The sequence below is a fragment of the Pristiophorus japonicus genome, chromosome 23 (genome assembly GCF_044704955.1).
Source record: "Pristiophorus japonicus isolate sPriJap1 chromosome 23, sPriJap1.hap1, whole genome shotgun sequence".
NCBI classification, from domain to species: Eukaryota; Metazoa; Chordata; class Chondrichthyes; family Pristiophoridae; genus Pristiophorus; species Pristiophorus japonicus.
This window is the reverse complement of record NC_091999.1, coordinates 34,095,136-34,167,224: the sequence shown is the minus strand read 5'-3', so window position 1 is coordinate 34,167,224 and position 72,089 is coordinate 34,095,136. Positions and strand designations below refer to the sequence as shown.

The window sequence follows — 72,089 nt, the reverse complement described above, 5'->3', positions numbered from 1 at the left end:
TTTTATTTAAAAAGCAAATCCCGATCGGGGACTTTATCAGACAGAAGGAATGCAAGTCTGTTCGAACGCACTCACTTCCTACGGACAAAGTGACGTTACATTGTAAAGGGACGATGGTTATACATTTTCGGCAAAAGATAACAAGATAGGGCCAGAGTGACATCCCAGCTCAGCCCATCTCTTTTGATCCCTCCTTCCCTTTGTCCACTGATAAGCCGACCCAAGCATGGTCCGATTTCAAACAAAGACCTTCTGTCAATGTTTCAGGTTAATAACATGATTTAATAAGACCTTGAGGTTTTTCTGCAAGCTGTGGGTTTTGTTTCAATATGTGTTAGTGTTGTAACATTTCGCAGTCTCGAGTCTGAGATGTCATGGCTATTCCACCATGAATTGTTTGTTAGCTTATACTGTCCCTAAACAATTCCCACGTTCTCAACTTCAATGTCTCCATACATTTTTAAACATTCACATTCCCCCCTTTTTATCTTTCCATGATAACACTTAGGATCATTCTAGGAATATCGCATTCATCCGTTCACACTCTATTTCCTGACAGTCTCAGTTAGGGTTAGTGGAACTCCCCCTTTGGAATGTATAGGGAATGTACATGGAATGTGAACACACCCAACATCTAGAAAAGTTCCCATTTTGCGCATAAACATAAGACATGTAGCTCATGTCTCTGTCTCCCCTCCCATGCGCCGAAACTGTCATATATCAACACTATTATACAGACTGTGGCATACAGAGAGTTTCATCTTATGGCTCAGAATTCAGATAAATAGTCCAATTATTTTGCTGATTAAAAGAGTTCAGTTTTCCTGTCTCTCTTCTCAGGTCACCGTCGGTGTAGCTGGCTTTCTATCACTATGGGTAAAAGTTCAAACTGGTCCACGTTCCAATTAGAATGCCAATGGCCTTGTTCAGCTATGGAGAAGAGGAAGTCTGGAACAGAAACAGGAGTTATAATAACCAGTAAAATAGGTTTGTTAGAGGGTGGTGAGCTTGCAGTGGTGCAGGTGAACCCAGGCACTTTCCCCCTCAACCTTGGCTGCAGTGGGGGTAGTGAGTAACACCTGAAAAGGCCCCTCCCATGGTGGCTCTAATCCCTTCCAAATCCATACTTCCCTGGTGCCACGAGGGACAATTCGGGTAAAACTGGGAGGTCGAGGTGCGTATCTTGAACCTGGTTGTGAGCTAGTCGCAGAGCCTGAGTCAGAGAAAGAACATAGGTGGTCATCAGTCGAGCTGAGATACCATATCTAGGAACAATTTCCCTCATTAACACCGTAACAACAGTTTGAGCCTTATTGTCCAGGGTAGGGTAGGCTTCAATCCATCTGCTAAACACATCTACTATTACTAACACATATTTGTAACACTGAACTTTTTGCAACTCAATGTAGTCCAACTGAAATGTCTCAAAGGGACCTTCGGGTAGGGGCATTTTACCCCAATCACAGGGGACTCCCTTCCCTGGATTATGTTGCTGGCAAACCAGGCAACGACTAATGATGTTCTGGGTGGGCGCCTGGAATCGTGAGTGCCACCAAGTAGCCAAAAGTGTGTCACTCGTGGTCCTTGCTCCACAATGAGTAGCAAAATGCATACATTCAATAACCCATAGAGCCAACTCGTCAGACATGCAAGTCTGTTCCGCGGGAGTGGTCTAGAGTTTAGAAACATTGTCATAAGTACATGCATAATATTTCCACAACAGTTTAACTTTTTCAGGAGTGTCCTCCTGTGCTTTTATAACATCTTGGATGGCTGGCATTGGTTTTTCCGAGGCTAACTTATCCTTCGCAGGATTTTTAGTCTGACTCATAATTTTGGGCACTACCATCTGTTGGTCACGAGAGGCTTGTTTGGCCTCTTGGTCAGCACAACGATTCCCTATATCAACCAGAGAATTTCCGGTAGTGTGGGCAGTACATTTGACAATGGTAATGCGTTTGGGGAACATGAGGGCTAGCAACAAATCAGATACTAGCTGTTTATGGGATATCTCATTCCCCTGTGAGGTTAGGAATCCCCTATTTTTCCATCGTTGTCCGAAATCATGGGCCACCCCAAAGGCATGCCTAGAGTCGATATAGGCAATTTCAAAAGTGGCAGATTCCAAGACCTGATTCTCCTGGTTTACTATGGCGTATCCTGAGATTCGTGTACCTTCTGGATTAATTCCGTCAACATACATAATACAGTCTGGATCTTCAATTGGTACATCAACAAAATCTTCCCTGACTGATGTGGCCTCTTAAATTAAAGATAAGCAATCATGACTGGGCTCTTCCTCATCTTGGGGTGGCTCAGTAAGAAAACAGGCCGGATTAATTGCAGTGCAGTGCCGAAAGGTCAGCTTAAGATTGTTTAGTAAGTAGATCTCATATCTGCTTTGCCTGGCCATAGTAAGGTGTTGAGTCTGCAGTTGGCCCAGGAGGGCAGCTACGGAGTGAGTTGTGTTAAGATAACGGTAGCACAGTCTTTCAGAACTGTAAATGCAGTTGAAAGGGCCGGTAATAGAGGGGCCGGCCCAAAGCCGGAGCTTGCAGCAGGGCTGTCTTTAGTTCCTTAAAGGCTTGGACGTCTACGGTTTCTATTTCAAAGCTGCCTTACTTATTTGTATACGGGGTGAGGTGCTTAGTCATCAGGGCAACATTTGGGATCCAGGATCTGCAGTAATTGATCATCCCCAAACACTGTCGCATTTGTTTAGCCGTGCTAGGGACTCAAAACTGGCAAATTGGTTCGAATCGGCTAGCCTCCAAAGCTCGGTGGATACTCAGTATTGCCTGTGATAACCCACTTGGGAGGGGTCCTCTGCCCACACATGAGGATCCACATAGTCAGGTATGTCAGAGCCAGTATGATGCTGCAGAGTCGTTAAGACCTTCTCGGGATCCCCGTGGAATTGGACTGTACGGCCATGTTTTACAATTTGCACATCCCGGCTGGTAGGGTCAGCCTCGTCTATAGCCTGGCGCACCATAACTCCCAAATCTTTAGCATGGTGGGGAGGTAATACTTCACGAGTAATATGTGGTGCCACCGTTGGGGGGTGTCCATTTCCACAAAATCTGCCTTCCCTTCCGGTCCAGTCACTCTAGCCCTTAATAGAATTTCCTTCACTTCCCCTTCGTGATCCTGATAAAAGTTCTGCAGGTCCTGATTCTTTCCACTGGGATCGTATGCTAGGGTCACGTGATAGGGTGCCTGCCGCAGGTCCAGAGACCACCACTGAGGGGTTCTAGTGGTATAATACTGCCGCTTAAGGGTTCCCTGTTTTACAATGATCCCATCATCTCCACACTCCAAATGCAACTGGAATTTGCAGAGGAGGTCTCTAGCCATAAAATTACAGTCCAGATTGGTTGTGATAACAAATCGATGTTCCACCGATTCTTCCTGGTAACCCATTTTAACCGGTTCTGACACCGGGAATGTCGAAATTTTGTCCCAGGAATCCTGAAAGTTCCTGTGTTTCAGCAGAGGCAGGGAGTTTAAGCTTTGATTGTACAGAAGACATGAAGGCTCCCGTATCTATCAAAAAGGGTTGCCACTCATTCAGAATCTTTAACAATATCATTGGTTCGTCGTCCGAGGAGGATCCCTGCACAATCAAGCTGCGTAGTCAATCGGGGGACAATTGACCAAAGGGGTTGTTCTGGGAGAAGTTAGTGTAAGATCCTCCTCTCCCCCCTTGCCCCCCTCCTCTTCCTTTTCCATGCTGACGGTAGGGGCAATTTTTATTCCAATGTCCTTCCTGCCCACAATTAAAACAGTCAATTCCTCTTACCCAGTCCCGGCCTCTCCCCATACCATGCCGGGGACAATAGGGAGGTTTATTAGCAGGGCTCGGGCCGTTTGGTTGTTTAGTATAACCGTATCCTTGCTTATCCATCCAATCCTGTATGCAACACTGCGGTTCTATTGATCCTTCCTCCCGAGATGGCTCTTCCTTGCTAGTCACGTATTCAGTCTTGACCTGGGTTGGGGGCGGACCTCCCCCCTCCCCTTTCTTTTCCTGCCAATAATATCTAACTGCCCTTTCCATTTGTCCGGATAGCTTGAGCAATCGAATAGTTGTTCGAAGATCACATCGACATCTATAGTGGGGTGGTCTGCAGCTTCTTGTGCATCAGGGTTTGGCATTGGTCTGACAGGGAATTGGTGTCGGGATTTTGGGATCTTGGAAATCATTTCTAGGTCGGTGGATGTTTCGGAGCTGTCTGACTGCTTGACAGTTCTGCGTCTCGATCAGCGGGGGTGTTTGCTATGTCTTTCACAACTTGGACTGGTAGATTGACTAGAAGATTTACGGAACTGTCTGTGATATCGAGATATAGTTTTGCCCTTTCGAGTTTGTGAGCTGGTCCTTTCGGCTATATTGCTTGTGAACTGGGGATCCGAATCGCTATCAGAGGATGAGGAGTCAGTTTGGGTTTGATGCTTTGGTGGTATGGGGTTATTTTTAACTCCTCTCACCAGAGTGTAAGGTGGAGGGTGTTGGGAAGAGGACTGGAGCAAGGGGCCAGAGGGTGCGGGAGGCGCCGTTGGGCGCTGAGTCACTGACCACTCATCAATTTCATCATCAGCCTCGGTTAACACAAAGCCAGCCATTTGACTATGTAGTCGGTCAATACCTTTCTCAGAGGTCCCAGAGGATCTCTTAGTAAGTTTCTCGTGCACACATTCTTTTCTTTTAAGACGTCTACAATTTTAACATGTGTTCCCTCTGTCAATGATAATCCCAATTTAATAGCATTTATTTGCCAACTTGACAGAAGTGATGCATCTTTTAATTTTTGACAATCCTGGTGCTTTTTGTTGCTACCTCTACGCTTCTAGTGCCACCTAGAGGCCACTGGTCATCTCCTAATAATTTGTTCAGGGCTCCTGATAATTTTCTAAAGTCTTCAGCTCTTTCAGGGAATTCCTCACGTAACTTTTGTAGCGGACTATCTGCATCCGTTGTTTTATCCAACTGATTACCCATTTTCACGCTGCCCCTCATATTACCGTGTCGTTACGCGTTCATGTCGTCGTGCAATTTGAACAAACTTAAAATAAACACAGACTTTACTGAAACTAACACTGACTTTGAACAAACTCAAAATAAACAGACTTTACTAAATCTAACACTGATCCGCGTCGTCCCGTGGTTCGCGTCGCCGCGCGATTTAAAACACTTAAAATAAAGAAAATCTCCCGCGTCGGCCCGCGGTTCGCGTCGCCACGCGATTTAAAACACTTAAAATAAACAAAGACTTACTAACACCAGCACTGACTTTGATATCACCCCGCGGTTCGCGTTGCCGCGCGTTCGCTACGTCCCATGTTCACTCGGCCGCACGCTCGCGCCGTCGCACATCCCGCGCCGCCACGCGTTCCACACTGCTGCGCGTCTGCATCAGCCCTCCTTCACTCGGCCGCACGGTCGTGCCGCCGCACGTCTCGCGTCACTACGCGTTCCATGCTGCTGCGCGTCTGCGTCAGCCCTCCTTTAATCGGTCGCACGCTCACGCCGCCGCATGTCTCGCGTCGCTACGCGTCTTACGCTGCTGCGCATCTGCATCAGCCGTCCTTTACTCGGCCGCACGCTCGCGCCGCCGCACGTCTTGCATCGCTGCGCGTTCGCGCCGCTGCGCATCCGCGTCGGCCCTATCTTTCGAGTTGCTGCGTAATTTAAATTCAATCAGTGCCTAGACGGGCCAAGTGATATACGAGGTCGACGTCACACCTGACTTGAACACCTATACTCTATTTAATTCCCCATAAGCCTTACTTAATTTCCTGTGAGTCTAATTTTCTAAATATGATTTCTTATGAGCCTTATTTAATTTCTTTTAGTCTCCAAATGTCCCGATCCTTTCGCGTCACTGCGCAGTTTAAATCCAATCAGTCAATGAAAGCCATAATTTAATGGAGTTTTTCTGCCAATTGGACAGGAGTGATTTTTTTTTTAGACTGCCGTGGAATTTTTCTCATAATTTAAAATCTCAGAACATTTTTTTTTCAGCACCTATTTAGTACGTTACTTTTATTTGTCTTTTCCATAACTAGAGGGAAGTCTGGCACCTAGGCTGTGGACTGCTTTTCGCTATCTCAATTGTTCCAGCCTCAAGGTCGTGTTATTTAATATAATATATTTTTTTGAATCCTTTTGAATCCATCTCAGTTGTTTTGCTGTGCCTTCTCTGCATGTTTTCTTTCGACAAGTAAGTGAGCATGTTAAATCCTTTTTTTTAACCACCGGGACCATGTAATTTTTTTCTTTTTTTTTTAACTCAACAAACCTATCCTTTGTGCATTTGCTGGCTCCATAACTTATCATCCGAATATAAGTAATTCAATAAGGTTCACACTCTTAAACTTCCCACATACAGGACAACACTACGAAGGGTTAAAAAAAAATTTCATTCTGTTTGAGATAAAACAAACCACAACTCCCCCGCTTTTTTTTTTACAGTAAAAATCACAGAAGAATTTCTCATTTAAACAGACGTTCACAAGAGTCTCTTTTCTTTCCTATTAATTTTTAGATCCATGATTGATCATCTATCCCTATCTAGCTCTAACTTTAACCTATCTTTCCAAGTCGCTGCTTGGTTTGCATCGTCGCGCAATTTCCCTATCTCTATCCCTATTCTAAGTTTGAAAGGTATTCACCAGATTGTCCTGGATCTCGTTCAGTCACTACCTGAGAACCAGCGAGTGGCTAAACATTCCTCAGACTTTTGAAACCGGGGGAAACTGGAGCTGTATTGAAATCATACTCACACTAGTGGCCACTTTCCCCTCGTCTCTTCCAAGGCTAGTCTGGCTCTTAATTCGCAAGTTTTCGGCAGTCGTCCGTTGAGATCCCACTTCTGACACCAAATGTTGATTCCTGGATTCTTTTACCTCAATCTGGTTCAGCAAAATTACTGAAACGAATACCGTTTGTGCTTTAAACAAAGCAAGCTTTTATTTAAAAAGCAAATCCCGATCGGGGACTTTATCAGACAGAAGGAATGCAAGTCTGTTCGAACGCACTCACTTCCTACGGACAAAGTGACGTTACATTGTAAAGGGACGATGGTTATACATTTTCGGCAAAAGATAACAAGATAGGGCCAGAGTGACATCACAGCTCAGCCCATCTCTTTTGATCCCTCCTTCCCTTTGTGCACTCATAAGCCGACCCAAGCATGGTCCGATTTTAAACAAAGACCTTCTGTCAATGTTTCAGGTTAATAACATGATTTAATAAGACCTTGAGGTTTTTCTGCAAGCTGTGGGTTTTGTTTCAATATGTGTTAGTGTTGTAACATTTCGCAGTCTCGAGTCTGAGATGTCATGTCTATTCCACCATGAAGTGTTTGTTAGCTTATACTTTCCCTATACAATTCCCACGTTCTCAACTTCAATGTCTCGATATATTTTTAAACATTCACATTGGCAGTGTGTGTGATCGCTGGGAAAAGTCCAATTCTGATCTAATACCATTTAATTTTGACCAGGCCAAATATGCGAGTGGAGGCCTCCTGTCGGGGAGAGCACTTGTACAATGATTTTTGGTTTTGGATTAGCCTCTTTAAATAACTCCCATGTCCAAACGTTTTAACAGACTGAGGAGCAAAGTAACCACCTCCAATCCTGCTCTAATCTCAACAACACCAATTAACCCTAACACTCAGTCTCCTATTTCCAGACTAAAGTTCGCCCTACTGGAATTAGTAATGGGGAACATGGAGATGGCAAAAACTCTGAACAAATATTTTGTATCAGTCTTTAAGGTAGAGGGCACTAGCAATAATACGGCAGTGGATAGTCAAGGGGCTGTGTGGGTGGGGGGTGGGGGGTGGGGAGGAACTTAACACAATCACAATCTCTAAGGAGGTGGTACTCAGTAAGATAACGGGACAAAATGAAGATAAATCCCCTGGACCTGATGGCTTGCATCCTAGCGTCTTAAGAGAAATAGTGGCAGGGATAGTGGATGCATTGGTTTTAATTTACCAAAATTCCCTGGATTCTGGGGAGCTCCCAGCGGATTGGAAAACTGCAAATGTAACACCACTATTTAAAAAAGGAGGCAGACACCAAGCAAGAAACTATAGACCAGTTAGCCTAAAATCTGTCGTTGGGAAAATGTTGGAGTCCATTATTAAAGAAGCAATAGATGGAGATTTGGAAAAGCAAAATTCGGTCAGACAGTGTCAGCATGGATTTATGAAGGAGAAGTCTTGCTTGACAAATTTGCCGGAGTTCTTTGTGGATGCAATGAAGAGGGTGGATAAAGGGGAACCAGTGGATGTGGTGTATTTGGACTTGCAGAAGGCATTTGTCAAGGTGCCACATAAAAGGTTACTGCACAAGATAAAGTTCACGGGGTTGGGGGTAATATATTAGCATGGATAGAGGATTGGCTAACGAAAAGAATACAGAGAGTCGGGATAAATGGTTCATTCTTGGGTTGGCAACCAGTAACTAGTGGGCTGCTGCAGGGATCAGTGCTGGGCTCTCAAATATTGACTATCTATATTAACGATTTGGAAGAAGGTACTGAGTGTAACGAAGCCAAGTTTGCTGACGATACAACGATGGGAGGAAAAGCAATCTGTGAGGACACAAAAAACCTGACAAAGGAAATAGACAGCCTAAATGAATGGGCAAAAATTTGTCAGATGGAGTATAATGTTGGAAAGTGTGAGGTCATGCACTTCGGCAGAACAAATTCGAAGAGCAAGTTATTGTTTAAATTGAGAAACATTGCACAGTGCTGCAGTGTAGCGGGATCTGGGGGTACTTGTGCAGGAAACACAAACAGAGAGTATGGAGGTACAGCAAGTGATCTGGAAGGCCTTGGCATTTATTGCAAAGGGGATGGAGTATAAAAGCAGGGAAGTTTTGCTACGGCTACATAAGGCCACACCTGGAACACTGCGTGCAGTTTTCGTTCCATATTTAAGAAAGGATATACTTTCTTTGGAGGCAGTTCAGAGATGATTCACCAGGTTGACTCCGGGGATGAGGGGTGGACTTATGAAGAAAGGTTGAGTATGCTGGGCCTCTCTAGTCATTGGAATTCAGAAGAATGAGAGGTGATCTTATCGAAACGTATAAGATTATGATGGGGCTTGACAGGGTGGATGCTTCCATAAATGGGGGAGACTAGAACTAGAGGGCACGATCTTAGAATAAGGGGCCACCCATTTAAAACAGAGATGAAGAGAAATTTCTTCTCTCAGTGGGTTATAAATCTGTGGAATTCGCTGACCCAGAGAGCTATGGAAGCTGGGACATTGAATCAATTTAATGCAGAAATAGACAGTTTCTTAAACGATAAGGGGATAAGGGGTTATGGGGAGCGGGCAGGGAAGTGGAGCTGAGTCCATGATCAGATCAGTCATGATCTTATTGAATGGCGGGGCAGGCTCGAGGGCCGTCTGGCCTACTCCTGTTCTTATGTTCTTATGTTCTTATGTTCTACTCTGCTCCGTTCCCTCTGATACCATCTCCCTGAACTCACTGATCATCACCCTGGGGATATTGTCTCCCTGCTCTGCGCCATTCCCTCTGATACAATCTCCCTGAACTCACTGAAGATCAAGCAGGGATCCACCAGTGACATTCGCTCCCTGTTTCCCTGAAGTTTGAGAACCCTGTCCTTCACCATCTGAACTTTCATTCGGAGCCACCCGACCATGGAACACCTACTGCGGTTTCTGGTCACACCCGAGTATCTTCCGGAATTTTCCATCTGATGCCACGCTGCTCTTCCTCTAAGATCATGGGGTCCAGGCCTGAGGCCTCCTGTAGTAGAATAGTGCTTCGGGTTGGCGGGAGGGAAGAATCATCGGTGCTGCTGAAGAGGCTTGCAAGTGAATTTGGGAATGTGTGGAGTTGGTGAATATTGTTATCTATCACCTATTGACAGATGTTAGAAGTTAGTATTAAGAAGCTTATTTTACACATCTTTAATGAATGAATAATATTTATGTTTGTAACCTCCTGTATATGCATTGATTGTCTGTAAAACTAGTTTATAAAGATAGAAAATGGCAGTAAAACATAAAATGGGGTTTAAAATGGCCAAAGGCTGAGAAGCAAAGCATCATGGTAAATTGAGTCATTATTATGTTATCCATTTTTTAAACTGCTGATACAGCTTCACTTAGAACTGGAAGGATCATGGCCAAAATTATTAATAGGTAAGATGAAGGTATGCAGCATGTACCATTTATTTTCATAATTTTGTAAAGCCAAGCTCAGTAATGAATTCTGTGTGACATGTTCTGTATAATTGTTCTCAGAGAACTGATTCCTGCTACAGAGAGGGAGAGGAGATAGAGATAACATAGAAGGTCAAAGGCATTAGATAATATGATCTATTGTAAGGCGACAACAGCTACAGATTTTCACAGCATTTGAATGGGAGAAAAGGGGTATAAAGTAACAGCTCTTCTACTCAGAAGGCAGTGCGAATCAAGAGAACAGGAGATAAGGAGTCGGCACCACGGTCAGCTCGAGAGAACGCTATCGAGAATTAGGCTGTGACTATAATTTGTTAAATATTACTTTTTATAACAGATGGTATTTATTTGATAAAACTCTGTTGTTTTTACTCACTATACCTGTATTAAAAGCAATTGGTGTGATCTGAACAAGAGTATCCTAGTTTGAATTATATATAAACCCTGAGAATAGCTGAATTGCTATAGTTAGCAAAGCGGCAAAAAGCTGCTAAGTAGTTAAAAACTACATCTGGCCACCACGAAGGGACAAAACAAAGATATAGCTGATAAAATACAATATATTTATTAAACAAGTTCATTGGGGACTCTTGTATTTTTTTCTCTCCATTTATAAACAGATTGTTGTGTATAAACAGCAGACGCAAGGCAGCTAGTTTGATCACCGATCGAACCTTAGGTGGGTTGATTTACGTCAAATGAAAGTGACTATTATCTTCGGTAAGGAAGCTTAATTAAAAATAATTAATTTTAAAATGCCAGAGGAGTGTCTTTGGGAAGAGTATCAGAAAAAGTCAGAAAAAAGATGTGGCGAATCGCAAGTGTAGACACTTTTGGTAGATTGCCTAGGGAGAAACCCGAAAGTGTCGCTTAAGGATGCGGTCATTTTTGGTGATGAACAGATTAAAGCTAAGAAATGGAAGCTGGGTAAGGCGATGAGTCTAGTCACCTCTGCAGCTTCATACTGCGCAGACCGTGAATCAAAGGCCAAGAAACATAGAAAAAAAACATAGAAACATAGAACATCGGTGCAGGAGTAGGCCATTCGGACCTTCGAGCCTGCTCCACCATTCAATAATATCATGGCTGACCATTCGCCTCAGTACCTTTTCCTGCTTTCTCTCCATACCCCTTCATCCCTTTAGCCGTAAGGGCCATATCTAACTCCCTCTTGAATATATCCAATGAACTGGCATCAACAACTCTCTGTGGCAGGGAATTCCACACGTTAACAACTCTGACTGAAGAAGTTTCTCCTCATCTCAGTCCTAAATGGCCTACCCCTTATCCTAAGACTGTGTCCCCAAGTTCTGGACTTATCCAACATTTCCATGAGATTCCCTCTCATCCTTCTAAACTCCAATGTGTAAAGGCCAGTTGATCCAATCTCTCAACATAGGTCAGTCCAGCCATCCCGGGAATCAGTCAAGTGAACCTTCGCTGCATTCCCTCAATAGCACGAACCGTCCTTCCTCAGATTAGGAGACCAATTCTGAACACAATATTCCAGGTGAGGCCTCACCAAGGCCCTGTACAATTGCAGTAAGACCTCCCTGCTCCTATATTCAAATCCCCTAGCTATGAAGGTCAACATGCCATTTGCCTTTTTCACTGCCTGCTATACCTGCATTCTAACTTTCAATGACTGATGAACCATGACACCCAGGTCCCATTGCACCTCCCCTTTTCCTAATCTGCCGCCATTGAGATAATATTCTGCCTTCGTGTTTTTGCCACCAAACTGGATAACCTCACATTTATCCTCATTATACTGCATCTGCAATGCATTTGCCTACTCACCTAACCTGTCCAAATCAACCTGCAGCCTCTTAGCATCCTCCCCACAGCTCACACCGCCACCCAGTTTAGTGTCATCTGCAAACTCCAAGTTACACTCAATTCCTTCATCCAAATCATTAATGTATACTGTAAAGAGCTGCGGTCCCAGCCCTGAGCCCTGCGGCACTCCACTAGTCACTGCATCGCATTCCGAAAAGGACCTGTTTATCCCGACTCTCTGCTTCCTGTCTGCCAACCAATTCTCTATCCACGCCAGTACATTACCCCCAATACCATGTGCTTTGATTTTGCACACCAATCTCTTATGTGGGACCTTGTCAAAGGCCTTTTGAAAGTCCAAATACACCACATCCACTGTTTCTCCCTTGTCCACTCTACTAGTTACTTCCTCAAAAAATTCCAGAGGATTTGCCAAGCCTGATTTCCCTTTCATAAATCCATGCTGACTTGGACTGATCCTGTCACTGCTTTCCAAATGCGCTGCTATTTCATCCTTAATAATTGATTCCACCATTTTCCATACTACTGATGTCAGGCTAACCGGTCCATAATTACCTGTTTTCTCTCTCCCTCATTTTTTAAAAAGTGGTGTTACATTAGCTACCTTCCAGTCCATAGGAACTGATCCAGAGTCGAAAGACTGTTGGAAAATGATCACCAATGCATCCACTATTTCTCGGGACACTTCCGTAAGTACTCTGGGATGCAGACAATCAGGCCCCAAGGATTTATCAGCCTTCAATCCCATCAATTTCTCCAACACAATTTCCCGCCTAATAAGGATATCCTTCAGTTCCTCCTTCTCACTAGACCTTCAGTCCCCTGGTACCTCCGGAAGGTTATTTGTGTCTTCCTTCGTGAAGACAGAACCAAAGTATTTGTTCAATTGGTCTGCCATTTCTTTGATCTCCATTATAAATTCACTGAGTCCGACACAAGGGACCTGCGTTTGTCTTCACTAATCTTTTTCTCTTCACATATCTATAGAAGCTTTTGCAGTCAGTTTTTATGTTCCCGGCAAGCTTCCTCTCGTACTCTATTTTCCTCCTCCGAATCAAATACTTTGTCCTCTTCTGTTGAATTCTTAATTTCTCCCAGTCCTCAGGTTTGCTGCTTTTTCTGGCCAATTTATATGCCTCTTCCTTGAATCTAACACTATCCTTAATATACCTTGTTAGACATGGTTGAGCCACATTCCCCGTTTAATTTTTACTCCAGACAAGGATATCCACTTGTTGAAGTTCATCATGTGATCTATAAATGTTTGCCATTGCCTATCCACCGTCAACCCTTAAAGTATCATTTGCCAGTCTAGTCTAGCCAATTCACACCTCGTGCCATCGAAGTTAGCTTTCCTTCAGTTCAGGACCCTAGTTAGCGAATTAACTGCGTCATTCTCCATCTCAATAAAGAATTCTACCAGATTATGGTCACTCTTCCCCAAGGGGCCTCGCACAACAAGATTGTTAATTAGTCCCTTCTCATTACACATCACCCAGTCTAGGATGGCCAGCTCCCTTGTTGGTTCCTCGATATATTGGTCTCGAAAACCATCCCTAATACACTCCAGGAAATCCTCCTCCACTGCATTGCTACCAGTTTGTACCTTTATTGCGCACATCCCTTATTTCTTGTTTGATGCTGTCCCTAACCTCACTACTACTGTTTGGTGATCTTTACACAACCTCCACCAGCGTTTTCTGCCCGTCGGTATTCCGTAAGTCTACCCATACCGATTCCACATCATCCAAGCTAATGTCCTTCCTTACTATTGCATCAATTTCCTCTTTAACCAGCAACGCTACCCCACATACTTTTCCTTTCTGTCTATCCTTCGTAAATGTTGAATACCCCTGGATGTTGAGTTCCCAGCCTTGGTCACCCTGGAGCAATGTCTCTGTGATGCCAATTACATCATATCCATTAACTGCTATCTGCACAGTTAATTCATCCACCTTATTCCGAATACTCCTCACATTGAGGCACAGAGCCTGAGGCTTGTCTTTTTAACACACTTTGCCGCTTTAGAATTTTGCTGTAATGTGGTCCTCTTCGTTTTTTGCCTTGGGTTTCTCTGCTCTCCACTTTTACTATTCTCCTTTCTATCTTTTGCCTCTGTCTCCATTTTATTTCCATCCCCCTGCTATATTAGTTTAAATCCTCCGCAACAACACTAGCAAACACTCCCCCAAAGACATTGGTTCTGCTCCTGCCCAGATGCAGACCATCCGGTATTTACTGGTCCCACCTCCCCACAGAACCGGTTCCAATGTCCCAGGAATTTGAATCCCTCCCTTCTGCACCACTCCTCAAGCCACGTATTCATCTGAGCTATCCTGCGATTCCTGCAGTGACTAGCTCGTGGCACTGGTAGCAATCCTGAGATTACTACTTTTGAGGTCCTACTTTTTAATTTAGCTCCGAGCTCCCTAAATTCATCTCGTAGGACCCCATCCCGTTTTTTACCTATATCTTTGGTATCTATATCTTTGGTACCTATATGCACCACGACAACTGGCTGTTCACCCTCCCTTATCAGAATGTCCTGTACCCGCTCCGAGACATCCTTGACCCTTGCACCGTGGAGGCAACATACCATCCTGGAGTCTCGGGTGCGGCCGGAGAAACGCCTATCTATTCCCTTTACAATTGAATCCCCTATTACTATAGCTCTCCCAATCTTTTTTCTGCCCTCCTGTGCAGCAGGGGCACCCATGATGCCATGAACTTGGCTGCTGCTGCCTTCCACTGATGAGTCAACAGTACACAAAGCGGTGTATCTGTTTTGCAGGGCGATGACCGTAGGGGTCCCCTGCACTTCCTTGCTTGCACTGCTCTTCCTGTTGGTCTTCCAGTCCCTATCTGGCTGTGGACCCTGTACCTGCGATAAGACCAACTCGCTAAACCTGCTATTCACATCATGGATGCTCCAGAGTGAATCCACCCACAGCTCCGGTTCCGCAATGCGGTCTGTCATGATCTGCAGTCAGATACACTTCCTGCACATGTAGTCGTCAGGGACACCGGAAGCATCCCTGAGTTCCCACATAGTACAGGAGGACCATAACACGTGCCCGAGCTCTCCTGCCATGACTTAATCCTTGGATTAACTTAATTAGGCAACAACAATGTTAAAGGTTTACTCACTGATAAAAGAAAGCAAAAGAAAAACTATCCCTTACCTCCTTGGTTGTGACATCACCTTTCGATTTCTTTCTACTTCTTTTTTGCTGCCCTGCTGCAGCTGCACCGGCTGGGCCTTTATAGGCCTCAGTGATCTCCTGCTCCACCTCTCCGACACTGCTGCCGATCCCCGATCTCCCGCTGGACCTTTATAGGCCTCAGTGATCTCCTGCTCCACCTCTCCGACACTGCCGCCGATCCCCGGTCTCCCGCTGGGCCTTTATAGGCCTCAGTGATCTCCTCCTCCACCTCTCCGACACTGCCGCCGATCCCCGATCTCCCGCTGGACCTTTATAGGCCTCAGTGATCTCCTGCTCCACCTCTCCGACACTGCCGCCGATCCCCGATCTCCCGCTGGACTTTTATAGGCCTCAGTGATCTCCTGCTCTGCCTCTCTGACACTGCCGCCGATCCCTGATCTCCCGCTGGGCCTTTATAGGCCTCAGTGATCTCCTGCTCCGCCTCTCCGACACTGCCGCCGATCCACGGACTCCCGCTGGACCTTTATAGGCCTCAATGATCTCCTGCTCTGCCTCTCCGAAACTGCCACCGATCCCCGGTCTCCCGTTGGGCCATTTTAGGCCTCAGCTATCTCCTGCTCTGCCTCTCTGACACTGCCGCCAATCCCCAGACTCCCGCTGGGCCTTTATAGGCCTCAGCGATCTCCTGCTCCACCTCTCTCACACTGCCGCCGATTCCCGATCTCCCGGTGGACTTTTATAGGCCTCAGCGATCTCCTGCTCCGCCTCTCCGACACTGCCGCCAATCCCCAGACTCCCGCTGGGCCTTTATAGGCCTCAGCGATCTCCTGCTCCACCTCTCTGACACTGCCGCCGATCCACGGACTCCCGCTGGACCTTTATAGGCCTCAGTGATCTCCTGCTCCGCCTCTCCGACACTGCCGCCAATCCCCAGACTCCCGCTGGGCCTTTATAGGCCTCAGCGATCTCCTGCTCCGCCTCTCCGACACTGCCGCCGATCCCCAGACTCCCGCTGGACCTTTATAGGCCTCAGCGAACTCCTGCTCTGCCTAGCCGACACTGCCGTCGATCCCCGGTCTCCTGCTGGGCCTTTTCAGGCCTCAGCGATCTCCTGCTCCACCTCTCCGACACTGCCGCAAATCCCTGGTCTCCCGCTGGGCCTTTATAGACCTCAGTGATCTCCTGCTCCACCTCTCCACACTGCCGCCGATCCCCGGACTCCCGCTGGGTCTTTATAGACCTCAGCGATCTCCTGATCCGCCTCTCTGACGCTGCCGCCGATCCCCGGACTCCCGCTGGGCATTTATAGGCCTCAGTGATCTCCTTCTCCGCCTCTCTGACACTGCCACCGATCCCTGGACTCCCGTTGGGCCTTTATAGGCCTCAGCGATCTCCTGCTCTGCCTCTCTCAGGCTGCCGCCGGTCCCCGGATTCCCGCTAAGCCTTTATAGGCCTCCCGAACTCCTACTCCGCCTCTCCAATGCTGCCGCCGAAATTGAGGATAAGATATCAGCATTGAGAAAACAAAATTCGGCTAAGAATGAAGTATTGCAGAAAATATATTCAGACAGTAAACAAATTGAGAATTTGCAGAGTCAATTTGCCTCAGCTACTGCATTAATGCAACAGCAGAATATCAATGCAAATCACGCAGGACTGCAATGCAAAAATTACGCAATCTTGAGATTCAAAACGAAGATCTAAGCAGAGAGAATAGCCATCTCACCAAACAATTAGAGAATTCATGGGGAGCTATGAGGGAGGTTTTGCATCGACCCCAAAGAGAGGCAGACCATCAACCTTGTCAGGTTACGATCCAACAGTTTTTCAACTCGTTGGGAGTAAAAACATGCAGTTGTAGCCGCAGTAACGATGGACTATACCTGCTCAGATCTTAATGAGAGTCTGGCTCGTTCTGGTTGAAATTTGTATGCATTTCTCCTCGCTCTCTTACTGCTAAATACCACATCATGTGGTAATAATGACACAACAATTAAAAAGGATGAGAAAAACGCTCCGCTCAAACCCCCGGCTATCGCAAACCAGTAAGTATCGTGACTTGAACTGATGTCACCTCAACTCAACACCAGATGACACTGCGGCAGATACTGATTGAGTTGCACCACCGGCACTCCTGTTTGGTAGGAGCTTATCAGCATTCTCAGCCTTCAAAAACTAAACTTAAAAAAACCAGTTAGAAACCAGAAAACACAACATACCTCTGCGCGTAGCATAGAAACTTGTGAAACAGGATAAGCATGAAGTGCAGGAGAGAGAGTAGGAAGATCTAAGAACTCAGCAAAGGAAGAAAAAAACGGAACTAGAAAATATGTTGCTGAAATAAACTAATTGAAAGAAAAATGAAAGTATGAATAAATTGAGCGTTAAAATATTCATTGTGTACTTAAAATTGAATTACATTTTAAGTTAGAAACGCAGGTGCCTAGTTAGTTTAATTATGATTTATGCAGCAATGGGTTTGTAAAAAGGATGGGTTTGTTTAACAAAAGATAAAATTTAAGCCTCGAAGTTACAGTTGCTAAAAAAATGATTTGGAAGTTTTAATTGGATTACAGTAAAAAAATAAATGCGTGGTCTCATTTTAAATTAATTCAGATTGTAACAAAGCACTGTCTTTTCAATTGTGTTATTACAAGCTGAAAAGTTCCGAGATGCTCACTTACCTATCAAAATAAAACTTAAAAATTGATTACTTTGGTTTGAAAGATAAGTGCCTTTAAAAAAAGCCTGCATAAATTTCTCGAAGCTACAAGCTAAGGGAAGATCCCCTCTCTTTTGCCTTTTGTGTAGAATGTGTTTCTGATGTTTGTTAAATACAAAAACGATTGTTTCTCCAGTTACATTCAGAATTTTAAAATTAACCTGGTCAGCAGAAAGTCGACACCATTTGGACGCTTCCGCTGGCTGTGTCAAAGACAGTGCTGTGATCCTTCTTGGGACTGATAAGATATCAAAGGAATTTAATTCTGCATTTTGCAAACAAAACAAAACCTCTGTATGAACAGTTGAAAAATGAGTATGGGGAAGACTTTCGACCGGCCTGGGGTGATATCCAGACAAATTAAGTAAAATGCTTTAAAACAAGCTACAATACAGGCAACTGCTCTTACCTCTCTAGATGGGATTCAGAGTGAACACCCACTCATCTCAGCAAGCTGAATTGGTAGTCATTATTCGCGCCACCCACTATACAGTATCTGAAGCAATAAACATTTGGTCCGACAGAAGCTATGTACGCCATGCAGTTATGGCCTTGCAGCGATACCAAAAACTGTGTACTATTTGTTAGATAGTAAAATTCTAATACATTCTGGTCTCCTCCGTAAACTTTGGGAAGTGCTCCAGAAACGACTCGCCCTTGTCATATAGGCCACCAGAAAGATTCCTCATCCCATAACAATGGCCATAATGCAGCTGATCAGTTGGCTAAAGAATCTGCAATAACCGGATTAAATGTACCAGGTTGCGTTTTTGAAACTCCCCAGATATCTGCTGTAGCGGCTGCCACTAAAACACAAGCCATCGACTTGCATAAACTCCAGTCCAAGCACGACACTACATGCGAGACGAGTAAGTCCATATGAGGCTATGACTGGGAACCAAATGTGGATACCAATAGACATAAACCTGGGGAATAACATACCACTCAAATGGACGGGTCCACATCAAATAATTGATAAATTAAATCCCGTTCTGTGCCTATTGAAACATACATAGAAACATAGAAAATAAGTGCAGGAGTAGGCCATTTGGCCCTTCGAGCCTGCACTGCCATTAAATAATATCATGGCTGATCTTTCCCTTCGTGCACCTTTCCTGTTTTCTCAATGTACACCTTGATCCCCTTAGCCGAAAGCGCCATATCTACCTCCCTCTTGAATATATCCCATGAACTTGCATCAACTAATCTCAGCGGCAGGGAATTCAATACGTTAACAACTCTCTGAGTGAAGAAGTATGTCCTCATCTCAGTCCTAAATGGCCTACCTCTTATCCTAAGACTATGTCCCCTGGTTCTGGACTTCCCCAACATCGGGAACATTGTTCCCGCATCGAACCTGTCCAGTCCCATCAGAATCTTATTCATTTCTATGAGATCCCCTCTCATCCTTCTAAACTCCAGTGAATAAAGGCCCAGTTGATCCAGTCTCTCCTCATATGACAGTTCAGCCATCCATGGAATCAGTCTTGTGAACCTTCGCTGCACTCCCTCAATAGCAAGAATGTCCTTCCTCCGATAAGGACACCAAAACTGAACACAATATTCCAGGTGAGGCCTCATTAAGGTCCTGTACAACTGCAGTAAGACTTCCCTGCTCCTATACTCAAATCTCCGAGCTATGAAGGCCAACAAACCATTTGTCTTCTTCACTGCCTGCTGTACCTGCATGCCAACTTTCAATTTCTGATGGACCATGACATCCAGGTCTCGTTGCACCTCCCCTTTTCCTAATCTTCCACCATTCAGATAAAATTCTGCCTTCGTATTTTTGCCCCCAAAATGGATAACCTCACATTAATCCACATTATACTGCATCTGCCATGCATTTGCCTACTCACCTAAGCTGTCCAAATCACCCTGCCGCCTATTAGCGTCCTCCTCAAAGCTCACACCGCCATCCAGTTTTGTGTCATCTGCAAACTTGGAGATATTACACTCAATTCCTTCATCTAAATCGTTAATGTATATTGTAAAGATCTGGGGTCCCAGCACTGAGCCCTGCGGCACTCCACTAGTTACTGCCTGCCATTCTGAAAAGGACCCATTTAACCCGACTCTCTGCTTCCTGTCTGCCAACCAGTTCTCTATCCACGTCAGTACATTACCCCCAATACCATGTGCTTTGATTTTGTACACCAATTTATTGTGCGAGACCTTGTCAAAATCCTTTTGAAAGTCGAAGTACACCACATCCACTGGTTCTCCCTTGTCCACTCTACTAGTTACATCCTCAAAAAATTCCAGAAGATTCGTCACACATGATTTCCCTTTCAAAAATCCAAGCTGCCGTGGACTGATCGTGTCACCACTTTCCAAATGCGCTGCTATTTCATCCTTAATAGAAACATAGAAACATAGAAAATAGGTGCAAGAGTAGGCCATTCGGCCCTTCGAGCCTGCACCATCATTCAACAAGATCATGGCTGAACACCTACCCCAGCACCTCCCACCACGACCCCTCCACACCCCCCCCCCCGACCCCCACAGCCGCAAGGACCACATCCAACTCCCTCCCGAACACATCCAATGAACTGGCATCAACAACTCTCCGTGGAAGGGAACCCCACAGGCCAACAACTCCCTGAGCGAACAAGTCTCTCCCAATCCCAGCCCCAAACAGTCCAACCCCCATCCCAAGAGCATGCCCCCCCCGGTTCCGGACCCACCCAACACCGGGAACACACCCCCCGCACCCAACCCGCCCCGTCCCGTCAGAAACCTTCCCAAACACCCCTGGATATCGAGCCCCCAGCCCCGGCCACCGCGGAGCCACGCCCCCGCGACGCTAACCACACCACATCCACCAACCGCCATCTGCGCAGTCAACCCATCCACCCCACTCCGAACACTCCCCGCACTGAGGCACATACCCCCCAGGCCCGCTCCTTCAACACACTTCGCCCCCCCACACATCCGCTGCAATATGGCCCCTCCTGTCCCCCGCCCTGGATTTCTACCCCCCCCCCACCTCCACCACTCTCCCCTCCATCCGACGCCCCCATCTCCCCTGAACTTCCCTCTTCCTCCCCGCACAGGGTCCCATCTTGGGGGCGGTAACCTTCTGGGGCAGGGAATTTTAGCCCCCAGCGTGTAAGTCCTGCTCCCGCCGCAGAATTGGCCTTACCACCCCTCAATGGAAGCGGAGTGCAATTTCCCACACTCCACTTCCTTTGGGGGCAGTTACCAGGGCACGATATGATGCTCCTGTGACATTTGGAACTGGTGCTCTCCACTCTCCGTCCTGTGACAGTTGGAACTGGTGCTCTCTACTCACTCGTCCTGTGACAGTTTGAACTGGTGATTGATTCCAATTAATGATTGATTCCAACATTTTCCCCAATGCTGATGTCAGGCTAACCGATCTATAATTACCCGTTTTCTCTCTCCCTCCCTTTTTAAAATGTGGTGTTACATTAACTGCCCTCCAGTCCATAGGAACTGATCCAGAGTCGATAGATTGTTGGAAAATGATCACCATTGCACCCACTATTTCTAGGGCCACTTCCTTAAGTACTCTGGGATGAAGACCTTCAGGCTCCAGGGATTTATCGGCCTTCAAACCCATCAATTTCCCTAACACAATTTTCTGCCAAATAAGGATATTCTTCAGTTCCTCCTTCTGACTCGACCCACTCTCCCTGAGTACATTCGGAAGGTTATTTGTGTCTTCCTTCGTGAAGACAGAACCGAAGTCTTTGTTCAATTGGTCTGCAATTTCTTTTTTCCCCATTATAAATTCACCTGAATCCGACTGCAAGTGACCTACGTTTCTTTTCACTCATCTTTTTTCCCTTCACATGTATATAGAAGTTTTTACAGCCAGTTTGTCTATTCCCTGCACGCTTCCTCTTGTACTCTATCTTCCCCTCTTAAATAAACCCTTCGAACTCCTCTGTTGAATTCTAAATTTCTTCCAGTCCTCAGGCTCGTTGCTTTTCTAACCAATTTGTATGCCTCTTGCTTGGTTTTAACACTATCCTCAATTTCCCTTGTTAGCCACGGTTGAGCCACCTTCCCCGTTTTATTTTTACTCCAGACAGGGATATACAATTGCTGAAGTTCATCCATGTGATCTTTAAATGTTTGCCATTGCTTATCCACCATCAACCCTTTAAGTACCATTTGCCAGTCTATTCTAGCCAATTCACGCCTCATACCGTCGAAGTTACCTTTCCTTACGTTCAGGATCCTGATTTCGGAATTAACTATGTCACTCTCCTCTTAATAAGGGATTCTACCATATTATGGTCACTCTGCCCTAAGATGCCTTACACAACAAGATTGCTAATTTGTCCGTTCTCATTACACATCACCCAATCTTGGATGGCCAGCTCTCTGGTTGGCTCCTCGACATATTGGTCCAGAAAACCATCCCCAATACACTCCAGGAAATCCTCCTCCACCATATTGCTACCAGTTTGGTTCACCAAATCAATATGTAGATTAAAGTCGCCAATGACAACTGCTGTACCTTTATTGCACACATCCCTTATTTCTTGTTTGATGCTGTCCCCAACCTCACTACTACTGTTTGGTGGTCTGTACACAACTCCCACTAACGTTTTCTGCCCTTTGGTATTCCGAAGCTCCAACTATACCGATTCTACATCATCCAGGCTAATGTCCATCCTAACTATTGATTTAATTTCCTCTTTAACCAGCAACGTCGCCCCGCCTCCTCTTCCTCTCTGCCTATCCTTCCTAAATGTTTAGTTTCCAGCCTGGAGCCATGTCTCTATGATGCCAATTACTTCATACCCGTTAACTGCTGTCTGTGCAGTTAATTCGTCCACCTTATTCCGAATACTCTTCGCATTGAGGCACAGAGCCTTCAGGCTTGCCTTTTCAGAATTTTGCTGCAATATGTCCCTTTTTATTTTTTGCCTTGGGTTTCTCTTTCCTCCACTTTTCCTATTCTCCTTTCTATCTTTTTCTTCTGCCACCATTTTATTTCCATCTGTCTCACTGCATAGGTTCCCATCCCCCTCCCCAACAGCACTAGCAAACACTTCCCCTCGGACATTGGTTCCGGTCCTGCCCAGGTGCAGACTGTCTGGTTTGTACTGGTCCCACCTCCCCCAGAACCGGTTCCTATGCCCCAGGAATTTGATTCCCTCCCTTTTGCACCACACCTCAAACCACGTATTCATCTGAGCTATCTTGCGATTCCTACTCTGACTTGCATGTGGCACTGGTAGCAATCCTGAAATTACTACTTTTGAGGTCCTACTTTTTAATTTAGCTACTAGCTCCCTAAATCCGTCTCGTAGGACCTCATCCCGTTTTTTAACGATATCATTGGTACCTATAAGCACCACGACAGCTGGTTATTCACCCTCCCTTTTCAGAATGTCCTGCACCCGCTCCGAGACATACTTGACCCTTGCACCAGGGAGGCAACATACCATCCTGGAGTCTCGGTTGCGCCCGCAGAAACGCTTATGTATTCCCCTTACAATTGAATCCCCTATCACTATCGCTCTCCCACTCTTTTTCTTGCCCTCCTGCGCAGCAGAGCCACCCACGGTGCCATGAACTTGGCTGCTGCTGCTCCCCTCTGATGAGTCATCCCCCTCAACAGTATCCAAAGCGGTGTACCTGTTTTGAATGTTCCGCATGACCTAAAGGAAGAACCAAAACTGAAATGGTTCCATATCAATCAGATGAAACCTGTTCAGAATGAAAAAATATTATGCTTGGTTTTCTTGCACGTGAATGATGTGGATCTATACGCTTCTATTGCTACTAGGAAGTTTGGGATAGACAACGAATGAAGAGCAGGACTGAAGAGCACTCTCAGACGATAAATGTACCCAGCCCCTCTTTTTTGGAACATTTCCACTGGTTCTTGGTGGACATAAAAAATGACAGAATGAATCTTATGGATGGCATTTCCCATTGTGGATGAAGCAGGATAATAATGTAACAACAGAATACACGGCAGGTTGTGGTGCTATAACGGAAGGTGTAGATCAGTGGAAAATAAAAGAAGTATACGGAGTATGTATGAGATGTCCGTTTAGAGATACGGAAGGCCGACAGGTATGGAGATTTCTGAAAAAGAGTGGGGGATTGTGGGGAGAAAAAAAAAACAAGGCACAATAGCATCAGAAAGGAAAGCATATAACCAATTGTTTTGGCCTAGATGGTGGAAAAAACATGAAGGGCAGTACTCATGCATTGGGACACATATTAATCCTACCCACCCGGAAAATAAACCTGTCATGACGACATTCAAGGCTTGTGGAAAATATACCGACCTCACATGTGACGGAAGTGGGATAGGTGCACAGATGGTGAAATTAGAGGATGCTGTAGAAGGTGGTTTAAATGATAGAGGGGAATTCTGTAGTATTAGGTTTGAATCGTAAAAAGAAAATAATGACTCAGGTCAGGATCAGAGATGCGGAACTGTGTAAAATTTAAAGTTTGATTAAAGTATATTCAGTCAAGCCCGAATGCCACAAGGTAGGGAACCAACAATTATAGGGATTAATATAGAAAATCTTCCCTGGATTAGAATAATTTCACATTTATTGTTAATTGTTCAACTCACATTGTTAATATGTTTAATAGTGCACATCTTCAATTTATAGCATCTCATACGCCAGACACAAACATGACTTAACGTTATAACCGCCCAAAACCTATTAGACAAGAGTCAAAATGAAAACTTAGGAAGTCCCTCCACCTCAAGGTAGGGATTGTAAGATATCAGCTATTGACAGATGTTCGAAGTTAGAGTGAATAAGCTTATTTTACACGTCTTTAAATAATGAACAGCTTTACGTTTGTAACTTCCTGTATGTGCATTGATTGTCTATAAAACTAGTTTATAAATGATAGAAAATGGCCATGTAATATAACGTATTACAAAATGGCCAAAGTCTGAGAAGCAAAGCATCCTGGTAAATATAGCCATTATTATGTTATTCATTTTTTTAACTGCTGATAGAGCTTCATTTAGAACTGGAAGGATCATGGCCAAAATTATTAATAGGTAAGATAAAGGTATGCAGCATGTACCATTTCTTATCATAATTTTGTAAAGCCAAGCAGAGTATAATTGTGTGTATAAAGGTCTGTATAACTGTTCTCAGAGAAGTGAGCCCTGCCACAGAGAACGAGGAAAGATAGAGATAACATAGTAGGTCAAAGGCAGTAGTCAATATAATCTATTGTAAGCTTAAAACGGCTGCAGATTTTCACAGCATTTGAATGGGAGGAAAGGGGTATAAAGCAACAACTCTTCTACCAGGAAGGCAGTGCGAATCAAGACAACAGGAAAAAATCATCTTCAGAAGGAAAAGAGGATAACGGGTCGGCACCACGGTCTCGCAAGAGGACGCAATAGAGAACAGGATGTGACGATCATTTGTTAAGTATTGCTTTTTGTAACAACGTAATTTACTTGAAAAATCTCTGTTGTTTTTACACAATATCCCAGTAATAAAAACATTTGTTCTCATCTGAACAAGATTCTCCTAGTTTGAACTGAATATAAACCATGAGAATAGTTGAATTTCTATAACTTGCAAAGTGGCAAAAAGCTGCTAAGTAATTAAACATGTGAACGGCCTCTCATCAGTGTGAACAAACTCGTGTCCCTTCAGCTTCCCAGAGCTTTTAAAGCTCTTCCCACAGTTAGAACACTGAAATAGTTTCTCGTCAGTGTGAACTCGCTGGTGTATCTGCAGGCAGGATGAATAAACAAGTCCCTTCCCACACACAGAATAGATGAACGGACTGTCCCCGGTGTGACTGCACCGATTAACTTTCAACAGAGACGAGGAACTGAATCCCTTCCCGCCGTGCCCACCTTCACCCGGTTTCTCCCCAGTGTGACGGTGCACGTGTCTCGCCAGGTCAGGCGATCGGGTGAATCCGGGTCCACACTCGGGACACGTGTTTGATTTGTACGTGCTGCGATCGCTGCCGTCCCGTTCTATGAGCAAAGCCGATGATATTCACGTCCGAATGAATGACGTTATCCTGTCAGATCCTGACGTAATGTTTGGTTTCAGCTTTCTGTCTGTAAATGCTCCACTTCTAAAACCTTGCAAAAACAAGTTTCGAAAAGAGATAAATGTTGCTAAATGTCCCCACCTCCCAGTCCGGGGGCAGAGAAGCTGATTTTCAGCCGCAACTGCTGCACAGGTTGGTTGAAAGGACCAACAATACTGGCGGCTGCAATACCCACAAGCCACCGCGCTCCGGCCACCGCCCGGAGTTGTGACTGACACCGCGCATGCGCCCCTGGCCCCGCCCACATCCCCAAAGGCACCGGGTCCGCACCGCGCATGCTCAGCACACACACAAACACACACACACACACACACTGGGACCCAGTCAATCATCCTCCCCCCCACCCCCGCCCGCCTGCTCGCTGGGCCCCTGAGTTTCAGGCTGCCGTGCGGGCATTTCTTTGTAAAGAGAGAAACAAAGTAATTTACAGCGCAGAAGGAGGCCATTTCGGCCCATCGTGTCCGCGCTGGCCGACAAAGAGCCACACAGTCCGGTCAGCGGCCCTGAAGTTATATATAAACCTATGTACAATAAACAATGGTGGACAGATAAAGAGTACCCGGTCCAACCAGTACGCCCCCCACAACTGCGATACTCCATGTATCGCAACATTTTACACTCCGCCACTCCCGGACCCATACGATCTCTTGGGAGAGGCAAAAAAAACAGATCAAAACTCAGGCCAATTGTAGATCAGAAAAAAAATCTGGGAAAATTCCTCTCCGACTGCTCCAGGCAATCAAACCGATTCCAGGAGATCACTCTGGCCATATTAGATTCCCTGCAGTACTTACTATTGTATCTGCACCAGCCAACAAGAGGTTATCCAGTCTAATCCCACTTACCAGCTCTAGTTCCTTAACCCTGCAGGTTATGGTACCTCAAGTGCCCATCCATGCACCTTCTAAATGCGGTGAGGGTTTCTGCCTCTACCTCCTTTCCAGGCAGTGAGTTCCAGACTCCCACAACCCCCTGCGTGAAGAAGCTTTCTTTAAATCCCCTCTAAACCTTCGGTACTGGTGAAGAGCCGCAATCAGTGAGGGAAAGTGAGTTTTCCCCGAGATAGAAACATAGAAAATAGGAACAGGAGTATGCCGTTCGGCCCATCGAGCCTGCCACGCCATGCAATATGATCATGGCTGATCCTTTTATTCAACACATTATTCCCGCTTTTTCTCATTAGCCCTTGATGCCTTTTGTGTCTAGAAATCTATCTATCTCCTTCTTAAATATATTCAGTGCCTTGGCCTCCACAACCTTCAATGGTAGGGAATTCCACAGGTTCACCACCCTGTGAGTAAAGAAATTTCTCCTCATCTCAATCCTAAATTTCCTACCCCGTATCTTGAGAGTGTGTCCCCTTGTTCTAGACTTCCCAGCCAGGGGAAACCTCTTCCCCGCATTCGGTGTGTCCAGCCCTGTCAGAATTTTAAATGTTTCAATGAGATCCCCTCTCATTCTTCTAAACTCTCGTGAATACAGGCCTAGTCGACCCAATCGCTCCTCATACGACAGTCCTGCCATCCCAGGAATCAGTCTGGTGAACATTCGTTGCACTCCCTCTAGGGAAAGTATATCCTTTCTTGGATAAGGAGGCAAAACTGCACACAATACTCCAGCTGTGGTCTCACCAAAACCCTGTATAACTGTCGTAAGAGATCCTTGCACCTGTACTCAAATCCTGTTGCTGCTTGTTGCACCTGCATGTTTGCTTTCAATAACTGGTGTCCAAGGACACCAGGTCCCTTTGTACATTGATATTTCCCAAGCTATCACCATTTAAATAAGACGTTGTCTTTATGTTTTTCCAACCAACGTGGATAACTTCACATTTATCCACTTTATAATGCATCTGCCAAGTGTTTGCCCACTTACAAAACCTATCTAAATTGCCTTGCAGCGTCTCTGCATCCTCCTCACAACTCACAATCCCATCTAGTTTTGTGTCGTCAGCAAATTGGAAATATTACATTGATTCCCTCATCCAAACCATTTATATATATATTGTGAATAGCTGGGGCCCAAGCACTGATCCCTGTGGTACCCCACTAGTCACTGCACACTACGTTGAAAAAGAACTGTTTATTCCTACTCGCTGATTCTTGTCAGTTAACCAATCTTCAATCTATGTCAGGATATTACCCCCAATCCTATGTGTTTTTATTTTGTACACTAACCTCAAATTGGGAATTAATCAAAGGCCTTCTGAAAATCCAACTCCACTGCATCCCCTGGTTCTCGCTTATCTATTCTCAGTTACTTCCTGAAAAACACCAGTAGTTTTGTCAAGCACGATTTTCCTTTCATAAGTCCATGTTGACGTTATCTAATCCCGTTGATATTATCAAAGTGTCCCGTTATCACATCCTTTATAATAGACTCTAGCATTTTCCACACGACTGATGTTAGGCTAACTGGTCTGTACTTCCCTGTTTTCACTCTCCCACTTTTTAAAAAGTGGGGTTAACTTTGCCACACTACAATCTGCAGGAACTGTTGCATAATCTGCAGAATTTTGGAAGATGTCAACCAATGCATCCCTTATTTCCATGGCTACCTCTTTTAGTATTCTGGGATGCAGCCCATCAGGCACTGGGGATTTATCTACCTTCAGTCACATTAGTTTCTCCAGCAATATTTTCTTACTAATAATCATTTCCTTTAATTACTCTTGCTCACTATTCCCTTGATTCCCCAGCATGTCTGGGACGTTATTTGTCTCCTCTTCTGGGAAGACAGAATCGAAGCCTTTATTTAGTTGTTCTGCCGTTTCCGTTTTCCGCATTATAAATTCTCCGGTTTCTGACTGTAAAGGGCCTACATTTGTCTTCACTAATCTTTTTTTCTTTTTACATACTTGTAGAAACGTTTTCAGTCGGTTTTTATGTTTCTTGCAATTTACGCCCATACTCTAGTTTTACGCTCTTAAATCAATCTTTTGGTCCTTTTTTGTTGAATGCTAAACTTTTCCCAATCCTCAGGCTTGCTACTTTTTCTGGCAACTTTGTATGACTTCTTTTTAGATCTAATACCATCCTTAATTTCTTGTGTTAGCCATGGTTGGGTCACTTTTACTTTTGTGTTTATGCGCCAGAAAGGAATGTATAAATGTGGCAAATCATGCATTCGTTCCTTAAATGATAGACATTGCATATCCACCACTATGCCTTTTAATGAATCTGCACATTCTATCATAGCCAATTCATTTCTCATACCTTCGTAGTTTGCTATGTTTAGATTTAGGACCCTAATTTCGGATTGGACTACTTCACTTTCCATTTAATAAAGAATTAAATCATGTTATAGAAACACAGAAACATAGCAAATCGGTGCAGGAGCAGGCCATTCGGCCGTTCGAACCTGCACCTTCATTGAATAAGATCATGGCTGATCATTCTCCTCAGTACCCCTTTCCTGCTTTCTTTCCATACCCCTTGCTCCATTTAGCCGTAAGGACCATATCTAACTCCCTCTTGAATATATCCAATGAACTGTCATGAACAACTCTCTGCTTTAGAGAATTCCGCAGATCAACAACTCTCTGAGTGAAGACGTTTCTCCTCATCTCAGTCCTAAATGGCTTACCTCTTATCCTTAGAGTGTGTACCCCTGGTTCTGGACTTTCCCAACATCGGTAACAGTCTTCCTGCATCTAACCTGTCCAGTCCCGTCAGCATTTTATATATTTCCATGAGATCCACTCTCATCCTTCTAAACTCCAGTGAATACTGGCCTGGACGATCCAGTCTATCCTCATATGTCTGTCCTGCCATCCCGGGAATCAGTCTGGTGAATCTTCGCTGCACTCTCTCAATAGCAAGAACGTCCTTCCTCAGATTAGGAGACCGAAACTGAACACAATATTCCAGGTGAAACCTCACCAAGGCCCTGTACAAGTGCAGTAAGACCTCCCTGCTCCTATACTCAAATCCCCTAGCTATGAAGGCCAATATACCATTTACCTTGTTCACCGCCTGCTGTTCCTGCATGCCAGCTTTCAATGATTGATATAACAAGACACCCAGGTCTCGTTGCACCTCCCCTTTTCCTAATCTTCCGCCATACAGATAATATTCTGCCTTCGTGTTCTTGCCACCAAAGTGCATTACCTCACATTTATCCAAATGATACTGCATCTGCCGTGCATTTGCCCACTCACCTAACCAGTCAAAGTCAGCCTGCAGCCTCTTAGCATTCTCCACAAATCTCACACCGCCACCCAGCTTAGTGTCATCTGCAAACTTGCAGATATTACACTCAATTCGTTCATCTAATCATTGATGTACATTGGAAATAGCTGGGGTCCCAGCACTGAGCCCTGCGGCACCCCACCAGTCACTGCCCGCTATTCTGAAAATGACCCGTTTATTCCGACTCTTTGCTTCCTGTCAGGCAACGAGTTCTCTATCCACATCAGTACATTACCTCCAATACCTTGTGCTTTAATTCCGCACACGAATCTCTTGTGTGGGACTTTGTCAAAATCTTTTGAAAGTCCAAATACACCACATCCACTGGTTCTCCCTTGTCCACTCTACTAGTTACATCCTCAAAAAAATCCAGAATATTTGTCAAGCCTGATTTCCCTTTCATAATTCCATGCTGACTTGAACCGATCCTATCATTGCTTTCCAAATGCGCTGCTATTCCATCTTTAATAATTGATTCCAACATTTTCCCCACTACTGATGAAAGGCTAACCGGTTTATAATTACGTGTTTTCTCTCGCCCCGTCACTCTTCCCTAAAGGAACCCGCACAACAAGACTTAATTAATCCCTTCTCATTGCACAATACCTAATCTGTTGTGAAGGTAAATGGTATGTTGGCCTTCATAGCTAGGGGATTTGAGTATAGGAGCAGGGAGGTCTTACTGCACGTGTACAGGGCCTTGGTGAGGTTTCACCTGGAATATTGTGTTCTGTTTCGGTCTCCTAATCTGAGGAAGGACGTTCTTGCTATTGAGAGAATGCAGCGAAGGTTCACCAGACTGATTCCCGGGATGGCAGGACAGACATTTGAGGAGAGACTGGATCGTCCAGGCCTGTATTCACTGGAATTTAGAAGGATGAGAGTGGATCTCATGCAAATTTATAAAATTGGGTATTCTGCCTCTTTCTGCGTAGGCTGCTCAACATACAGGTCGAAAAAAACACCTCGTAGACACTCCAGGAATTTATCTTCCACGGTATTATTGCTAATTTGGTTTGGCCAGTCTAAGTGCAGATTAAAGTCACCTACGTTTACTGTAGTATCCTTGTTACATGCATCTCTAATATCCTGTTTGATGCCATCCCCGACATTACCACCATTGTTTAGAGGCCTATAGATAACTTCCACCAATGTTTTCTGCCCCTTGGTGTTTCCTAGCTCCACCTAGACTGATTCTACATCTTGATTTTCTGAGCCAATATCCTTTCTCACTCTTAATCAGATTTCATCCTTTATAACAACGCCACACCACCCCCTTTTCCATTTTGCGAAATATCGTATATCCTGGGCTATCGAATTCACAGCCCTGATCACCCTGCAACCATGTGCCGTAATTGCAACTATATCGTATCCATTTACATCTAATTGCGCTGCTAATTCATGTACTTTATTACGGATGCTTCGTGCACTCAGATACAGTGCTTTTAGATTCGTATTTTTAGCATTATTAGATATCTTAACATTATTTTGTACTATAACCCTATTTGTCTTATCGCTATTTTTTCTTATCTGGACCCTATTTGCGAGAGCAGTTTTTTGTTTGTATGCTCTATCCCTTCCTGACGTAAACTGTGTATCATTACCACAGTCAGTTTCCTGCATTGCTTCCTTTTCTTTTGTCTAGTATTCTGGATTTCACTTTATTGTGAATCTCTCGCTGCATTATTTACTTTGAAGCCCTATCTACCTCCCTGGTTATTCGATTCGCTAGAATTGTGGTCCCAGCATAGTTGAGGTGTAGTCTGTCCCCACGGAAAAGCTCTCTCTTTCTCGAGTATTGGTGCCAGTGCCCCAATAATCGAAACCCACTTCTTCGACACCAACCTCTGAGCCACGTATTCATCTCCCTGATTCGACTGACCTATGTCAATTTGCTCGTGGCTCAAGTAATAATGCAGAGATTATTAGCTTTGTGGTTCTGTTTTTCCATTTAGTCCCTAGCTAAAAAGAGTAGGAACGCGATAGTGATAGGGGATTCGATGGTGAGGGGAATAGATAGGCGTTTCTGCGGACGCAACCGAGACTCCAGGATGGTATGTTGCCTCCCTGGTGCAAGGGTCAAGGATGTCTCAGAGCGGGTGCAGGACATTCTGAAATGGGAGGGAGAACAGCCAGTTGTCGTGGTGCACATTGGTACCAACGACATAGGTAAATAAAGGGATGAGGTCCTACGAAAATAATTTAAGGAGCTAGGATCTAAATTAAAAAGTAGGACCTCAAAAGTAGTAATCTCGGGATTGCGACCAGTGCCACGTGCTAGTCAGAGTAGGAATCGCAGGATAGCGCAGATGAATACATGGCTTGAGCAGTGGTGCAGCAGGGAGGGATTCAAATTCTTGGGGCATTGGAACCGGTTCTGGGGGAGGTGGGACCAGTACAAACCGGACGGTCTGCACCTGGGCAGGTCCGGAACAAATGTCCTAGGGGGAGTGTTTGCTAGTGCTGTTGGGGAGGAGTTAAACTAATATTGCAGGGGAATGGGAACCTATACAGGGAGACAGAGGGAGACAAAAATGAGGCAAAAGCAAAAGACAGAAAGGAGATGAGGAAAAGTGGAGGGCAGAGAAACCCAAGGCAAAGAACAAAAAGGGCCACTGTACAGCAAAATTCTAGAAGGACAAAGGGTGTTAAAAAAGCAAACCTGAAGGCTTTGTGTCTGAATGCAAGGAGTATCCGCAATAAGGTGGATGAATTAACTGTGCAAATAGATGTTAACAAATATGATGTGATTGGGATTACGGAGACGTGGCTCCAGGATGATCAGGGCTGGGAACTCAATATCCAGGGGTATTCAACATTCAGGAAGGATAGAATAAAAGGAAAAGGAGGTGGGGTAGCATTGCTGGTAAAAGAGGAGATTAATGCAATAGTTAGGAAAGACATTAGCTTGGATGATGTGGAATCTATATGGGTAGAGCTGCAGAACACTAAAGGGAAAAAATCGTTGGTGGGAGTTGTGTACAGACCTCCAAACAGTAGTAGTGATGTTGGGGAGGGCATCAAACTGGAAATTAGGAGTGCATGCAATAAAGGTGCAGCAGTTATAATGGGTGACTTTAATATGCACATAGAGTGGGCTAGCCAAACTGGAAGCAATACGGTGGAGGAGGATTTCCTGGAGTGCATAAGGGATGGTTTTCTCGACCAATATGTCGAGGAACCAACTAGGGGGGAGGCCATCTTAGACTGGGTGTTGTGTAATGAGAGAGGATTAATTAGCAATCTCATTGTGCGAGGCCCCTTGGGGAAGAGTGAGCATAATATGGTGGAATTCTGCATTAGGATGGAGAATGAAACAGTTAATTCAGAGACCATGGTCCAGAACTTAAAGAAGGGTAACTTTGAAGGTATGAGGCATGAATTGGCTGAGATAGATTGGCGAATGATACTTAAGGGGTTGACTGTGGATGGGCAATGGCAGACATTTAGAGACCGCATGGATGAATTACAACAATTGTACATTCCTGTCTGGCGTAAAAATAAAAAAGGGAAGGTGGCTCAACCGTGGCTATCTAGGGAAATCAGGGATAGTATTAAAGCCAAGGAAATGGCATACAAATTGGCCAGAAATAGCAGCAAACCTGGGGACTGGGAGAAATTTAGAACTCAGCAGAGGAGGACAAAGGGTTTGATTAGGGCAGGGAAAATGGAGTACGAGAAGAAGCTTGCAGGGAACATTAAGGCGGGTTGCAAAAGTTTCTTTCGGTATGTAAAGAGAAAAAGGTTAGTAAATACAAATGTAGGTCCCCTGCAGCCAGAATCAGGGGAATTCATAACGGGGAACAAAGAAATGGCAGACCAATTGAACAAGTACTTTGGTTCAGTATTCACTAAGGAGGACACAAACAACCTTCCGGATATAAAAGTGGCCAGAGGGTCTATTAAGGAGGAAGAACTGAGGGAAATCTTTATTAGTCGGGAAATTGTGTTGGGGAAATTGATGGGATTGAAGGCCGATAAATCCCCAGGGCCTGATGGACTGCATGCCAGAGTACTTAAGGAGGTGGCCTTGGAAATAGCGGATGCATTGACAGTCATTTTCCAACATTCCATTGACTCTGGATCAGTTCCTATCGAGTGGAGGGTAGCCAATGTAACCCCACTTTTTAAAAAAGGAGGGAGAGAGAAAGCAGGTAATTATAGACCGGTCAGCCTGACCTCAGTAGTGGGTAAAATGATGGAATCAATTATTAAGGATGTCATAGCAGCGCATTTGGTAAATGGTGACATGATAGGTCCAAATCAGCATGGATTTGTGAAAGGGAGATCATGCTTGACAAATCTTCTGGAATTTTTTGAGGATGTTTCCAATAAAGTGGACAAAGGAGTACCAGTTGATGTGGTATATTTGGACTTTCAGAAGGCTTTCGACAAGGTCCCACACAGGAGATTAATGTGCAAAGTTAAAGCACATGGGATTGGGGGTAGTGTGCTGACGTGGATTGAAAACTGGTTGTCAGACAGGAAACAAAGAGTAGGAGTAAATGGGTACTTTTCGGAATGGCAGACAGTGACTAGTGGGGTACCGCAGGGTTCTGTGCTGGGGCCCCAGCTGTTTACATTGTACATAAATGATTTAGACGAGGGGATTAAATGTAGTATCTCCAAATTTGCGAATGACACTAAGTTGGGTGGCAGTGTGAGCTGCGAGGAGGATGCTATGAGGCTACAGAGTGACTTGGATAGGTTAGGTGAGTGGGCAAATGCGTGGCAGATGAAGTATAATGTGGATAAATGTGAGGTTATCCACTTTGGTGGTAAAAACAGAGAGACAGACTATTATCTGAATGGTGACAGATTAGGAAAAGGGAAGGTGCAACGAGACCTGGGTGTCATGATACATCAGTCATTGAAGGTTGGCATGCAGGTACAGCAGGCGGTTAAGAAAGCAAATGGCATGTTGGCATTCATAGCGAGTGGATTTGAGTACAGGGGCATGGAGGTGTTGCTACAGTTGTACAGGGCCTTGGTGAGGCCACACCTGGAGTATTGTGTACAGTTTTGGTCTCCTTACTTGAGGAAGGACATTCTTGCTATTGAGGGAGTGCAGCGAAGATTCACCAGACTGATTCCTGGGATGGTGGGACTGACCTATCAAGAAAGACTGGATCAACTGGGCTTGTATTCACTGGAGTTCAGAAGAGTGAGAGGGGACGTCATAGAAACGTTTAAAATTCTGACGGGTTTGGATAGGTTGGATGCAGGATGAATGTTCCCAATGTTGGGGAAGTCCAGAACCAGGGGTCACAGTCTAAGGATAAGGGGTAAGCCATTTAAGTCCGAGATAAGGAGAAACGTCTTCACCCAGAGAGTGGTGAACCTGTGGAATTCTCTACCACAGGAAGTAGTTGAGGCCAATTCACTAAATATATTCAAAAGGGAGTTAGATGAAGTCCTTACTACTCGGGGGATCAAGGGGTATGGCGTGAAAGCAGGAAGTGGGTACAGAAGTTTCATGTTCAGCCATGAACTCATTGAATGGTGGTGCAGGCCAGAAGGGCTGAATGGCCTGCTCCTGCACCTATTTTCTATGTTTCTAGCTGTTCAGACTCTCTCAGCAAAAACTCTTTCTTAGTCCTACCTATATCATTAGTACCTACGTGCAACACGACAAATGGACCCTCCCCCTCCCACTAAAACTTCTTCTTCAGCCCGGAAGAGATGTCCTTTATCCTGGCACCGGGTATGAAACAAAATCTTCAGGACCCATGCTCTAGGTTGCAGAGAACCCTATCTATCCCCCTAAAATTAATGTTCCCAACCACAACCATTTTCATAGAAACATAGAAACATAGAAAATAGATGCAGGAGTAGGCCATTGGTCCCTTCTAGCCTGCACCGCCATTCAATGAGTTCATGGCTGAACACGCAACTTCAGTACCCCATTCCTGTTTACTCGCCAAACCCCTTGATCCCCCGAGTTGTAAGGACTACATCTAACTTCTTTTTGAATCTATTTAGTGAATTGGCCTCAACAACTTTCTGTGGTAAAAAATTGCACAGGTTCGCCACTCTCTGGGTGAAGAAGTTTCTCCTCATCTCGGTCCTAAATGGCTTATTCCTTATCCTTAGACTGTGACCCCTGGTTCTGGACTTCCCCAACATTGGGAACATTCTTCCTGCATCTAACCTGTCTAAACCCATCAGAATTTTAAACGTTTCTATGAGGTCCCCTCTCATTCTTCAGAACTCCAGTGAATACAAGCCCAGTTGATCCAGTCTTTCTTGATCGGTCAGTCCCGCCATCCCTGGAATCAGTCTGGTGAACAATCGCTGCACTCCCTCAATAGCAAGAATGTCCTTCCTCATGTTTGGAGACCAAAACTGTACACAATACTCCAGGTGTGACTTCACCAATGCCCTGTACAACTGCAGCAACACCTCCCTGCCCCTGTACTCAAATCCCCTCACTATGAAGGCCAACATGCCATTTGCTTTCTTAACCGCCTGCTGTACCTGCATGCCAACCTTCAATGACTGATGTACCATGACACCCAGGTCTCGTTGCACCTCCCCTTTTCCTAATCTGTCACCATTCAGATAATAGTCTGCCTCTCTGTTTTTACCACCAAAGTGGATAACCTCACATTTATCCACATTGTACTTAATCTGCCATGCATTTGCCCACTCACCTAACCTATCCAAGTCGCTCTGCAGCCTCATAGCATCCTCCTCACAGCTCACACTGCCACCGAACTTATGTCATCCGCAAATTTGGAGATACTACATTTAATCCCCTCGTCCAAATCATTAATGTACAATGTAAACAGCTGGGGCCCCAGCACAGAACCTTCCCTCCCTCCCCCTTCCTCCCTCCCTCCCCCTTCCTCCCTCCCTCCCCTTCCTCCCTCCCTCTGCCTTCCTCCCTCCCTGCCCCTTCCTCCCTCCCCCTTCCTCCCTCCCTCCCCCTTCCTCCCTCCCTCCCTCTTCCTCCCTCCCTCCCTCTTCCTCCCTCCCTCTGCCCCGCTCCCGCTCCCTCCCTCTGCCCCGCTCCCCCTCCCTCCCTCTGCCCCGCTCCCGCTCCCTCCCTCTGCCTTGCTCCCTCCCTCCTGCCACGCTCCCTCCCTCTGCCGCGCTCTCTGATGTTACCCCGCACAAAGATGCCGCATTTTTTCCTCTTTACTCCGCTGACTTGAACGGCGTTATGACCACGGGATTAGAATTATATCCCATGTGTTCGTCCTAGTGCAGCTGATAGTGGTGTTGATGCTCCTGGGAGACTGTGCAGGCAGATACAAGTAACCCCAGACCTGCTGTACTGCGGCACTTTGCAATCTTTCTCCATTTAAATAATAACTTGCTCCTAGACATCTTACTGCAACTATATCGGACCCTGATGAGACTACACCTGGAGTATTGTATACAGTTTTGATTGCTTACCTAAGGAAGGATGTACTTACTATTGAGGGTAGCAATGAAGGTTCGCCAGACTGATTCCTGGGATGGGGGAATTGTCCTGTGAGGAGAGTTTGAGTAGACTAGGCCTATATTCTGTACAGGTTAGAAGAATGGCAGGTGATCTAATTTTAAAACATTCACAATTCTTATAGGATTTGACAGTGTAGATCAGGGGTGTCAAACATACGGCCCGCAGGCCGGACACGATCCCGCAAGCCCCTTCCTCCGGCAGCCACGCGTTTTAATTTATATAACCCCTCCTCCCCCCAGCCCTTATCTTTTGCTTGCTGAATTTGTCGGCCGTCACAGAACAGGAGGAGGGCGACGGAGGCATGAGGAAGGTCAGTCGGTGTCCACGGGGAGCAATTCTGGGACAACGGGGGCTCTCACACGGACTGTCAATGGGAGATAAGCTTTGAGTGAGGCAGTGAGTAGATAAATACCGAGAGAGAGGGGGAGGAGTGTCGCTGGAACTCCAGGTGATGTAACAGATGATGGGGGTCAGTGCAGGGTAGGTAGTGAGGGGGTTGTGTTCCTGCACTTCTCCCCCATCCTCGGCCCCAGCGAGGTGCTGATTTTAAAATTCTCAGCCTCCTGTTCAAACCCCTCGATGGCTCCGCCCTCCCTATCTCTGTAACCTCCTCCAGCCCTACACCCCTCCCTATCTCTGTAACCTCCTCCGGCCCCTACACCCCTCCCTATCTCTGTAACTCCTCCAGCCCTGCATCCCTCCCTGTCTCTGTAACATCCTTCAGCCCTACACCCCTCCCCATCTCTATAATCTCCTCCAGCCCTACGCCCCTCCCTATCTCTGTAAACTCCTACAGCCCTACACCCCTCCCTGTCTCTCTAACCTTGTTAGGATTAACTTCAAAACACCACTAGGATTCTGTGAGACTTGAAGTAAATGCAGGTTTTATTAATACAAGCCGGCAGGGGAGCTATCCTTGAAGTAATGCTCGAAGATACTGCCAGAGACATCTTACATTATACAGTTTCAGATTATAGCATTACGTAATTACACAAGTTACAATTAATACATGCTGATTGATTAATACAGGATTGATTGGTACAGCGCTTCCTCCAATCTGGCTTCTATATGCCTTAATTGGTAATTCCAAATACATGTTGTTATGATTCTTTTTAATTAACTCTTATCTTGTTATACAATTCAAATTCTATGTTATCTGTGTCCGTGCCCAGCTCCCAAGGCCTTTGGTCTATGAATTGGAACACTGCTCCTCTGTGGAAGGCATCCCACACACACTTACCACAGTCTGAAAAACAGGCTGTGGGTTCCATTTTAAAAACCTGTTAACTCCATTTTAAAACATCGCCATTATTATTATTAATTGTAATTACAATTTGTAATCTGCCCTTTCAGTCCCTCCTGTTGCTCCCTGATTATTTCTAAATAATCAGCTGACCACATATATATTCTGAGTCATCTGCTGGAAATGATGATAGCAAGTCCCTTTCCCTGGGCTCGCTTGTAGTTCCATCTTTTGTGGAGTCTTTACATACTACCCCTGACCATTTCCCTGGGATATTGGTACGCCACTGATATTTCTTTGTGTACATACAGTGCATAAGCTCGGGGGTCTTGGTTGTTTCCCTAACGCATTACAAAGTCATTCGCATCCTTATCATGCCTACATTACATAATTAATGAGGCTGTTTGCTGTTCGGCTAGAACCATGTGGTTGGATATCTCTCTGATCTTACACATCAGATATAGTTGGATCACGATACATAACCCTAAGTCTACCATTATTGCCACAATTGAATGCCACATCAATTTGAGGACCACGTAGGCTTTAGGTGACCAGCCCTTAAAAATATCCCATCATGAACAACAATTTTCCTTTCCCTGCCTTATCCTGTCTTGATTCGTTAGTGTCCCGCCTCGGTTTCGTTCATCAGGCGATAGGATTGTGACACTCACGACTCAGATCAGGTATTCATGCCGTCTTTTTGTTTGATTAACCCTCTTTGGATCTAGCAAAGGCTTTCTGTGTTCTTGGTTACGTGCCTTGGCCAACCTTTTCTTTCTGCGTCTCTTGTATCTGCCTGCACAGTCTCCCAGGAGCATCAACATCACTATCAGCTGCACTAGGACTAACACATGGGATATAATTCTAATCCCTATCTTGTAACTTTGCTCGGGTAAGCCTCGCCTGTCTTTGCACTTGTTACATAACATCACCAACCAACTCAAAGCTATTACTATCTTACTGCCACTAGGGTATGTGAAAGAATCGTTATCCAGGGACATAGAATCTCAAGCACCAAGGCGGGTTTTTCAGGTCATCCTTTATTTCACTGTCCAGTTCTTTTGCTTTATCCTTCAATTTTTAATATCTTTTAATGTTATTTCTTGAGCTCAGTTAAATCTTCAAGTAACAGGGGAATTGATTGTGCTTGCTCTTCCATGTAAACATCAATATCTTGCTTAATCTCACCGCTTATATTTCATGTCATTTTCTTCCTGGCATGTCATGCGTGCTCTTCCCACTGCCACCGACAGTCTTGGAGTAACATAAGTTCAGAGGCTCGTTACCACACCATATTCTCCTCACACTTGATAGTTGTAATGTGTGGGTTCGGTTTGGGCAGAGTTTATTCCAATGACACATCCTTCCGTAGTATTTTCAAACCCGCAGCTATCCTTGCTCCCATCTCCCACTGGGTGAGGGCCTATAGTTAGGCTTCCCCTCTCCGGCACATGGATAAAGATATTCCCCTTATATTTCCATTCGTTTTGATCTCATACTGGTCCATCGCGGATGTACTCTTCCCCTCGTATTATGTTTGTTTCTCCTCACATCATCCTGTAACCACATACACCCTTTTCATTCCTTTCAAAAAGGCCACATTACAGCTAAAGTCAGAGGAACAAAGTGTGTTAAAAAGACAAGCCTTAAGGCTCTGTGCCTCAATGCGAGGAGTATTCGTAATAAGGTGGACGAATTAACTGCACAGGCAGCAATTAACGAATATGATATAATTGGCACCACGTAGACATGGCTATCCTAAGGCTGTGTCCCCTGGTTCTGGACTTCACCAACATCGGGAACAAGCTACCCGCATCTAACCTGTCCCGTCCCGACAGAATCTTTATGTTTCTATGAAACCCCCTCTCATCCTTCTAAACTCCAATGTATAAAAACCCAGTTGATCCAGTCTCTCCTCATATGACAGTCCAGCCATCCCGGGATTCAGTCTGGTGAACCTTCGCTGCACTCCCTCAATAGCAAGAACGTCTTTCCTCAGATTAGGAGACCAAAACTTCCAATGAGGCCTCACCAAGGCCCTGTGCAACAGTAGTAAGAATCTGTTGAATCTGCATTTTACTGTAACTCGATGACATTCTGAACCGATAAAGAAATGGAATTGAGAAATGTATCTGTGCCTTTCAGTCTCTGCCTCACTCTCTACCTCTGTCTCTTTAGAGATCTGTGCATGTGTTTCCGTGTTAGAGTCCTTGTCTCCCTCACCCTGCCTCTCTCTGACTCACTCCGTCTCTCTCTGTTTCTCTGTTTGTCTCTGTCTCTCAATCTGCCCGTGTCTTTCTCACAGTGTCCAGTTAAATTACAATGGGATTCTCTCAGTCTCTCTGTCTCGCTGTCTCTCGCTTTCCCATCATCACTGTCTGTCTATGTCTCTGCCTGTCTGTCTCTCTTTACCTGTCTCTGCTTGACCCTGTCTCTAACCTGTTGAGTATTTCCATCATTTTCTGTTTTTATCTCTCTCTCTCTCTCTCTCTCTCTCTGTCTCATCTCTCACTATCTCGCTCTCTCTTTGTCGCTCTCTTTGTCCATGTTTTTGTCTTTGTCTCTGGCTTTCCATCACTATTTGCCTCCCTCTCTTTATGGAGCACACACACACACATCTCTGTGTATGTGTGTGTTTGAGACATTGTCTCACTCAGTCTGCCTATCCCTCTCAGTCTCACATTTGCTCTCTCTCTATTTCTCTCGCTCGCTGTCTGTCTCTCCCTGTTTCTCTGTTTGTGTCTGTCTCTCAATGAGTCTGTCTCTTTCTCATGGTGTCCAGTTCTTTTCACAGCTCGATTCCTGCTGTCTCAAAATCTACACCCGTCAGTACCTCTTAAGTATAGTCGTGAGTATCCCCGCCTGTCACGCGGGAGGAAGCATTTTCGGAACGTAGAATTGTACTTCTGTTATTCAGTATAAATTCATATTAAAAGTTCCAGAGCAACATAGAAGAGTAAAAATACAGCATGAGGAGATTGGCTCTTCCAAATTTTTAGGAAATGGTTACTTTTTCAGGACTCTGTGGCGTTCTGATGCAGAGAGAGGGATGATTGAGTATTATCTGAGTAACATTTAATTCGGCAGCAATCCAGTAGTCGTGGCCGAGTGGTTAAGGCAATGGACTAGAAACCCATTGGGGTTTTCCCGCGCAGGTTTGAATCCTACCGACTACGGATCTCAGGATTTTTCATTCCATTTCACAATTTAACCAGATCCCTGCAGAACTGATCCTGAGATAGATGGAATAATGTCCCACACCTTTCAACGCTGACATTTTTTTTCTCATTTTCATTAATATGCAATATTCACGATACATAGGGAGAGAAAAACGCAAATATCAGCCGAATTAGCGACAGTGATTCAGCCTGTCTATCCCTCTATATGTCTAAGGCACTCTGTGCATGTCCGTTGGTGCGTGTATATTTTTGGTTATGTTTGTGTGTGTCTCTGTGTCTGTCTATCTGTATAGTATGTCACTGTGTTTGTGCAACTATCTGTAGACATCATCACCATGAATCTGGTATGCCCTGGAACTTTTAAAAAAGACTTGGGGAAAATAATACGGTTGTGACATTTGATATCGACTTTGGATCAGCGGCAGCATTTTCGACTTCAAGTCCCACTCCTGAGACTTGAGCATATAATCTTGGCTGACACTCAAGTGCAGTATTTGGGGAATTTTGTATTGTTGAAGCTGTTGACTTTCGGATGAAATGTTAAATGGAAGCTCCGTCTGCTCTCTCGGGTGAATGTGAATGTACCCACAGCATTGTTCGAAAAAGAATATGAGTTGCCTCCGTGTCAATATTACTGGAAATGTTCACTGAAAACCTGTGTGTATGCGTGTGTCTGTGAGGGTGGAGCTCAAGCCCAGATTTCCACAGAGACAGAATGTGAAGGTTCCCAAGTTCAGAATGGCCGAGTGTATAAGTCGTTGCATTTAGGATCTAATGGGTTTATACCCGCGTGCGTTCGAACCCCTCTTCTGGTAACACTTGAATTTAACACCAATTTTCTCCCATCCTGCTCAGTGATACCCGAATGCCTTCTGTTGAATCTGAAACTCTGTCACACTCTCAACTGACAAAGACATGGTATTGTGTATCTCTGCCTCTCACTCTCTGTCTTTAGAGAGCTCTGTGTATCTTTATGTGTTTGAGTCTCTGTCACTCTCTGACTCACTCTGTCTGAGGACCGACAAGCTGAATTCATGGAGCTCGGAGTTAAATTAAAAAGTCGGACCTCGAAGGATTGCTACCAGTGCCACCTGCTCTTCGGAGCAGGAATCGCAGGATAGCTCAGATGAATACGTGGCTTGAAGTGTGGTGCAGATGGGAGGGATTCAAGTTCCTGCCACTTTGGAACCCGTTCTTGGGGAGGTGGGATCAGTACTAAATCGGACGGTCTGCACCTGGGCAGGATCAGAACCAATGTCCAAGGGGGAGTGTTTGCTCGTGTTGTTGGGGAGGGTTTAAAATAATATGGCAGGACGACGGGAGACAGAGGGAAGTGGAATGGGCGCAGAAGCGAAAGAATAAAAGTAAAGGTGGAGGGCAGAGAAACCCACGGCAAAAATCAAATAGGGCCACTTTACAGCAAAATTCTAAAGGGTCAAAGTGTGTTAAAATAACAAGCCTGAAGGCTCTGTGCCTCATTGCGAGGAGTATTCGTAATAAAGTGGACGAATTAACTGCACAAGCAGCAATTAATGAATATGATATAATTGGCATCACGGAGACATGGCTCCAGGGTGACCAAAGCTGGGAACTCAACATTCAGGAAGCATAGACAGAAATGAAAAGGTGGTGGGGTAGCGTTGCTGGTTGAAGAGGAAATTAAGCCAATAATAAGGAACGACATTAGCTTGGATGATGTGGAACAGGTATGGGTGGAACTGCGGAATACCAAAGGGAAGAAAACGCAAGAGGAGTTGCGTGCAGATCAGCAAACAGTCGTAGTGAGGTTGGGGACAGCATCAAACAAGAAATTAGGGATGCGTGCCATAAAGATACAGCAGCTATTCAAGGGCGACTTTACTCTACATGTAGATTGGGCTAACCATACAGAAAACAATACGGTGGAGGAGGATTTCCTCGAGCGTATTAGGGATGGTTTTCTCGACTAATATGTCGAGGGACCATCTGGAGGGCTGGCCATCCTAGACTGGGTGATGTGTAATGAGAAAGGACTAATTAGCAATCTTGTTGTGCGAGGCCCCTTGGGGAAGAGTGATACCATAATATGGTCGAAATCTTTATTAAGGTGGCGAGTGACACAGTTAATTCAGAGACTAGGGTCCTGATCTTAAAAAAATGTAACTTCGATGGTATGAGACGTGAATTGGCTAGAATAGACTGGCGAATGGTACTTAAAGGGTTGACGGTGGATAGGCCATGGCAAACATTTAAAGATCACATGGATGAGCTTCAACAATTGTATTTCCTTGTCTGAAGTAAAAATAAAACGGGGAAGGTGGCTCAACCGTGGCTAACAAAGGAAATTAAGGAGAGTGTAAAATCCAAGGAAGAGGCATATAAATTGGCCAGAAAAAGCCGCAACTTGAGGACTGGGAGACATTTAGAATTCAGCAGAGTAGGACAAAGGGTTTAATTAGGAGGGGAGAAATAGATTATGAGAGGAAGCTTGCTGGGAACATAATAAAGTTCTATAGATATGTGAAGACAAAAAGATTAGAGAAGACAAACGTAGGTCCCCTGCAGTCAGATTCAGGTGAATTTATAATGGGGAACAAAGAAATGGTAGACCAGTTGAACAATTAGTTTGGTTCTGTCTTCACGAAGGAAGACACGCACAACCCTCCAGAAATACTAGGGCACCGAGGATGTAGCGAGAAGGAGGAACTGAATGAAATCCTTATGAGTCAGGTAATTGTGTTTGGGAAATTGAAGGGATTGAAGGCTGATAAATCCCCGGGGCCTGATAGTACTTAAGGAAGTGGCCCTAGAAATAGCGGATGCATTGGTGATCATTTTCCAAAAGTCTATCGACTCTTGATCAGTTGTTATGAACTGGAGGGTAGCTAATGTAACACCACCTTTTAAAAAAGAGGGGACATAGAAAACGGATAATTATAGACTGGTTAGCCTTACATCAGTAGTGGGGAAAATGTAGGAATCAATTAATAAAGATGAAATAGCAGTGCATTTGGAAAGCAGTGACAGGATCGGTCCAAGCGGCAAGAATTTATGAAAGGGAAATCAAGCTTGACTAATCTTCTGGAATTTATCGAGGATGTAACTGGTATAGTGAACAAGGGGAACCAGTGGATGTGGTGTATTTGGACTTTCAAAAGGCTTTCAACAAGGTCCCACACATGTATTGGTGTGCACAATTAAAGCACATGGTATTGGGAGTAATGTACTGACGAGGATAGAGAACCGGTTGGCAGACATGAAGCAGAGAATCGGGATAAACGGTTTATTTTCAGAAAAGCAGGCAGTGACTAGTGGGGTGCCGCAGGGCTCAGTGCTGGGACACCAGCTATTTACAATATACATTAATGATTTAGATGAAGGAATTGAATGTAATATCTTCAAGTTTGCAGATGATACTAACAGGGGTGGCGGCGTGAACTGTGAGGAGGATGCTAAGAGGCTGCAGGATGACATGGACAGGTTAGGTGAGAGGGCAAATGCATGGCAGATGCAGTGTAATGTGGATAAATGTGAGGTTATCATTTTTGGTGGCAAAAACACGAAGGCAGAATATTATCTGTATGGCGGCAGATTAGGAAAAGGGGAGGTGCAACGGGAGCTGCGTGTCATGGTACATCAGTCATTGAAAGTTGGCATGCAGTTACAGCAGGCGATGAAGAAGGCAAATGGTATGATGGCCTTCATAGCTAGGGGATTTGAGTATAGGAGCACGGAGGTCTTACTGCAGTTGTACAGGGCCTTTGTGAGACCTCACCTGGAGTATTGTGTTCAGTTTTGGTCTCGTAATCTGAGGAAGGACTTTCTTGCTATTGAGGAAGTGCAGCGAAGGTTCACCAAACTGATTCCCGGGATGGAAGGATTAACATATGAGGAGAGACTGGATCGACTAGGCCTGTAGTCACTGGAGTTTAGAAGGATGAGAGGGGATCTCATAGAAACATAAAAAATGCTGACGGGACTTGACAGGTTAGATGCAGCATACTGTTCCCATGTTGGGGAAGTCCAGAACTCGGGGACACAGTCTAAGGATAAGGGCAGGCCATTTAGGACCGAGATGAGGAGAAACTTCTTCACTCTGAGAGTTGTTAACCTGTGGAATTCCCTACCGCAGAGAGTTGTTGATGCCAGTTCATTGGATATATTCAAGAGGGAATTAGATATGGCCATTATGGCTAAAGGCACCAAGAGGTATGGAGAGAAAGCAGCAAAAGGATACTGAGGTGAATGATCAGTAATGATCTTATTGAATGGTGGTGCAGACTCGAAGGCCCGAATGCCCAACTCCTGCACCTATTTTCTAAGTTTCTAGGTTTCTCTGTTTGTCTCTGTCTGTCAATCTGTCGCTTTCTTTCTCACGGTGACAAAGGTCTGCTCCAATGGGATTCTCTCATTCTCCCTGTCTATTTGGCTCGCTCTTTCCCATTATCCCTCACTGTCTGACTGTCACTCTCTTTCCAATCGTCTCTCTCTATCTGTCTCTGTCTCTGTCTGTTTGTTTTTCTTTGCTTGTCTCTGTTAGTCCCTGTCTCTAACCTGATAAGTATTTCCATCATTTTCTGGTTTTGTCTCTATCTCTCTCTCTCGATCTGTCTTTATCATTCTCTTTCTCTCACTCTTTCCCTCTCTCTCATTATAGATCACACACACACACATCTCTGAAAATGTATGTGTTTGAGTCATTTTATCAATCAGTCTGCCTCTCCTCCTCAGTTTCACACTTTCTGTCTCTCGTTGTCTCTATCTCGCCATCTGTCTCTCCCTGTTTGTCGGTTTGACTCTGTCATAGCGGAACCATGGACAGTCATTTTCCAACATTCCATAGACTCTGGATCAGTTCCTATCGACTGAAGGGTAGCCAATGTAACCCCACTTTTTAAAAAAGGAGGGAGATAGAAAACAGGGAATTTTGACCGGTCAGCCTGAGATCAGTAGTGGGTAAAATGATGGAATCAATTATTAAGGATGTCATAGCAGCGCATTTCGAAAGAGGTGACATGATAGGTCCAAGTCAGCATGGATTTGTGAAAGGGAAAGCATGCTTGACAAATCTTCTGGAATTTTTGAGGATGTTTCCAGTAGAGTGGACAAGGAAGAACCAGTTGATGTGGTATATTTGGACTTTCAGAAGGCTTTCGACAAGGTACCACACAAGAGATTAATGTGCAAAGTTAAAGCACATGGGATTGGGGTTAGTGTGCTGACATAGATTGAGAACTGGTTGTCAGACAGGAAGCAAAGAGTAGGAGTAAATGGATACTTTTCAGAATGGCAGGCAGTGACTAGTGGGGTACTGCAAGGTTCTGTGCTGGGGCCCCAGCTGTTCACATTGTACATGAATGATTTGGACGAGGGGATTAAATGTAGTATCTCCAAATTTGCGGATGACACTAAGTTGGGTGGCTGTGTGAGCAGCGAGGAGGATGCTATGAGGCTGAAGAGTGCATTGGATAGGTTAGGTGAGTGGGCAAATGCATGACAGATGAATTATAATGTGGATAAATGTGAGATGATCCCCTTGGTGGTAAAAACAGAGAGACAGACTATTATCTGAATTGTGACAGATTAGGAAAAGGGGAGGTGCAACGAGACCTGGATGTCATGGAACATCAGTCATTGAAGGTTGGCATGCAGGTACAGCGGGCAGTTAAGAAAGCAAATGGCATGTTGGCCTTCATAGCGAGGGGATTTGAAACAGGGGCAGGGAGGTGTTGCTACAGTTGTACAGGGCCTTGGTGAGGCCACACCTGGAGTATTGTGTACAGTTTTGGTCTCCTAACTTGAGGAAGAACATTCTTGCTATTGAGGGAGTACAGCGAATGTTCACCAGACTGATTCCCGAGATGGAGTGACTGACATATCAAGAAAGACTGGATCAACTGGGCTGGTAGTCACTGGAGTTCAGAAGAATGAAAGGGGATCTCATAGAAACGTTTAAAATTCTGACGGGTTTAGACAGGTTAGATGCAGGAAGAATGTTCCCAATGTTGGGGAAGTCCAGAACCAGAGGTCACAGTCTCAGGATAAGGGGCAAGCCACTTACGACAGAGATGAGGAGAAACTTCCTCACTCAGAGTGGTGAACCTGTGGAATTCTCGACCACAGAAAGTTGTTGAGGCCAATTTACTAAATGTATTCAAAAAGGAGTTAGATGGGGGATCAAGGGGAATGGCAAGAAAGCAGGAATGGGGTAATTAAATTGCATGTTTAGCCATGAACTCATTGAATGGCGGTGAAGCTCGAAAGGCCTAATAACCTACTCCTGCACCTATTTTCTATGTTTCTATGTTTCTATGTCATTCAATGTATCTGTCGACTTCTCATGGTGTCCAGTTCTGTTCATAGCTCGATTCCTGCTCTGACAAAACTGATATTCGTCAGTTCCTCGTTAGTAGAGTATTACGCATCCTCGCCTCTCACGCGGTGAGGCAGCTTTTTCAAAATGTTGAATTTTACTTCTGTTTCTTGGTAGAGATTCATGTTAAAACGTTCCATAGCAATATAGAACAGTAAAAATACAGGTAGAGGAGATTGCCTCTTCCAGATTTTCAGCAAACGGAGACTTTTTCAGGATTCTCTGGCCGTCTGCTGCATAGAGATGGATGACTGAGTTTTTTCTGAGAAACTTTTAAGACAGCAGAGAAGCACTATCCGTGGTCGAATGGTTAAGATGATGGACTTGAAACCGCTCGAATTTTCACTGCCCTGCTTCGAATCCTGCCCACTACGATTCTCAGCATTTTTCATTCCATTTCACAATTTAACGAGATCTCGTCAAAAGTGATCCTGAGAGAGATGGAAGAACGTCCCACACCTTTCAACACTGACATTTTTTCTCATTTATATTTTTCTCGATACATACGGATAGAAAAACGCAAAAATCAGTCAAAGTTGCGACAGTGATTCAGCCTGTCTATCCCTCGAAATGTCTAAGGCATCTGTGCATGTTTGTTGGTGCGTGTAATTGTTTGGTTATATATGTGTGTGTGTCTCTGTCTGTCTATCTGTATATACGTCTCTGTGTATGTGCAACTGTCTGTGGAAATCATCACCATGAATTTTGTATGTCCTGGTACTTACAAAAAAGACTTGGGGAAAATAATACGGTGGTGAACTTTTGTATCGGCTTTGGTTCAGTGACAGCATTCGCGACTGAATCAGGAGTTTGTGTGTTCAAGCCTCACTTTTGAAACTTGAGCATATAATCTTGGCTAACACTCAAGTGCACCACTTAGGGAATTTTGCATTGTTGAAGCTGTTGACTTTTGGATGAAATGTAAAATTGAAGCTCCGTCTGCACCCTCGGGTGGATGTGAAAGGTCCCAGAGCATTACTCGAAAAAGAATAGGAGAGTTGCCCCTGTGTCAATGTGACGAAAAATGTTCGTAAATGCTCACTGAAAGCCTCTGTGTGTGTGTGTGTGTTTGTGGGTTTGGAGTTGAAGCCCAGGTTCTCACATGCACACATAGACAGAATCCAGATGCTGACAGGACCAGGATGGCCGAGTGGTTAAGACGTTTGCCTAAGAAATTCAATGGGTTTTTCCCGCGTGAGTTCGTACTCCACTCCTGCTATCTCTTTAATTTAACACGGAATTCCTCCCATTCTGATCAGTGATATCTGTTGAATCTGCAATTGTTTGTAACGATGTGACACTCTGAGCCGATAATGAAATTAAATTGTGAAATGTATGTGTCGCTCGGTCTCTGCCTCTCTCTCTCTTTCGAGAGCTGTGAATGTGTTTCGATGTTTGAGTCTTGGTCTCACTCTGACTGTCCCAGTTTCTCTGTTTGTCTCTGTCTCTCAAATTGTCTCTTTCTCACGGTGTCCACTTCGGTTCAAAGTGGAATTCTCTTTGTCTGACCCGCTGTCCCTTTCCCATCATTTCGGACTGTCCCTGTCTCTAACCTGATAAGTATTTCCATCGTTTTCTGTTTTTTCTCTATCTGTCTCTCTCTTTGTCACTGTCTTTATCATTGTCTTTCTCTCACTCTTTCCCTCTCTCTTTTAATAGATTACACACACATCTCTGTATATGTATGTGTTTGAGTCTTTTTCTCACTCAGTCTGCCTCTCCTTCTCAGTCTCACACTTTGTGTCTCTCGTTGTCTCTATCTCGCTTTCTGTCTCTCACTGTTTGTCGGTGTGTCTCTGTCTCTCAATGTGTCTGTCGACTTCTCATGGTGTCCAGTTCTGTTCAGAGCTCGATTCCTGCTCTGACAGAGCTAATCAGCCTCAATTCATCGTTAGTATAGTGGTGCGTATCCTTGTCTGTTACATGGGATACGGGGGTTCAATTCCTGACCGGGTGGCAGTTTTTTCAAAACGTAGAATTTTACTTCTGTTTCTTGGTAGAGATTCATGTTAAAAAGTTCCAGAGCAAGATAGAACAGTAAAAATAATGGTAGAGGAGATTGCCTCTTCCAGATTTTCAGCAAACGGAGACTTTTTCAGGATTCTTTGGCCGTTTGCTGCATAGAGATGGATGACTGAGTTTTTTTTTGAGTAACGTTTACGAAGGCCCAGATGCAGTAGTCGTGGCCGAGTGGTTAAGGCGCTGGACTCGAAACCCATTGGCTTTTCTGGTGCAACTTAAAATTCTGCTAACTACAGATCTCAGCATTTCACATTCCATTTCACAATTGAACCCGGTCTCTGCAAAACTGATCCTGGGATCGATGGAATAACGTCCCACACCTTTCAACACTGACATTTTTTCTCATTTTTATTAATCTGCAATATTCACGATACATACGGAGAGAAATACGCAACAATCAATTAAAGTTACGACAGTGATTCAGCCTGTCTATCCCTGATTGATAGCCACGGTTGAGCCACCTTCCCTTTTTTATGTTTATGCCAGACAGTAATGTACAATTGTTGTAGTTCATCCATGTGGTCTCTTAATGTCTGCCATTGCCAATCCACAGTCATCCCCTTAAGTATCATTCGCCAATCTATCCTAGCCAATTCACGCCTCATACCTTCAAAGATACCCTTCTTTAAGTTCTGGACCATGATCTCTGAATTAACTGTTTTATACTCCATCCTAATGCAAAATTCCACCATATTATGGTCACTCTTCCCCAAGGGGCCTCGCACAACGAGATTGCTAATTCATCCTCTCTCATTGCACAACACCCAGTCTAAGATGGCCTCCCCCCTAGTTGGTTCCTCGACATATTGGTCTAGAAAACCATCCCTTATGCACTCCAGGAAATCCTCCTCCACCGTATTGCTTCCAGTTTGGTTTGCCCAATCTATGTGCATATTAAAGTCACCCATCATAACTGCTGCACCTTTATTGCATGCACCCCTAATTTCCTGTTTGATGCCCTCCCCAACATCACAACTACTGTTTGGAGGTCTGTACACAACTCCCACTCACGTTTTTGCCCTTTGGTGGTCTGCAGCTCTACCCATATAGATTCCACATCATCCAAGCTAATGCCCTTCCAAACTATTGCATTAATCTCCTCTTTAACCAGCAATGCTACACCACCTCCTTTTCCTTTTATTCTATCATTTAATTTAACACGGATTTCCTCCCATTCTGATCAGTGATCCCGGATTTTCATCTGTTGAATCTGCAATTTTCTGTAGGTATGTGACACTCTGAGCTGATAACGAAATGAAATTGTGAAATATATCTGTGTCGCTCGGTCTCTGCCTCTCTCTCTCTTCAGAGAGCTGTGTATGTGTTGTATGTTTGAGTCTTTGTCTCTCTCAGTCTGACTCACTCTGTCTGTCCCTGTTTCTCTGCTTATCTCTGTCTCTCAATCTGTCTCTTCCTCACGGTGTCCACTTCTGTTCCAAAGGGATTCTCTCAGACTCTTTGTCTGACTGGCTCTCTCTTTCCCATCATTTCGGTCTGTCCATCTCTTTGCCTGTCTCTAACCTGAAAAGTATTTCCATCATTTTCTGTTTTAGTCTCTATCTCTCTATCTCTACCTGTCTCTCTCCTTGTCACTGTCTCTTTCATTGTCTTTTTCTCACTCTTTCCCTTTCTCTCTTAATAGATCACACACACACATGTCTGTATATGTTTGTGTTTGACTCTTTTTCTCACTCAGTCTTCCTCTCTTTCTCAGTCTCACACTTTCTGTCTATCGTTGTCTCTATCTCGCTGTCTGTCTCTCGCTGTTTGTCGGTTTGTCTCTGTCTCTCAATCTGTCAACTTCTCATGGTGTCCAGTTCTGTTCACAGCTCGATTCCTGCTCTGACAGATCTGGTACCCATTAGTTCCTCGTTCGTTTAGTGGGTATATCCCGCCTGTCCCGCGAGAGACCGGGGTTCAGTTCCCTGACGGGGAGGCAGTTGTTTCAAAATGTAGAATTTTACTTCTGTTTCTTGGAAGAGATTCATATTAAAAAGTTGCAGAGCAATATCGAGCTGTAAAAATACAGGTAAAGGAGATTGCCTCTTGCAGAGTTTGAGCAGATGGAGACTTTTTCAGGAATCTTTGGCCGTCTGCTGCACAGAGATGGATGACTGAGTTTTTTCTGAGTAACGTTTACAAAAGGCAGCAACACAGTAGTCGTGGCCGAGTTGTTAAGGCGATGGACTAAAAATCCATTGGGGTTTTCCAGCGTAGGTTCGAATCCTGCCGACCATTTCTCAGCATTTTTCATTCAATTTCACCAGGTCTCTGCCAAACTGATCCTGAGATCGATGGAATAACGTCCCACACCTTTCAACACTGACATTTTTTTCTCATGTTTATTAATCAGCAATATTTACGATACATCCGTTTAAAAAATCGCAAAAATCAGTCAAAGTTGCGACAGTGATTCAGCCTGTCTATCCCGCGAGATGTCTGAAGCATCTGTGCATGTCCGTTGGTGCGTGTATATTTTTGGTTATTTGTGTGTGTGTCTCTGTGTCTATCTATCTCTATATATATCTCTATGTATGTGCAACTGTCTGTGGAAATCATCACCATGAATTTGGTATGTCCTGGAACTTATAAGAAAGACTTGGGGAAAATAATACGGTTGTGAACTTTTGTATCGGCTTTGGTTCAGTAGCAGCATTCTCGCCTGAATTAGGTGTTTGTGTGTTCAAGTCGCACTCCTGAGACGTGAGCATATCATCTTGGCTAACACTCAAGTGCAGCATTTGGGGAATTTTGCAATGTTGAAGCTGTTGACTTTCGGATGAAATGTTAAATTAAACTCCGTCTGCACCCATGGGTGGATATGAAAGGTCCCATGGCATTACTCGAAAAAAAATAGGAGAGTTGCCCCCGTGTCAATATCACTAAAAATGTTCGTAAATGCTCACTGGAAGCCGATGTGCATGTGTTTGTATGTGGGGTTGGGGTTGAAGCCCAGATGCTCACAGAGACAGAATGCAGGGTCTCACCGGACTAGGAAATCTCAGTGGTTAAGGCTTTGGACTTAAAATTCAATGGGTATTTTTCCGCGTGGGTTCGTACCCCACTCCTGGTATCTCTTTAATTTAACACGGATTTCCTCAAATTCTAATCAGTGATACCGGATTTTCATCGGTTGAATCAGCAATTTTATGTAACAATGTGACACTCTGAACCGATAATGAAATGAAATTGTGAAATGTATCTGTTTCGCTCGGTCGCTGCCTCTCTTTCTCTTCAGAGAGCTGTGTATGTTTTTGTATGTTTGAATCTTTGTATCTCTCAGTCTGACTCACTCTGTCTGTCCCTGTTTCTCTGTTTGTCTCTGTCTCTCAATCTGGCTCTTTCTCACGGTGCCCACGTCTGTTCCAATTGGATTCTCTCAGATTATTTGTCTGACTGGCTCTCTCTTTCCCATCATTTCGGTCTGTCCATGTCTTTGCCTGTCTCTGTTAGTCCCTTCCTGTAACCTGAGAAGTATTTCCATCATTTTCTGTTTTAGTCTCTATCTCTCTCTCTCTGTCTGTTTTTCTCCTTGTCACTGACTGTATCATTGTCTTTCTCTCACTCTTACCCTCTCTCTCTTAATAGGTCACACATACACACATCACTGTATATATATATGTGTGAGTCTTTTTTCTTACTCAGTCTGCCTCACCCTCTCAGTCTCAACTTTCTGTCTCTCCTTGTCTCTATCTCACTGTCTGTCTCTCCCTGTTTCGCTGTTTATCTCTGCCTCTCAATGTGTCTGTGTCTTTCTCACGGTGTCCAGTTCTGTTCCAATGGGATTCTCTCAGTCTATCTGTCTGACTGTCTCTCGCTTTCCCATCATCTCTGTCTGTCTATGTTTCTGACTGTCTGTCTATCTTTGCCTGTCTCTGTTAGTTCCTGTCTCTAACCTGCTGAGTATTTCCATCATTTTCTGTTCTTATCTCTGTCTCTCTCTCTATCTTTCTCTCTCTCTCTCTCTATCTGTCTCTCTCCTTGTCATTGTATTTATCACTATCACTCTCTCACTCTTTCCCTCTCTCTCTTTATAAAGCACACAAATATATCTGTGTATATGTGTGTGTTTGAGGCTTTTTCTCACTCAGTTGCGTCTCCTTCTCAGACTCACACTTTCTGTCTCTCTTTGTCTCTATCTCGCTGTCTGTCTCTCCCTGTTTGTCGGTTGGTCTCTGCCTCTCAATGTGTTGGTCGACTTCTCAAGGTGACCAGTTTTGATCACAGCTCGATTCTGGCTCTGACAGCACCCACCTCTGTCACTTCCTCGGTAGTATAGTGGTGAGTATCCCCACCTCTCAAGCTGGGGAGCGGGGTTCAATTCCCTGACGAGAAGGCAGTTATCTCAATATGCAGAGTTTTACTTTTGTTTTTGGCATAGATTCATATTGAAAAGTTCCAGAGTAATATAGAACAGTAAAAATACAACAAGAGCAGATTGCTTCTTCCAGATTTTTAGCAAACGGAGATTGTTTCAGGGTTCTGTGGCCGTCTGCTGCACAGAGATGGATGACTGAGTTTTATCTGAGTAACATTTAAATAGGTAGCTAACCAGGGGTCGTGGCCGAGTGGATAAGGTGATGGACTGCAAATCCATTGTGGTTTCCTGGCACATATGCGAATCCTGTTGACTACGTATCTCAGCATTTTTCATTCCATTTCACAATTTAATCAGGTCCTGCAAAACTGATCCTGAGTTTGGTGGAATAACGTCCCGCACATGTCAACACTGACATTTTTTTTCTTATTTTCATTAATCTGCAATATTCACGATACATAGGGATAGAAAAACGCAAAAATCAGCCAAATTAGCGACAGTGGTTCTGGCTGTCTATCACTCTGTATGTCTAAGGCACTCTGTGCATGTCCATCGGTGCGTGTATATTTCTGGTTTTGTGTGTGTGTGTGTGTCTCTGTGTCTGTCTCTCTGCATGTATGTCACTGTCTATGTGCAACTGTCTGTGGATATCATCACCATGAATTTGGTATGTCCTGGAACTTTTTAAAAATAATTGTGTAAAATAATACGGTTGTGAACTTAGGTATCGGCATTGGTTCAGTGGCAGCATTCTCGACTAAATCTGGAGGTTGTGTGTTCAAGTCCCACTCCTGAGACTTGAGCATATAATCTTGGCTGACACGCAAATGCAGAACGTGGGGAATTTTGCATTGTTGAAGCTGTTGACTTTCGGATGAAATGTTAAATTGAAGCTCCGTCTGCACCCTCGGGTGGATGTGAAAATTCGAAGAGCGTTAATCAGACACATAGAAAAATAGAAAATAGGTGCAGGAGTAGGCTATTCTGCCCTTCGAGCCTGCACCACATTAAATGAGTTCATGGCTGAACATGCAACTTCAGTACCGCATTCCTGCTTTCTCGCCACACCTCTTATACACCTAGTAGTAAGGACTACATCTAACTCCTTTTTGAATATATTTTGTGAATTGGCCTCAACAACTTCCTAAGGTAGAGAATTCGACAGGTGCACCACTCTCTGGGTGAAGAAGTTTCTCCTCATCTCGGTCCAAAATAGCTTACCCCTTATCCTTGGACTGTGACCCCTGGTTCTGGACTTCCCCAACTTTGGGAACATTCTTCCTGCATCCAACCTGTCTAAACCCGTCAGAATTTTAAACGTTTCGATGAGATCCCCTCTCATTCTTCTAAACTCCAGTGAATACAAGCACAGTTGATCCAGTCTTTATTGATATGTCAGTCCCGCCATCCCGGGAATCAGTCTGGTGAACCTTCGCTGCACTCCCTCAATAGCAAGAATGTCCTTCCTCAAGTTAGGGGAGACCAAAACTGTACACAATACTCCAGGTGTGGCCTCACCAAGGCCTGTACAACTGTAGTAACACATCCGTGCCCCTGTAATCAAATCCCCTCACTGTGAAGGCCAACATGCCATTTGCTTTCTTAACCGCCTGGTGTACCTGCATGCCAACCTTCAATGACTGATGTACCATGACACCCAGGTCTCGTTGCACCTCCCCTTTTTCTAATCTGCCATCATTCAGATAAAAGTCTGTCTCTCTGTTTTTACCACGAAAGTGGATAATCTCACATTTATCCACATTAGACTTCATCTGCCATGCATTTGCCCACTCAACTAACCTATCCAAGTTATAGCATCCAACTCGCAGCTCACACTGCCACCCAACTTAGTGTCATCCACAAATTTGGACATTCTACATTTAATCCCCTCGTCTTAATCATTAATGTACAATGTAAACAGCTCGGGCCCCAGCACAGAACTTTACGGTACCCCACTAGTCACTGCCTGCCATTCTGAAAAATACCCATTTACTCCTACTCTTTGCTTCCTGTCTGCCAACCAGTTCTCAATCCATGTCAGCACACTACCCCCAATCCCATGTGCTTTAACTTTGCACATTAATCTCTTGTGTGGTACCTTGTCGAAATCCTTCTGAAAGTCCAAATACACCACATCAAATGGTGCCCTCTTGTCCACTCTACTGGAAACATCCTCAAAAAATTTAAGATTTGTCAAGCATGATTTCCCTTTCACAAATCCATGCTGACTTGGACCTATCATGTCACCTCTTTCCAAATGCGCTGCTATGACATCCTTAATAATTGATTCCACTACCGATGTCAGGCTGACCGGTCTATAATTACCTGTTTTCTCTCTTCCTCCTTTTTCAAAAAGTGGTGTTACATTTGCTACCCTCCACTCGAGAGGAACTGATCCAGAGTATATGGAATGTTGCAAAATGACTGTCAATGCATCAGCTATTTCCAAGGCCACCTCCTTAAGTACTCTGCAGTCCATCAGACCCTGGAGATTTATCGGCCTTCAATCCCATCAATTTCCCCAACACAATTTCCCGACCAATAAAGATTTCCCTCAGTTCCTCCTTCTTACTCGACCCTCTAACGCCTTTTATATCCGGAAGGTTGTTTGTGTCCTCGTTAGTGAATACCGAACCAAAGTACTTGTTCAATTGGTCTGCCATATCTTTGTTCCCAGTTTTGACTTCCCCTGATTCTGACTGCAGGGGACCCACGTTTGACTTTAGTAACCTTTTTCTCTTTACATATCTGTAGAAACATAGAAACATAGAAATGTTCCCTGCAAGCTTCCTCTCGTACACTATTTTACCTGCCCTAATCAAACCTTTTGTCCTGCTCTGCTGAGTTCTAAATTTCTCCCGGTCCCCTGGTTCGCTGCTATTTCTGGCCAATTTGTATGCCACTTCCTTGGCTTTAATACTATCCCTGATTTCCCTTGATAGCCACGGTTGAGCCACCTTCCCTTTTTTATTTTTATGCCAGACAGGGATGTACAATTGTTGTAGTTCATCCATGCGGTCTCTAAATGTCTGCCATTGCCCATCCACTCACAACCCCTTAAGTATCATTCGCCAATCTATCCTACCCAATTCACGCCTCATACCTTCAAAGTTACCCTTCTTTAAGTTCTGGACCATGGTCTCTGAATTAACTGTTTCATTCTCCATCCTAATGTAGAATTCCACCATATCATGGTCACTCTTCCACAAGGGGCCTCGCACAACGAGATTGCTAATTAATCCTCTCTCATTACACAACAACCAGTCTAAGATGGCCTCCCCCCTAGTTTGTTCCTCGACATATTGGCCTAGAAAACCATCCTTTATGCACTACACGAAATCCTCCTCCACCGTATTGTTTCCAGTTGGGTTAGCCCAATCTATATGCATATTAAAGTCACCCATGATAACTGCTGCACCTTTATTGCATGCACCCCTAATTTCCTGTTTGATGCCCTCCCCAACATCACTACTACTGTTTGGAGGTCTGTACAGAACTCTCACTAGCGTTTTCTGCCCTTTGGTATTCTGTAGCTCCACCCATACCGATTCCACATCATCCCAGCTAATGTCTTTCCTTACAATTGCATTAATTTCCTCTTTAACCAGCAACGTCAATCCGCCTCCTTTTCCTTTCTGTCTGTCCTTCCTAAATGTTGAATACCCTTGGATGTTGAATTCCCAGCCTTAGTCACCCTGCAGCCATGTCTCTGTGATGCCGACCACATCTTATCCGTTGACTGCTATCTGCACAGTTAATTCATCCACCTTATTCTGAATACTCCTCGCCTTGAGGCACAGAGCTTGCCTTTTTAACATACTTTGACCCTTTAGAATTCTGCTGCATAGTGGCCCTTTTTATTTTTTGCCTTGGGTTCCTCTGCCCTCCACTTTTACTCATCTCCTTTCTGTCTTTTGCTTCTGTCTCTATTTTGTTTCCCTCTGTCTCCCTGCATTGATTCCCATTACCCTGCCATATTAGTTTAACTCCTCCCCAACAGCACTAGCAAACACTCCTCCTAGGACTGTTGTTCCGGTCCTGCCTCGGTGCAGACCATCTGGTTTGTACTGGTCCCACCTCCCCAGAACCGGTTCCAATGCCCCAGGAATTTGAATCCCTCTCTGCTGCACCACTGTTCAAGCCACGTATTCATTTGAGCTATTCTGCGATTCCTACTCCGACTAGCACGTGGCACTGGTAGCAATCCCGAGATTACTACTTTTGAAGTCCTACTTTTTAATTTATCTCCCAGCTCCTTAAATTCGTCTCGTAAGACCTCATCCCGTTTTGTTTTAGCTATATCGTTGGTACCAATGTGCACCACGACAACTGGCTGTTCACCTTCCATTTTCAGAATGTCCTGCACCCTCTCCGAGATATCCTTGACCCTTGCACCAGGGAGGCAACATACCATCCTGGAGTCCCGGTTGCGGCTGCGTAAGCGCCTATCTATTCCCCTTACAATTGAATTCCCTATCACTCTCGCTCTCTCTCTTTTTCATACCAACTCGAAAGAGAATAGGAGAGTTGGCCCCGTGTCAATATTACTAAAAATGTCCGTAAATGCTCACTGAAACCGCATGTGTATATGTGTGTCTGTGGGGAAGCCCAATCTCTCACAGAGACAGAATCCGCATACTTACAGGACCAGGATTTCAGAGTGCTTAAAGCGTTGGACTTAAGATCCACTGAATTTGTAATCACGTCGGTTCGAGCCCCACTCCATATAAGTCTTTGATTTAACACTAATTTTCTCCCATCCTGCTCGGTGATACCTGATTGTTAACTGTTGAATCTGCATTTTTCTCTGTGACACTCTCAAATATCAAGAAATTGAATTGTGAAATGTATCTCAGTCTCTGCCTCTGCCTCTTTCCTTTAGCAGCAGGTAACCTTTATCATTATTGTTGACAAATTAAGTTAATCTAAGGGTTAAGTCATGGCAGGAAAACTGGGACACAAGTTGTGCTCTCCTGTGCTTCGTGGGAAGTCACAGTGTCCTTGACGATTACATGTGCGCGAAGTGTTTCCGCCTGCAGCACCGGACAGAGCGTATTGTGGCAGTGGAGCTGTGGGTGGATTTTCTCTGGAGCATCCGTGATGCTGAGGATGTCGTGAATTGCACGTTTAGTGAGTTGGCCACACCGCAGGTAAAGGGTACACAGCCAGATAGGGGATGTGTGAACAACAGGAAGAGCAGTGGAAGGAAGGGAATGCAGGGGTCCCCTGCAGTCATCGCCTACTGCAAAACAGTTACACCGCTTTGGGTACTGTTGAGGGGGATGGACTCATCAGGGGAGAGCAGCAGCAGCCACTTTCATGGCACTGTGGGTGGCTCTGCTGCACAGGAGGGCAGGAAAAATAGTGGGAGAGCTATAGTTGTAGGGGATTCTATTGTAAGGGGAATAGATAGACGTTTCTGCGACTGCAATCGGGACTCCAGGATTGTATGTTGCCTGCCTGGTGCAAGGCTCAAAGGTGTCTCGGAGCAGGTGAAGGATATTTTGAAGGGGGAGGGTAAACAGCCAGTTGTCCTGGTGCATATAGGTACCAACGATATAGGTACAAAAACGGGATGAGGCCCTACAAGTTGAATTTAGGGAGCTAGGAGTTAAAATGAAAAAAGTAGGACCTCAAAGGTAGTAATCTCAGGATTGCTACCAGTTTCACGTGCTAGTCAGAGTAGGAATCTAAGAATATCTCAGATGAATACGTGGCTTGAGGAGTTGTGCAGCAGGGAGGGATTCAAATTCCTGGGATATTGGAACCGGTTCTGGGGGAGCTGGGACCACAAAACGGACGGTCTGACCCTGGCCAGGACCGGAAGCAATGTCCTCGGGGGGGGAGTGTTTGCCAGTGCTGTTGGGGAGCGGTTAAACTAATATGGCAGGGGGATGGTAACCTATGCAGGGAGACAGAGGGTAGTTAAACAGGGGCAGAAGCAAAAGAGAGGAAGAAGAAAAATAAAAGTGGAGGGCAGAGAGAGCCAAGGCAAATATCAAAAAGGGACACATTGCAGCAAAATTCTAAAAGGGCAAAGTGTGTTAAAAAGTCAAGCCTGAAGGCTCTGTGCCTCAATGAGCGGAGTATTCGTAATATGGTGGACTAATTAACTGCACAGGCATAATCAATATGATATAATTGGCATCACAGAGACATGGCTCCAGGATGACCAATGCTAGGAACTCAAAAACCAGGGGTATTCAACATTCAGGAAGAATAGGCAGAAAGGAAACGGAGGTAAGGTAGCGTTGCTGGTTAAAGAGGAAATTAATGCAATAGTAAGGAAGGACATTAGCTTGGATGATGTGGAATCTGTATTGGTCGAACTGCGGAATAGCATAGGAGAGAAAACGTTAGTGGGAGTTGTGTACAGACCACCAAACGTAGTAGTGAGGTTGGGGCCAGCATCAAACAAGAAATTAGGGATGCATGCAATAAAGGTACAGCAGTTATCATGGGAGACTTCAATCTATACATAGATTGTGCTAACCAAACTGGTACCAAGACGATGGAGGAGGATTTCCTCGAGTGTATTCGGGATGGTTTTCTGGACCAATATTTCGAGAAACCAATGAGATGGCTGGTCATCCTAGACTGGGTGATGTGTAATGAGAAATAACTAATTAGCAATCTTCTTGTGCGAGCCCCCTTAGGGAAGAATGATCATAAAATGGTAGATTTCTTTATTAAGATGGAGAGTGACACAAGTAATTCAGAGACAAGGCTCCTGAACTTAGGGAAAGGTAACTTCGATGGTATGACAAGAGAATTGTTTAGAATAGACTGATAATTAAAGGCTTGACGGTGGATAGGCAATGGCAGACATTTAAAGATCACATGGATGAACTTCAATAATTTTACATTCCTGTCTGGAGTAAAAATAAAACGGGGAAGGTGGCTCAACCGTGGCTAACTAGGGAAATTAAGGATAGTGATAAATCCAAGGAAGAGGTATATAAATAGGCGAGAAAAAGTACAAACCTGAGGAGGGGGAAAATAGAATACGAGAAGAAGCTTGCCGGGTACATAAAAACTGACTGCAAAAGCTTCGATAGATACGTGAAGAGAAAAAGATTAGTGAAGACAAACGTAATTCCCTTGCAGTCGGATGCAGGTGAATTTATAATGAGGAACAAAGAAATGGCAGACGAGTTGAACAAATACTTTGGTTCTGTTTTCACGAAGGAAAGCACAAATAATCTTCCGGAAATACTAGGGGACCGAGTGTCTAGTGAGTAGGAGGTACTGAAGGATATCCTTATTAGGCAGGAAATTGTGTTCGGAAAATTGATGGGATTGAAGGCCGATAAATCCCCAGGGCCTGATAGTCTGCATCCCAGAGTACTTAAGGAAGTGGCACTAGAAATACTGAATACATTGGTGATCATTTTCCAACAGTCTATCGACTTAGGACCGAGATGAAGAGAAACTTCTTCATTCAAATAATTGTGAACCTGTGGAATTCTCTACCACAGAACGTTGTTGAAGCCAGTTCGTTAGATGTATTCAAAAGGGAGTTAGATGTGGCCCTTACAGCTGAAGGGATTAAGGGTATGGAGAGAAAGCAGGAATGGCGTACTGAAGTTGCATGATCAGCCATGATCATGTTGAATGGTGGTGTAGGCTCGAAATGCCTAATGGCCTACTCCTGCACACAGTTTCTATGTTTGTACGTTTATATGTATCACTCAATATCTCCCTCAGTGTCTCTCAATGTCTCCCTCAATCTCTCTTTCAATGTCTCTCTCATAGTCTCCCTCAATGTATGTCTCAATGTACCTCTCAATGTCTCTCTCAATGTCTCGCTAAATGTCTCCCCCGACATCGCCCTCAATGTCACTGTCACTGCCTCCAACAATGTCTCTCTCAACTTCTCACACAATGACTCGCTCAATATCTCCCTCAGTGTTTTTCAATGTCTCCCTCAATCTCTCTTTCAATGTCTCTCTCATAGTCTCCCTCAATGTATGTCTCAATGTACCTCTCAATGTCTCGCTCAATGTCTCGCTAAATGTCTCCCGCAACATCGCCCTCAATGTCACTGTCACTGCCTCCAACAATGTCTCTCTCAACTTCCCACACAATGACTCGCTCAATGTCTCCCTCAATGTGTCTCTCAATGTCTCACTCAATCTCTCTCTCAAAGTCTCTCTCAATATCTCCCTTCAGGTGTTTGTCAATGTCTCCCTCAATGCCTTGCTCAATGACTTTCTCAATATATCTTTCACTGTCTCCCTCAACGTCTCTCTCAATGATTCTCTCGATGTCTCTCTCAATGTTTCCCTCAATGTCTCCTTCAATGTTTCCATGAATATGTCCTTCAATTTCTTTCTCAATGCTTCTCGCAATGTCTCCCTCAATGTCGGTCTCAATGTTCCCTCTCTGTCTCTCTCAATATCTCTCTCAATACCTGCCTCAATGCCATCCTCAATGTGTCTCTCGATATCTCTCTATGTGCCTCTCCCAATGTCTCTCTCAAAATCTCGATCAGTGAATTTCAAAGTCTCTCTTAATGCCTCCCTCAATGTCTCCCTCAATATATCTCTCAAAGTATCTCTCAATGTTTCTCTCAGTGTCTCTATCAATGTTTCTCTCAGTGTCTCTCTCAATGTTTCTCTCAGTGTCTCTCTTAATGCCTCCCTCAATGAATCTCTCAATATATCTCTCAATGTATCTCTCAATGTTTCTCTCAGTGTCTCTGTCAATGTTTCTCTCAGTGTCTCTCTCAATGTTTCTCTCAGTGTCTCTCTCAATGCCTCCCTCAATGAATCTCTCAATATATCTCTCAATATATCTCTCAATGTATCTCTCAATGTTTCTCTCAGTGTCTCTCTCAATGCCTCCCTCAATGAATCTCTCAATATATCTCTCAATGTATCTCTCAATGTTTCTCTCAATGTTTCTCTCAATGTTTCTCTCAGTGTCTCTCTCAATGCCTCCCTCAATGAATCTCTCAATATATCTCTCAATGTATCTCTCAATGTTTCTCTCAATGTTTCTCTCAATGTTTCTCTCAATGTTTCTCTCAGTGTCTCTCTCAATGCCTCCCTCAATGAATCTCTCAATATATCTCTCAATGTATCTCTCAATGTTTCTCTCAGTGTCTCTCTCAATGCCACCCTCAATGGCTTTTTCAATGTCTCTCTCAATGTTTCCCCCAATGTCTCCCTCAATGTCTCCCTCAATATCTCTCTCAATGTGTCTCTCAATGTGTCTCTCAAAGAATCTCTCAATATCGCCTTAATGTCTCACTCAATGTCTCATTCAATGTTTCACTCGATGTGCTTCTCAATATCTCACTCAATATATCACTCAATGTTTCTCTCAATGTCTCTCTCCATGTCTCTCTCCATATCTCTCTCAATGTTTCTCTATGTCTCTCGTTCTTCCTTTTTGTCTCTCTCTTTCTCTCTCTCTGTATCTTCGCCCTCTCTGTCTCCTTCTCTCAATGTCTCATTGTGATTCACGTGCACTCCCTCTCCTTCTGCCTCAATCACTCTGTCTTTTTATCTGTCTTCATCTGTCTTCTTTAACTCAATTTTTAAAATAACTGCAACTTTATCCCCTTGTGCATTAATTAGCAAGTCCAATTTAACAACTAACTAATTTAATTAGGTCTGTGCTCGTTATATTCAATTGAACAATTAACTGTAACTTTACTCCGCTGTGTAATAATTAACCGGTCCAATTTAACGATTGACATTAATTTTATTACCCTGCGTATTTGATATCATGCCAACTTTCACAATTATCTGTAACATTATTCTCCTGTGTATTCGTTATCATTAAATTAACTGCAGTTTTATCCCGTTTGCCCTCGTTATCATGACCAATTTAATAATTAACTACATTTATTAGCCAATGTGTTCGTTATATTCAATTGAATAGTTGTCTAGGTTTATTCCCCTGAGATTTACTTATCATTTGTGCTGGTTGTCATGTCTAATTTTACCATTAACAGTAACGTTATCCCCCTGTGAACTGTTTATCATGTCCAACTTTACCATTAACAATGACGTTATCCTCCTGTGTACTAGTTATCATGTCCAAATTTAGCATTAACAGAGATGTTATCCTCCTGTGTACTGGTTATCATCTCCATTTTTACCATTTACACGAACGTTACCCTGTGTACACAGGAACACAAGAAATAAGAGCAGGAGTAGGCCATTTGAACCCTCGAGCCTGCTCTGCCATTTAATAAGATCATTGCTGATCTGATCATGGACTCAGCTCCACATCCCTACCCGCTCCCCGTAACCCTTTATTACCTTAACGCTCAAAAATGTGTCTATCTCCATCTTAACTGTAACTTTACTCCCGTCTGTAATAGTTATTGCGTCCAACTGAATGATTAACTTTATTTTTGTTACTCTGTGTATTGGATTTCAACCCGAATTTCACAATTATCTGCAACATCATTCTCTTCTGTATTCGTTATCATTTCCAAATTATACAGTAATTGTAGTTTTGTATTTTGTGCACTCGTTATCATGACCAATTTAACAATTAACCACTTGTATTAGCCAGTGTGTTCGTTATATTCAATTGAATAATTAATTAAGTTTATTGCACTGAGCTAAGCTTATGTCCATTTTTACCATTAACACTATCATTACCCTGTGTACTGGTTATCATGTTCAATTTTACCACTTACATTCACGTTATCCTCCTGTGTACAGGTTATCGTGTCCAGTGTTACCATTTACAATAACGTTATCCTGTTTACACAAGAACACAAGAACTAGGAGCAGGAGTAGGCCATTTGACCCCTCGAGCCCGGTCCGCCATTTCATAAGATCATTGTTGATCTGATCATTTAATCAGCTCCACTTGTCTGCACGCTTCCCATAAACATTTATTCCCTTATCGCGCGAAAATCTGTCCATCTCCGCCTTAAATATATTCAATGACCCAGCATCCACAGCTCTCTGGGGCATTGAATTCCACAGATTTACAACCCTCTGAAAGAATAAATTCCTCCTCATCTCAGTTTTAAATGGGCGGTCACATATTCTCAGACTATGTCCACTAGTTTCAGTTTCCCCTATGAGTGGCAAAATATGTTCTGCGTCCATCATGTCCAGACCTTTCATCGTCTTAGATTTTTGGATGTGATCCTCTCTCGTTCTTCTGAACTGCAATGTATATGGACTCAACCTACTCAACCTATCTTCATAAGTCAAACCCCTCATCTCTGGAATCAACCTACTGAACGTTCTCTGTACAGTCTCCAATGCAAATATATCCTTCCTTAAAAACGGAGAACAAAACTGTACGCAGTACTCCAGGTGTGGCCTCACCAATACCCTGTACAGTTGTAGCAGGACGTAGCTGCTTTTATAATCAACCCCCTTGCAATAAAGCCAAACATTCCATTTGCCTTCCTGATTTACAAGCTGTACCTGCTTTATAATTTTCGTGTTTCATGCACAAGGATCCGCAGGTCCCACTGTACTGAAGCACTTTGCAATTTCCCGTCATTTAAGTAATAATCTGCTTTTCTATTTTTTCTGCTAAAGTGGATAACCTCACATTTTCTAACATTATATTCCATCTGCCGAAATTTTGCACATTCACTTAGCCTGTCTATATCAATTTGCAGATTTGTTGTATCCTCTTCACAATGTGCTTTCCCACCCATCTTTGTGTCGTTTGCAAACTTGGTTACATTACACGCGGTCCCTTCATCTATGTCATTAATATAGATTGGAAATAGTTGATGCCCCAGCACCGATCGTTGTGGCAACCAACTAGTTACTGTTTGCCAACCGGAAAATGACCTGTTTATCCCAACTCTCTATTTTCTGTTAGTTAGCTAATCCTCAATCCATGCCAATATATTACCCCAACCCCATGAACTTTTATCTTGTGCATTAACCATTTATGCGGCACTTTAACGAATGCCTTCTGGAAATCCAAATACACCACATCCATTGATTCCCCCTTATTCACCCTGCTCGTTACATCCTCGAAGAACTCAAGCAAATTTGTCAAACATGATTTCCCTTTCATAAAACCATGCTGACTCTGCTTGATTGAATTATGCTTTTCCAAATGTCCTGCTACTGTTCCTTAATAATGGAGTCCAGCATTTTCCCAACGATAGGGGTTATCATGTCCAATTTTACCATTAACACTAACGTTAACCTCCTGTGTAACGATTATTATCACCAATTTTATCATTAACTGTTATGTTAATCTCCTGTGTACTTGTTATCATCACCAATTTTACCATTAGCACTAACTTTATCCTGTGTACTGGTTATCATGTCCCATTTTTCAATTAAAAGTAACATTATCCTTCATAATCTTTTTCGTGACCAATGTTACAAATAACAATAACGTTATCACCACGTGGACTGGTTACTAAGCCCACTTTAACAAAGAACTGTAAACTTTTTCACCGCAGTATTAGTCATCATGTCCAATTCAATAATTACCTGCAGCATTTTCCCCCTGTGTATTGATCATCCTGACAAATTTATCTGTTAACTGTAACCTTATTACCCTGTCTATTTGTTAGAAATTCCAGTTTAAAATGTAAAGATAACATTGTACCCAATGCACATGTTATCACAACCAATTAAACGTTAATTAATTTTATTTGCCAGTGTAGTTGAGATAGTCAGTTGAAGATGTAACTGAGACATTTTCCTCTGTTTATTACTTATCATCTCAATTAACTGTGATTTTATACCCCTGTGCAACAGTTAATAAGCCCCTTTTAAAAATTAGTGATGAATTTATTGTTCAATGTATTTTGATGAAGCTCAATTCCATAACCAACTGTAACTTTGCACGAATTTTACGAGTAATCATGTCCAATTTAACAATTAACTGAAACTTTATTCCCCTTTCTAATGGTAACCAAGTCCAATTTAACAATCACCTGTACCTTCATACCCTCTGTATTAATTATATCCAGTTCAACAATTAACTGTACCTTTATATCCTGTCAATGAATTATATCCAATTTAAGAATTAAAAGAAGATGTATACACTGTGTATTAGATGTATCCAGTTAAACTAGTGGGAGAACCATTAGAAGTTCCTGAGTCGACAAGAGGCAGCGTGGGGAGGCCTATAAAAAGCCCAGCGTTGGCGAGTCGGCGAGAGGCCAACCGGTGCAGCTGCAGCAGGGAGAGAAGGCAAAAACGAAGTAAATAAATTTGAAAGGTGACGTCACAGCTAAGGGGGTAAGTGATTGGCTGGTGATTGGTAATTAGCTTCTGTTTTTTCTTTTCTCTATCAGTAAGTAACATTTAGCATTGCTGTTGCCAAATTAAGTTTATCTAAGGGTTTTGTCATGCCAGGACAGCTCGGACACGTGTTATACTCCTCCTGTACTATGTGGGAAGTCAGGGACGCTTCTGGTGTCCCTGACGACTACGTGTGCGGGAAGTGCATCCACCTCCAGCTTCTGACGGACTGCATTGCGGCACTGGAACTGCTGGTGGATGAACTCTGGAGCATCCACGATGCTTACAATGATGTGAATAGCAGCTTTAGTGAGTTGGTCTTACCACAGGTAAAGGGTGCACAGCCAGATAGTAAATGGGTGACCAGCAGGAAGAGCAGTACAAGGAAGATGGTGCAGGGGTCCCCTGCGGTCAACCCCCTGCAAAACAGATACACCGCGTTGGGTACTGTTGAGGGGGATGACTGATCAGGGGGGAGCAGTACCAGCCAAGTTCATGGCACCGTGGGTGGCTCTGCTGTACAGGAGGGCAGGGCAAAGAGTGGAGGAGCAATAATGATAGGGGATTCGATTTTAATGGGTTTGGCGTTTCTGCGGCCGCAACCGAGACTCCAGGATGGTATGTTGCCACCCTGCTCCAGGATGTCTCAGAGCGGGTGCAGAGCATTCTGAAAAGGGATGGTGAAAAGCCAGTTGTCGTGGTGCATATAGGTACCAATGATATAGGTAAAAAACGGGATGAGGTCCTACGAGATGAATTTAGGGAGCGAGGATTTAAATTAAAAAGTAGGACCTGAATTATAGTAATCTCAGGATTGCTACCAGTGCCACGTGCTAGTCAGAGTAGGAATCGCAGGATAGCTCAGATGAATACGTGGCTTGAGGAGTGGTACACGAGGGAGGGGTTCAAATTCCTGGGACACAGGAACCGGTTCTGGGAGAGATGGGACCAGTACAAACTGGATGGTCTGCACTTGGGCAGGACTGGAACCAATGTCCTAGGGGAAGTTTTTGCTAGTTCTTTTGGGGATGAGTTAAACTAACATGGCAGGCGGATGGGAACCTATGCAGGGAGACAGAGGGAAATAAAATGGAGGCAGAAGCAAAAGATAGAAAGGAGAATAGTAAACATGGAGCGCAACATGGAGGGCCACATTACAAAAAAATTAAAAAGGGGCAAAGGATGTTAAAAAGACATGCCTGAAGGCTCTGTCCCTCAATGCGAGGAGTATTCGGAAAAGGTGGACGAATTAACTGCGCAGACTGCAGTTAATGGATATGATGTAATTGGCATTACAGCGACATGGCTCCAGGGTGACCAAGGCTGGGAGCTCAACATCCAGAGGTTTCAACATTTAGGAAGGATAGGAGAGAGAGGAGAAGAAGGCAGGGTGGCGTTGCTGGTTAAAGGGGAAATTAATGCAAGAGTAAGAAGGGACATTAGCCTGGATGATGTGGAATCGTGATGGATGCAGCTACGGAATTCCAAACGGCAGATAACGTTAGTGGGATTTAGACGGCAGATAACGTTAGTGTACAGACCACCAAACAATAGTAGTGAGGTTGGGGACAGCATCAAACAAGAAATAAGGGATGTGTACAATAAAGGTACAGCAGTTATCATGGGCGACTTTAATCTACATATTGATTGGGCTAACCCAACTGGTAGCAATGCGGTGGAGGAGGATTTCTTGGAGTGTATTAGGGATGGTTTTCTAGACCAATATGTCGAGGAACCAACTAGAGAGCTGGCCATCCCAGACTGGGTGATGTGTAATGAGAAGGGACTAATTAGCAATCTTCTTGTGCGAGGCCCCTTGTGGAAGAGTGACCACAATATGGTAGAATTCTGCATTAAGATGGAGAGTGACACAGTTAATTCGGAAACTAGGTTCCTGAACTTAAGGAAAGGTAACTTCGTCGGTATGAGATGTGAATTGGCTAGAATAGACTTGCAGAGGATACTTAAAGGGTTGACGGTGGATTAGCAATTGCAAATATTTGAAGATGGCATTCATGAACTTCAGCAATTGTACAACCCTGTCTGGAGTCAAAGTAAAACGGGGAAGGTGGCTTAGCCATCGCTACAAGAGAACTTAAGGATAGTGTTAAAGCCAAGGAAGAGGCATATAAATTGGTTGGAAAAAGCAACAAACGTGAGGACTGGGAGAAATTTAGAATTCAACAGAGGAGACTAAGGCTTTAATTAAGAGGGGGGAAATAGAGTATGAGAGGAAGCTTTCAGGGAACATAAATACTGACTGCAAAAGCTTCTATAAATATGTGAAGAGAAAAAGATTAGTAACAACTAACGTAGGTCCCTTGCAGTTGGATTCAGGTGAATTTATAAGGGGGAACAAAGAAATGGTAGACCAATTGAACAAATACTTCGTTTCTGTCTTCACAAAGGAAGACACAAATAATCTTCTGAATGTACTAGGGGACAGTGGGTCTAGTGAGAAAGAGGAACTGAAGGATATCCTTATTAGGCGGGAAATTGTGTTAGGGAAATTGATGGGATTGAAGGCCGATAAATCCCCCAGGTCTGATAATCTGCATTCCAGAGTGCTTAAGGAAGTGCCCCTAGAAATAGTGGGTGCATTGTGATTATTTTCCAACATTATATCGACCTGGATCAGTTCCTATGGACTGAATGTAAAACCACTTTTTTAAAAAGGAGGGAGAAAGTAAACGGATAATTATCGACCTGTTAGCCTGACATCAGTAGTGGGGAAAATTTGGAATCAATCTTTAAGGATTAAATAGCAGCGCATTTAAAAGCAGTGACTGGATCGGACAAAGTCAGCATGGAATTATGAAAGGGAAATCATGCTTGACGAATCTTCTGGAATTTTTTGAGGATGCAACTAGCAGAGTGGACAAGGGAGAACCAGGTGGATGTGGTGTATTTCAACTTTCAAAAGGCTTTTGACAAGGCCCCGCACAAGAGATTGGTGTGCATAATCAAAGCGCATGTTATTGGGGTGATGTACTGACGTGGATAGAGAACTGATTCGCAGACAGGAAGCAGAGAGTCAGGATAAACGCGTCCTTTTTAGAATGGCAGGCAGTGACTAGTGGAGTGCTGCAGGGCTCAGTACTGGGACCCCAGCTCTTTACAATATACATGAACAATTTAGATGAAGGAATTGAGTGTTATATCTCCAAATTTGCGGATGACACTAAACTGGGTGGTGGTGTGAGCTGTGATGAGGACGCTAAGAGGCTGCATGGTGATTTGGACACGTTAGGTGAGTGTGCAAATGCATGGCAGATGCCGTATAATGTGAATAAATGTGAGGTTATCCATTTTCGGGGCAAAAACTGGAAGGCAGAATATTATGTGAAGATTAGGAAAAGGGGAGGTGCAACGAGACCTGGGTGTCATGGTTCATGAGTCACTGAAAGTGGGCATGCAGGTACAGCAGGCGGTGAAGAAGGCAAATGGTATGTTGGCTTTCATTGCTATGGGATTTGAGTACAGGAACAGGGAGGTCTTACTGCAGTTGTACAGGGCCTTAGTGAGGCCTCACCAGAAACATTGTGTTCAGTTTTGGTCTACTAATCGGAGGAAGGACATTCTTGCTATTGAGGGAGTGCAGCGAAGTTTCACCAAACTGATTCCAGGGATGGCCGGACTTTATTATGAGGAGAGACTGGATCAACTGGGCCTTTATTCACTAAAGTTTAGAAGGATGAGAGGGGATCTCTTAGAAACGTATAAGATTCTGACGGGACTGGACAGGTTAAATGCAGGAAGAATGTTCTCGATGTTGGGAAGTCCAGAACAAGGGGACATAGTCTAAGGATAAGGGATAGGCCCTTTAGGACTGCGATGAGGAGAAACTTCTTCACTCAGAGAGTTGTTAACCTATGGAGTTCCCTGCCGTAAATAGTTGTTGATGCCAGTTCATTAGATATATTCAAGAGGGAGTTAGATATGGCCCTTACGGCTAAATGGATCAAGAGGTATGGAGAGAAAGCAGGAAAGGGGTAATGAGGGAATGATCAGCCATGATCTTATTGAATGGCGGTGCAGGCTCGAAGGGCCTAATGGCCTACTCCTGCACCTATTTTGTATGTTTCTATTCTTCTATAACAACTAACTGCAACTTGATACCCTGTGTATTATTAATTTCCAGTTTAACAAATAAC

The 72,089-nt window shown here is 44.2% G+C and overlaps 1 non-coding gene across 1 annotated transcript; it reads left to right on the top strand.

Annotated features, from left to right (window-relative positions):
- Positions 1–52,568: 52,568 nt before the first annotated feature.
- Positions 52,569–52,650, top strand: trnaf-aaa (transfer RNA phenylalanine (anticodon AAA)). The gene has a single exon. It is a non-coding gene; the product is annotated as a tRNA-Phe (tRNA).
- Positions 52,651–72,089: the final 19,439 nt, after the last annotated feature.